General features: G+C 41.0%; 2 protein-coding genes across 2 annotated transcripts; one reads left to right on the plus strand and one right to left on the minus strand.

Moving 5' to 3' along the window:
* Positions 1–758: 758 nt before the first annotated feature.
* On the plus strand, positions 759–8,423 carry TMEM168 (transmembrane protein 168). Its single transcript, XM_053463195.1, has 5 exons — positions 759–1,079; positions 2,270–3,543; positions 4,289–4,431; positions 5,145–5,419; positions 7,800–8,423. The coding sequence occupies exons 2-5, from the start codon at positions 2,407–2,409 to the stop codon at positions 8,345–8,347; spliced, it is 2,103 nt and encodes a 700-aa protein (XP_053319170.1). The 5' UTR covers positions 759–1,079; positions 2,270–2,406; the 3' UTR covers positions 8,348–8,423.
* A 3,765-nt stretch (positions 8,424–12,188) lies between these two features.
* BMT2 (base methyltransferase of 25S rRNA 2 homolog) lies at positions 12,189–26,196 on the minus strand. Its single transcript, XM_053464872.1, has 5 exons — positions 25,974–26,196; positions 17,447–17,588; positions 15,956–16,108; positions 13,704–13,815; positions 12,189–13,313 (listed from the first exon to the last, which is right to left on the minus strand). Exons 1-5 carry the CDS (start codon positions 26,191–26,193, stop codon positions 12,687–12,689), a joined length of 1,254 nt encoding a protein of 417 aa, XP_053320847.1. The 5' UTR covers positions 26,194–26,196; the 3' UTR covers positions 12,189–12,686.
* Between the last annotated feature and the right edge of the window lie 45,893 nt (positions 26,197–72,089).

The raw sequence follows: 72,089 nt of genomic DNA on the forward strand, positions 1-72,089 counted from the left end.
CCCTCCGGGTTTGACCCAGAGATCTCTGGGTGAAGCACCACATCACCGGTTCTCCCGGTCAAGACCCGAATCCTCCGGGTTGCGAGGGCAGGGTCTTGATGCGCCCTGCTTCCCGCCCATTTTCCCTTTAATTGGGGCTTGTTTGGCCTGCCCACCAAGATCATTTGGGACCGCCCAAAGTATTGGGACACCTGACCATTACACCAACAGGGACTTTGATGACATCACATTCTAAATACATAGACATTGATATGTAGTTTGCCCCCCCTTTGCAGCTACGATGATCCTTGCAACTGACTGGTTGCTGTGCCTGGTCGTCATACTTGGGAGAAGAGTCCAGTGAGTACATGATGGCTGAGTGTCCCTTTAAGACGAGGGCACAACATTGTTTACTGCCATCTACTAATTATATGTGTTAATAAAACATGCACGCAAATTATTGGTAAACATATATTTTATCATACCATATAAGAAAAAGTCATGCCATAGCTTGGTCTGTTAACTGTTTATTTAAAAAAATATGAAATTTGTTTTGTTTTTTTTGTCTTTTTCCACTAAAGAAAATGAACAAAGCATAGACAAATATCATGTTTATCAAATAACTTTTTCCAATTAGGACAGACTGTATGCTTTCTCCAGTATAGAAAGCAAAGCAACCAACAACTCTCAGTATAGCCAATCAAACGTCAACGGCAGCAATCTGATAGAAGGAAGTGACGTTCGCCGTTCTCACTAGTGTGATCAAAGCAGGACGCCGTACATCGCGTCTCGATACCGCCGCTCCCCAGCCCCCGGTCACCGTCACTTGACAGAATGAGCGTGTGGGCGGACTCACGCTGAATGCAGGAAGTCGTGGCAGTCTGCCTGCTCCTGCGTTAAGATGAAAGCCCCCGGTACTTTCGGAAACTGGCTTTACTGACTTCTTTTAAGTCAGCGTTGAAGAAAGTTTCTGTCTTTAATGGCATGTTTCCAGGATTCTGACACTTCGGAAGCCGTACATTTGTTCTTCGCACTGTGCAGGGCGGATGTACGATGTGCCGTGGAAGTGACCCTGAAGAGAGGAGCGCTTTGACACGGTGGTGTGTATAACTTTTTAGAACTGGCTGTGCTCTCACTATCCTGCATGCTCCCGGTTTCCTTTACTCGGTTGATTACCTCGGGGAAGGGGGCAAAATAAAATACGCCTTTGGGGCTTCAGTACTCCCTCCTCGCTTTCATGCTATACACACAATTCCCATCCTGATTTTTTTTAGTTTGAAAAGTTTTGAGGAAGTTGTGTGTATTTCCGAGTCCATTTTATATGGCTTCCGCCCTCAATAGATCATCCTGCCTCTTATGGATTCAATATCGAAAGGACAGGTTTTCGGTGAAATAAATATTCATGCATGCTTTGTTCGGGGGTATATCTACTTTATGACATTTTGGCATCCACGGCTGTTATTCCAAATGAAGTTGTCTATGTGATTGAGTGCAATCCATTAAATGCCTCTCTAAAAAGCAAAAGGAATTACATTCAACTAAAGAGTCAGTTTATAATATTGTTACCAACTTCAGGAAGTTAAATTAGGTTATATTAATTTTCAGCAATGCTGAATTCTGATTATATATATATATATATATATATATATATATATATATATAAATAAAGCTGGAAACCTTGCTAGTTAAATAAAAAAAATAATAAATGTAATAATGAAAACATAGGCAGTGCATCGCTTACAAAATGTGCTAAAAGCCCACAGCAGCTGAGCAATAATATGTTGGGAAATATTGTTTTTCTTGTGATTAAGAATTATGCTTTGACCTCTTATAAATTGATATGATTTAAAACTTTTTGGCGCAACGTCCACTCTCCATTAAAGGCACTTTAATGCATATGAAAATTGTACAGCGTTGTGTAATATGATGGTGTTATGTAAACAACAACAATAAATAATAATAATACGATAGCTGTGACGTCCTTTATATGTATGTGCTGTACCTTCTGCATATGCGAGGGGGGATTCTGTAGAATCATCTAATATGCATTCGGAGAATGCGGAGTGTTCCTTTAATACTTCTACTAGGAAATATCATGTATAATAGCCATTCATGTATGGTCCCTATAGCTATATTACAAATAAAAGTCACAATAACACCTCTTATACAGGGCATGTTATTTTGTGCTCGCATATAATACGTGTTCTGAAGGTGTGATTGCCAAAGTATTCTGTTACTGTCTGATTTTTGTATTTCTGCTCATGTTTATTTTCTACTTTTTATTTTCTAGGTCTATCAGTCAAACTGCACAAATAAAAACTTGAATGTAACTCCAGTTCGGCCCAGAAAGAAAAAAAAAAACAAAAACAAACAAACAAACCAGTTATTCCTTTGAAGTTTGGGAATCCCCACTTTTCACCGGTTTACATGTGTAGGTCACTTCGTTACTGCGTTAGTCACTGTTTGCACGCAGCGATGACAAAACTAGAAGAGGCAAATAAAGAAGTCAACATGCATTCATCAGTCAGATACCTGGGCTATTTCGCAAGGATAAGTTTGCTAGTCGCTATATGCATGGGCCTTTATGTTAGATGGGAGCAGACCGCGGATACCCTGATATTAGTAATATTCATATTAGGCCTCTTCATCCTTGGAATTGCAAGCATCTTGTACTATTATTTTTCAATGGAAGCCGCCAGCGTAAGCCTTTCCAATCTCTGGTTCGGATTCCTACTTGGTCTCCTTTGCTTTATTGATGATTCCAAGTTCCGGCATGATGTAAAGGAAGAAGCCACCAAATACTTGCTCGTTTCCTCCATAGGTATAAGAACTTTGTGTGCTCTGGTGGAGCGAATTTGTGGCTGTGTTAGACATCGTCCCACTTTTCTGACCTCTGCTGAGTTTCTGGAGCTCGTTGGCTTTGCGATCGCCAGCACTATCATGCTGTTAGAAAAATCCATAAGCATCATCTTGCTAGTAGCTGCGTTTGCCTTGTTAATTATTGATTTGCGGATGAAGACCTTCCTCGCTATTCCGAACTTGGTGACTTTTGCAGTCCTGGCACCTGTGCTGTTTTTCCCGTCGTTGCAGATTCCTGTGAACCCGTATGCCTTGTCTTGTTTCTTTTGTTGCATTGTAAGCGAGCCGCTCCTTGATGTCTACTTCAGTGGGCTCTCTGTTACAGAACGATGGAAGCCATATCTGTACCGGAGAAATATTTGCAGGAGGCTTTCAGTTGTCTTAATTGGGATCATCGAGTTTATCTTTTTTGTGCTTGCTGCCTTAAAATTAAGTGACCTACAGCTCTGGTATTTTGTTATTCCTGGCTTTTCCATTTTTGGCATTTTTTGGTTGATCTGTCATATCATATTTGTAATTACCCTGTGGGGCTTCCATACAAAACTAAATGATTGTCACAAAGTATACTACACCCACAGACCAGATCACAACAGCCTGGACAGAGTTATGGCTTCAAAAGGAATGCGTCATTTTTGCCTAATTTCTGAGCGTTTGGTCTTCTTCAGTCTGCTTGCGACAGCAGTTCTTGGTGCTGTATCTTGGCAGGTAAGGCTGAATTGTTATTAAGCAGTTTTCATATATGGGGAAAGGCACTAATAGAGCTGGACTTTTTTTGTCTTTTAAGGGATAACCACCTAATAATTTATCATAATTAAATATGTTTACTTAAATGGAATAATGTATGTGGAACAATAAATGAGACATTAAAAATAATCAGAGTAGGTGGAATAGCGTGCCCCCCCCCACAGTAGTAATGTTCAAACCATATTATCACCCTTACAAAATAGTGGCTCAGAGGTGATGTTTATTATTATATACGAAGCGCTTTATTATTCAATGAAATGGCGTCCAAGCAAACTGTGTGCACATGCTTTGGTGGTCAGTTGATAATGTGATTTGTGTTTTGGATATCTTGACAATTTACAGAGTATGGGTTATATATGAGATGCATCTGAGTTTATTCACTAGAGGGGGAGTTGTGGTTTTTAACTACCTCACTTCATTATGAAGGGCCAACACTGCCAAGGTTCTCCGAGAGATTCTGAGTTGGCCTTTTTGACTTTTTGGCTATGCATCGTAGAAGACCAGCCATATTCCTCCTGCAGCAGAAGATCACTGGTGTTGGGCCTTCATAATGTATAGTGATGTCACTCCTTCCTTTAGTGAACAGACCTAGGGTTTCTAGCTGATTGTTTTTCTTCTTCTTCCCGGTGAGAGATAAGTTCAGCACAGCACACGTTTCTGAACTGGCATTAAGGCTCTAATGTTTATATTGTTGCTTGCATTATAGCCATCTAATGGGATCTTCATGAGCGTGTTCCTGATTGTATTACCCTTGGAGTCCATGGCGCATGGTCTTTTCCATGAATTGGGTAGTTGTCTGGGAGGGACCTGTGTTGGATATGCAGTTGTGATACCCACAAACTTCTGCAGGTATTTATTTTCTGTTACTGTATATTGTTAACTATATATTTTTGGTTTTAGTATTTTGGTAAGAAATAAAAGGCTAGCATCTGTATAGATATAAGTATATACGATAATGGATTTATCTGGATCAGACAGCAAATACTTATCTCTTCCATGGAGGGTTACATATGGGCACTTAATTGTTAAAATATACACACACAATGCATATAGGAAAAAAAATCTGCAAAGAAATATTTTGATAGTTCTTGAGCAGATCCATATCCTCCATAGCTTATTGAGATTGTGATGGTCATTTTTGTTATTACCAATGTGCTGATCCATACCAACATCATACATTGGGTTCCAATGTCTCTTTATACACATCAGAAAGACACTAGGGCCACGAGACTCTTCTTATGCATAACCTAATCTTCTTCTGTAGGTCATACTCATTTCAGGATAAATATCTAGCAAAGCTAAAAATAATAGTGAACAGGATAGTTTTGTAAATGTCTGTAAGCAGCCTATCTGGTACACTGAAGACTTATGGAGAAGTGTGAAAAGTCATCAAAAGAAATCTTACATGGCCGTTATATGTAATAAGCAAGTTAAGCAGGCCCCTTAGAGACATGGAAAAACAACCACTAGCCAATTATTAATTTGTATAGAAGCAATCACTTTTACTTTTTAATTTCACCCAAAATAAACCTGAGATATATTTTCTTTTTCTTTGAATCCAGTCCCAATGGACAGCCTTTGCTTCTTCCACCAGAACATGTACAGGAACTGAACATGCGGTCAACGGGGATGTTAAATGGTATCCAGCGATTCTTTGCCTCTCACATGATTGAAACCTATGGGTGTGACTACTCTACAAGTGGACTTAATTTTGACACTCTGCATTCAAAAATTAAATCTTTCCTGGAGCTAAGAACGTCTGACGGTCCCAGACACGATACGTACATCATATATTACAGTGGACATTCCCATGGCACTGGGGAGTGGGCATTAGCAGGTGAGTGGGTGGGCTTTTTTAAGATGTTAAGTTTTTGTGTGCCAGATAGAGGAATTGGCAGTAACATATAAAATGTCCATTGTTCCGTGTCAAACATGGCTGGTGTTCCAGACATTTACATGTCTGGGTAGTTTTGTGGCAGTGTATCAGTTTTTATACTTGTTTGATGACCGACCATCCTGTTCATCTACAGGTTAGCTGCGTAGATATTTTGTTTGTTTGTTATCCGTTAGTCACTGATGGCAAAGCTAGGGGTTTGGCTAATATAGCTAAGCATAGTTTATCAGACACTAATGTGCCGTGACAGATGGAAGGCACTGTCATTAACTTTTTTTTTTTTTTTTTTAAATCTAGACCATTTTAGGACCTCTGGAGAGCGCTATTAAGAATTAGAAAATGTTAACCCTCTGCTAGCAATTGTGTATAAAAAGATTCTGTTTACTTGTTTCAATTAGGCATATTTAGTATGCGATTGATGTGGAGTCACATAATATTTCATGATTGCTAGGCACTTGGAAGTTTTCCAGTTTTTGTTTTTTTGTTTTTTTTTTTCTCTCCAAAATAAGCTACCAACTACCCAGGCGTAACAGACAGTCTAAAACTGCCTGATAGATGCTTTATGGCCTATTAGATTTTAGTGTTTTGGGGTTTTTTTCTGCAAAAGAAAAAAAGAAATGAGATATCTGCTGTTTGCATGTTTTGATAACCATCATGTAATGTACTTGGCTTAGCTAAATAATAATAATAATAATAATAATAATAATAATAATAATAAACAAAAAAAAATATATGTATGTATGTCAAAAAATCAGAGTATTGCAGAGTATGCGGTGATACCTTTTTTATTGGACTAACAATATTTAAGAGACAAGCTTTCAAGAGTTATCCTCTCTTCATCAGGTCTGAAGCAATACTGATCCAATAAAAAAAGGTATCACCGCATACTCTGCAATACTCAGATTTTTTGACATTGTGTCTACTGGACTAATACGGCTTAACCCATTTACATTATATATATATATATATAATATAGTGTGTGTGTATATATCTGTGTAGCTTATAAGTATTCAGTGTGCACCTCCAGGTGTTGCTCTGGACCACCTGCAGACTTTTCTGTGTGCTTTATTAAGTGTTCCGCCACCTGGATATCCCAGGGAGCAAACGCCTAAGGTGTCGTATATTTTGACTAGGCGTTGATGTGCTTATTATGGAGTTTTCTGTGCAGTCCCTTTTGGCTAATGCATGATACAATAGGACTGGACAGAGAGTAATGGCCTCTGGCTGAAAGTTCCCAGTAGGACCATCTTTAGCGCTGCTCGGTAAGGAAAAGATATAACCTTCTAGGCATGAGGAAAATTCTGTGCACTAAGAACAGCACTGAACGCATAGGGGAATTGTCTTTAGAAACTGTGAAAAATATAGATTCCACATTTCAGAAACCTTTTCAATATAACAGCAACAAACGCGGGACTGATTATTTACTAGTTCAAACTCATTTCAGAGGTACAGCTAAGTTAAGGTGCAGTAGATGAAGACAGGTCTGCAAGATCGTCAAAAATAGCCCAAGAAGTTAACAAACTCCATGTAATCTCATCTCTCATAGCATAACCCAAAAGGTTTTATTTAACCCATTCAGACCCGAGGGAATTTCCTACCCTAATGTGTATGATTTTTACCAGATGTTTGATAAACCATGATTCCCCTTTTCTGTATGGTGTACCTGCACGAAATATACGTAGTTTTGTTCATGGCCTTCTTTTAAAACACATACAATGTGATTATTAGCGTTTAATATGTTAATAACCTATACTAAAATAGAAAAAACCACCCATTTTTGCAAATCCGTGTTAGATTCCTTCTACACAGTAGATGTCCAATTTACGTTCAGGAACATCCCGATTACATTAATACCCCACATACAAAGTTTTTGTGTGTTCTTGAGCTGTGGTTCTCACCCTTCCTAATGCTGCGACCCTTTAATGCAGTTCCTCATGTTGTGGTGACTCCCAACCATAAAATGATGTAATTATATATTGTGAAATATGTGTTTTCCGATGGTCTTAGGCGACCCCTGTGAAAGGGTCGTTCGGCCCCAAAGGGGTCGCGACCCACAGGTTGAGAACCGCTGTTCTAGAGGGTCGTATCGCTCCATTACATATTCCCGTTTAAAGCCCTTACATAGCTATGTAGGTATATACTAGGTTATTGTATTGCCTGTATGTGTTTTGTAACATGGTGGAGATACTTGAACCATTTTTTGTTTTGTGATGTAATATTGTATCCATTGATTGTTTTGTTTTGGCAGTCACATAGTTAACCTTGTATGCTTAGTTTTTTTTTGTGTATTCTTCATGTTTTTCCTGTTTCAAACTATTTGCAGGTGGTGAGACGTTGCGTTTTGAAACTCTGTTGGAATGGTGGCGAGAGAAAAATAGTGCCTTTTGCTCAAGACTTATAATCGTACTTGACACGGAGAGTTCCCAGCCATGGGTTAAGGAAGTCAGAAAAGTTAACGATCAGTACATTGCTGTCCAAGGGGCTGAACTGGCGAGGGTAGTAGATATCGAAGAAGCAGATCCTCCACAGCTGGGTGATTTCACCAAGGAATGGGTGGAGTACAACTGCAACCCTGACAATAACATCAGCTGGTCTGAGAAAGGACGTACCGTGAAGGCAATATATGGTGTGTCGAAACGCTGGAGTGACTATACACTGCATTTACCAACTGGGAACGATGTCACCAAACATTGGATAATCTATTTCCCTCGCATTACTTACCCACTTGTTCATTTAGCCAATTGGTGCGGTGCTCTTAACATGTTCTGGCTCTGCAAAGTTTGCTACAATTGCCTCAAAAGGTTAAAAATGAATTGGTTTCTCCCAGCGGTGCTTGATACTGGCCAAGGCTTTAAACTAGTAAAATCCTAATTTGCACCAAAATTAAGATGGGGGGCCATTGAACTCTGACAGCAGTCTCCCAAAATATATACACTTCAGCTTGAAATCGTTTGGCTCCATTGGTTACGCATCAGTTGATGAGATTAACGTTGAACTTTGTTACTGAATGTATGTTATGGGTTTGAAGGAACGGTTGTGTGTTCGGGTTTTCACGTCTGTGTGAGTGCCATATTGCTCGACAACTAACCATGTAAGCAGTAACCTTTTCAATGGGGATGGCTTAGTAAAGAAGGAGTTGGCGAAAGAGTTTTAGTTCCGTTGCACTGACTTTACTTTGTATTCTTAAGGGCCAACCCCAGTGGGCTTCTGCTTCAAGAATAGCTTGAATTGGTTGTACTATGCATCTTGGCCGTTGTTGCAGATGATTCTATCGGGGATGGTCCTTTATAATTCATAGTGAATTTAGGGAGTCAAGACCACAACTCTTCTGCAGTTCAGTAGGAAACAAACCCCCACCTTACTGGCTGTAGTGTGGTATGCTATTGGATTTTCTAAAACCTTGGTGCATAACTAGTTGATGTAGATGTATATATCTATACATCAATTTTCTTTTTTTTTTACAGACTGAATGGGCACGTGTCAATTTAGCCTTGTTCATTTAATTAAATGCAGAAACATAAAACTTTATTTCTATCAGTTTTTCTTCTTAGTGCATATAGGGTTTTTGTATGCCTTATTTAGTTAATATATATTCAGCTATGGTTTGTTCTTTGTGTGCAATCTCCATGATGGTGTTCTGTTCCAAAGTCATTGTATCATGTTATCTTGTTAGAATACACCACAATCGTAAGAAATCCAACATATTGTTTGCACCCTTCTGTTTTGTTTACTATTTCTTGTATATAAACGGCTTTATAAAAAGTTATGTAGCACATTTGTTGTTGGTTCGCTGAACAGCGGAGTTCTGCATACAAAGACGGGGGAGATGATTTTCTCTTGCTGCTTTAAATTAAGGAGCGGGATGAAGAAAATGGAACAGAAAGAAAAATGCCTTTTCCCCTTAAATATATTTTAGCATGTTATAGTAATGAATAGTATATTTTTTTTTGTCTGGTGGGGGACACATTTGTTTAGAAATGTAATTTATTTATAATGCCTCCCTCACCACCATTTAATTCTCTAATGCAAAAAAAAAAAATGGGAAGGACAACCAACCCTTTAACAATGCATTGTGCAGGGCCATGGTTGTGTGGTATATTTAATGTGGTGACATGCGATTTAAAATTGTACTGGAACTCACTGTTTAGTGAATCGGACCTTTAGATTCCTCCCTGTATAGACGTGAACCAGTGACAGAGGTAATGAAAGAGCTCAGGGATGAATAATTTTGATATTTAAGTATGCTTTATAATATTTCTGGTCTGGTGAATTTAATCCCACTCTACTTGTATAAATCCTTACCATACTAATGTTTTATATCCGATCTATGCAACTTCCTTTCAAATCTAAAATACACATTTTATGTTCTTGTACCCCCACACATGTATATATTTTGCAAACATCATTGTCGAGGAAGGGTTGTTACAGCTTTTCTGTGTTTTTGTTTTTTTATTACAATTCATGAATAATATTGGTTAAATGCTTTTATTTGAGGAACTGTAAATAAAATTTTAATGGATGTTTTTATTCTTTCTTAATACACCAATGGTTCTAGCATTCCTTATATTACATTTTAAATGATAGCTTTTTGAATCCAGGGGAGGAGTGCAATATAAGTTTAGGATTTATTTTATAACTCCTGGTCATCTTTATGAAGTAGCTTTTATAGCAGTAAATAAAGCAGACTGAGAATAGAGCATATCCTAACCCCTTTTAAATTTACCTGTCAATTATATTTTTAGCTGTGGCTGCGTTAATTGCCCTCACATTGCGTTCTAGTGGATTGGCATCAAAACAGGGCCGGGTCAGTTTGAGAGATCAGAAGATCTCTTGAGACTGCCATGCGGTCTGCTGTTCCGGCCCTCTGCTGTTTGTGTGACATACAGACAATGGATTATGTTCACATTGGGGATTATTTATAAATAAATTCTATTAAAAAAATATTCATATAATAGCCCTTCTGGAACCTCAGTCACCTGATGCATTGTGTCCTTGACCTATAAGCAAGTCCCTCATTCAGGGACAAAATGCATCAGGCAACAGAGCTGCTGTTATGGGAACTACTACTGGTGCCAGGTATGTTCTGCTATTTTGCAAGCCATTTTAACACCTATAAACGTTTTGTAGTCCATGCAATGGTTTCAGCTGTGATAGAAGGTAACTTTAATAGACTTCCGCATTCGGATTCGTACGAGTTGCAAATTTACAGAATTTTTATAAATTTTGTGATTTTTATAAAGCCGTGAAAACCTTTTTCAATACAGCAGCTCATGCAGCAGTGTCCTCTCCCCTCAATTGGGAGGACGTCACCACAGTGTCGCCATTTTGGCGAAAGACGCAGGGTTATGTCCAGCGCTGTGGACAAAGAAAGAAGATTAAGCTGTCAAAGTAGGAGAAAGAAGATGCAGAAGTGTTCAGTAGGGAAACATTTAGAGAACATGACTGAATGTGGGCACCGGGCAACAAATTTCATTCCCGAATTAAAAATGCCCCTGAATTTTCAGTCCAAATGAATGGGCAGGGAACGAAACAAAAAATTTGTTAGAATAGTTTTTGGCCCATTTGCACGTCTACTATTTAGAAACAGGGTGCCAGCATTACAGGTTGACATGCACATTTTACACTGTATGGTTAAGTAACAACCCCTACATAATGGCTTTAGTTTATATAAAAAAAATGCATATTAGAGACCCATTTACATGATTATTCCTTATGTTATGGAATCAGTTTGGTTCTGGCAGCCTTAAAATGGTGGATAGGAGAAGAGAGGCCAGGGCGTGAGTTGTAACCGACCACACACATACACGATGAGCTTGCCTCAGGTAGCTACTTTTATCCTTGGGTAGTTTTGCTCTAGTTATTTAGTTAACTACCTTAAACAGCTTATGCTTTCCTTAATATAAAATACGTCAAGATAAACAATTTATAAAAGTTTCAGAAAAATTATGCACCACATATGATGAAAAGGGTATAAATATGCTTTAGCAGACTTCTTTTCCCCTCCCAATAAAAGAAAAGCAGCAGCTCACCTATATTGATCCACTGGTTTTGTCCATACAAGCAGGGTTGACATTGATATACCATAAACATACCACAGTACAGAGCATGCGCGTCACATTGCAATGTAAGATCCCTGCATGTAAGCACACTGAAACTTTTTTTTTTAATGCAGGCTATAGTTTTATTAGGAAGACTAAACATTTGTAGTAAAGCCTAACACTGTCATTGAGTAATGAGATTCTCTTCTCAGCCCAAGTAGCTGGGATACCAGGTTATTTGATTTTAATAGCAGGTGATGTGCCATTTCCAGATTTGCTCCCAAGGGTTGTAGTTCACAATAAGAAACTATAAACCGTATCTATAAAATATGGTAGCTTATTTGTATACAAAAGCATTTTTTTCAGTGCAAAGTCTCCCACAGTGGGAGATTAAAAAAAAAAAAAAGTTGGGTTTTAGAAATGTATCCCCAAACAGTATTTTGGGGGTAAAAACCCAATTTAAAATTGCTATGCAACTGTAAAACACACAACCTAAGGAGGCAGAAGCTGTACCAGGGTGCCCGTTGCAATGTGATTTTACACAATTTATGTAAAATGCCTGGTTTCTACCAAGAAAGTATGGATTGGCTCATTTCTGCACACTGACAGCCAATATATTTTTTTAAACTGCTGAGCTCTACACAATTTAGACACAAACTGTCTAAATATAAAGCCATTATTTATTAATGGAATTATAGAAATACATGAACTTTTTATGCAGAGCCTGCTTGCGTTTAACAAGAAATATCAGTATGAAATGGCACAAAAAGTTGCGTGTCCACAGTAACATTTGTTTCTTGGCTCCTGGGGATTGGCCAACCTTGCTGGGAGATATGCAAGAATTAGTATATAACAGTTTCATTTGTAAAATTGTCATGGGGGGGGATAATCTTTGTGTGCTAATACAATTGCTGTATAATGCCTTAACTATGCACAGTTGCATCATCAAAAAGTAACAATGTCAGAACAAAAGATATGCATGTAATTATAAACCATGAAGCAGGTAGTACCTTTTTGAATAAACAAAAAATGTCTTACAAAACCAAAAAAAACAAAATTCTATGTATTGGAAAAATACTAAACTTTGTAAACATTTGGATTCAAGTCTGAGCCTGGAGACCAGCAATTTGGCAGTGAAGCCACAAAGGCTTTTAAGCAGACCACATACTACCCTAGGTCAATAGCAATATGGGTTCTTCAAACTCGTAGAAGGACATGGAACTGGTTTGACTTTCTCCAGAGTCTGAATCATATGGAGTGTCGGGCAGCTCCGAAAAAGTGCAAGCAAGTTGTTCATCTTCATGTTCTGATCTAGCGCAACACAAACTGGCGCATTCTTCTTCATCAGCACAGTTGAAGTCTTGAGGAATGTAAAGCATATCTGGATAATTCCTTGTAATCAAGTCACTTGTAGTTTTTAGGGATACCTTTCTAAAGGACATAAGGTGCATATGAGAAAATTTACAATAGGTCATACGCTTGAAGCCAAGTGACTCAATCGCTATTTTCCAGCTCTTCATCATCATTGCATGGCGATTTTGGTGGGAGGAATCTGGAGTGATAATGAGCAGCAAACCATTCAGTGCAAGGAGCTCGTGAGCCTTTTTACAGCAAATCCACCGTTGGTAACGTGAAGGAAAGTACGAAAGCAGAAGAGAGAAAACAACCACGTGAAAAAGCTCTGCAGGCAAATAGTCAATCGGACTTTTTAGTTGTTTCAAGAAGGCATCAATGGCGTCGGGTGCAAGTTGGAGAGGTTGCTGTATTTGGAGGTTCAGGAAGTCACACTTGTACACAGTCTAAAATGACAAAAGGATTTTCTATGTGTAAGAATATAAGCAAAACACTAAAAAACTTTTGTAAATGCACTTCTTTGGGCAAATTTGATTTTGCGGAATGCCCACTGGAATAATAAGTAACAGTCGCTCAGCGGACACAGGACAGAAATTATAAATAACACATGCTTATTTAGCTCAGAAAATATGACCTAGTAAGTAAATGTAGTTCCTTAGTTTATAGCACGTGAAGATAAACTGCTAGAAGGATAGTGGGAAGAGAAACAAGACCACTGTGTTGAGGTTACATTTTACCTTACAGTATATATAATGATAAACTGTCTTCTGTTACATCAAAATAGGAACTAAGTCCTGTAAAATACTGATTCCCACAACAAATAGACAAAAGATTACCTCGACCGCCGGGACAATGTCAATACCAACAGCCAAAATGTCGTCGTATTTAAGAAACGGGTTGTAGCAGCTTCCAACATCTAACAATCGGATCTTCCCCTGGTGGTGAAAACTTAAACAAAGAAAACACATTAACCATTTGTAGTACATCTACTAAGGACAGTTAATGTGTCTTGGGGGGGGGGGGTACAGAACCAAAAGACAGTGGGGAAACGGCACATTTGCACAAATACAGCTCACACTGTTATTTTAATTTCTCTTCAAGCTCTGGTAACACACACGTCATGTCAGAACCATTGTACAGCGCTGCTGAATATGATGGTGCTATATAAGACAAAACATAATAATAGTAACTTATCATAAGTCATTTTATGTTTCAAAATATTTCCTTACTATCTCTGTGTGTGAAGCCAGTTCAGGCCAAACATTTCCCCCCAGATGTTGGTTACTGAATGCTACAAAAAGCACACTAAGTGTGTTTTTATTTTGTCTGCCGTGTTAACATGCTACGAGCAGTCTTCATCCATATGATAAAGGGTGAGAAATGCAAACGTTACACCACTTATGGTAAAAATAGAACAATGTGCTCTACTCCCAATGTACCATCCCCAATAGATCAACTTAACATTGTAATGACATTAAGTACTGCATATATTAAAATGTTTCTACGTGACCTTGTCATCCTTGGCAATAACATAACTTTTAGCCTCTTTTCCCAATAGCCATTAGAGAGGATACCACATAAACGATTTAGCATTTATAAGCCGCGTTAATGGACACATATTTGCTTTAACATTCTGTTTTCATAGTCAGTCTTACTCAATACTGAATTGACACTGTAAGACATAATTATTACCTACACGATAACAATTAATGGAGGCTCACATACTCATTCTGGCTACAACAGCCAACCTAAGCTATGGTTGTGACACACGGAAAACTGGAAAATGTACAGAAGGCCTCCAGGCTTTATTTTAATGGGACAGCAGATCTTCTAGATTTGCTCGCCATCAGTTGTGACCATGATGCATAATGCCCTGAGAAAAGCTTGTCGAAAGTCACATGCGGTGTCATTCTTAAGAAAAGCTTTCCTGCATCATAACAACCTGCTACTACCAGCTCAAGCCAATCACTAAACCACACTCCTAACCCTCTGTTCATTTTATTTATACATCCTATTTTACATGCTGAAACCACGTAGCCCTAATTACCGCTACAAGAGAGCTACTGCTCCCTCTTCTTACCCCTCCTTTTGTTTCAATTACCCATACCATTCCCTTAGATTCTAAGCTCTCGAGAAGGGCCCTCATAAGACCACCATTCCTGCCAGGGCCTTTGTATAAAAATACCACATGGCTAGTTGGCAAGCTCATGGGTATGGTTTTCTTCTCCCGAAGTGTCTGTATATGTATATATGTATATGTATATGTATATATATATATATATATATATATATATATATATATATATATATATATATATATATATATATATATACTGTTTATTTGTAATGCGTGTTTGCTGCCCCATTTAAATTAAACAGCACTGTGTAATTTGTTGGTGCTTCATAATTAAAAAAAAACAAAAAAAAAAAAAAATAAAGTAGCAATTCAATAAAAAGAACAAATTAAACAAATAGTCCAAACAACCAGTTAATGGTATACAAAAATAATGCCTTCTGACTGCAGAGTAACATTGTGTAGAATTGTAGAAGTGGACAGAGTGTTAGGTCAGATTCCAGAGCCTCCTAAGAGCTGTGTCCATGCAGGGATTTACCGAACTGCTGGAGCTATTGAAATTATTTCTATCTGCTGTCACTAAACAGAATGAAGGGTTGATAGGTGAATATATGGCGTGGCCTCCTGCTTCTGCATGGAGCTTCAGTTTGTTAGGTGGAAAAAAAAAAAAAAAAAGAAAATTATTTAAAGGACTGAACACTGTAAAGCCGCTGCATTTATAACATGTGCATTACGTACACCTAAGAACTCTTCTGTTGCTTGGTTTCCACAGATGGTTTTTCCACCCACTCCCCATTAGTCAATGCTGCCTTCTTGATATACGGTACATAAAACTGTTAAATGCTGCTAAACATGCCACTTCATGGCGCATACATGGGGCGACCTCTCAAAGATGCCCAGTTCGGGGCTTAGATAACGTCAAACCTATTTAGCAAAAATGAATTAAAGAAGACAGAGGTAAAATATTGTGTAATGTTAGAAAACAAAAACACATTTAAGACAAAGCATACTTACTCTATATTTGGAGTATTGACATTTGAAAAATCAAAAGTTGAAAAGAGAACGTCATCACAACTTGGGGACTGGCAATTCTTTAAAGCTGCTCTTCTGGCATCTTTTTCAATTGCTTTTCTCTTTCCTCCATTATAAAAATAATCTTGGCAAACACTGCAAAACATAGAATTACATTACAGAACGACATCTAGGCAAGGAAGAGTAAATGTCGTAGGTACATGCATTGAGAGATGAGCTGCAGCCTTTACTCAGATTCAAGACTGCATGTCATATTTTATTCCATCATACATACTGTAACAGGTTGCTAAGTTAGGGCTATGGATAACCTATCAACCCTGTCCCTCAGGATAGTCTTCAGCCCCAGGAGGCTAATAGATGGATCTTTGTCTTAGATCACAAGTTGTCACAACCGCCGTGATTGCGAAGAACAAATTGAACATTTTATTGTTGTAAAACATAGCATTATATATCCACAGAATTGCATTAACATTGATAAATAGACAAACAGATACACAGATACAACCCAACCTGTAATCCCCTTTAGCTATTGAATCTCCCCCTGACAGCAATCCTGTTAATGGGATTAGTTAATACAATGGAGATCCTGAGATCTTTGGCAGCCAGGTTGGAGCCATATCTGGGTATCTCGTGGTGATATCTTTACACTATATGATAGGGGGCACAGTGGTTCAGCTAAGGTTGCGCTGGCCACCTAAGAGTTCCACGGCTTTCTATAGAAGACCCGGTCACGCGCTGGAGTAGTTGGCGGCTTAAGATACGGCCCAAGGGCGGTGAAACCCAAAAGAAGAAATAACAGTAAAAAGAAACATGGAGTGGGGAAAATGATAACTGACTGATCCATGACTAGGGGAAGACACACATGATGGGGCAAAAAAGTGTCTCATAATAATATTCACCTGAGGGACTTAATACACGGTTATTGGAACAGGCTGTCTGATTTTAGTTCCAGGAGATTAGAGCCCGTCGCCAGTACAGCGGCCCTATCAGTACCTTGGGAGCCCTGTCTGACAGGTCATTCTGTCACACATATCAACAAACTTCAAAACAATTCTGCTTTCATTTATTGCCATTGTTTTGTTAAACTCGTGCTAGGGTTGCATTTGTCAGTTAAGTTTTCACTGTGCAACTGATTATTTTAATTCTTTCTGGATTTCTAAAGATACTACGGACTCTCTCTGAAAGTAAATAAAGTAACCCAGATGGGAACTCCCTTGCTTAGTAGAGACACACCAATCAAAGATACATTTCAGTATTCAGAGTCAAACAGTAGTGATGGTCCTTCATGCAATAAATTGCAGGAGACTTCATAAGGCAGAGCTAATAAGCTTTGCTTATACTGACTGGCTAGACTCACAAGATTCCACGTCCCATTATATATTTGGAGTAGACATAAAACAGTGCTAATAATAACAAAAATAAAAAAATAAACAGTCTTCTCCAAGCAAGTGCTTTTATACTTTTAATATTTACCTAAGGCACCATTCAATGCGACCTTCCCCTTCACACTTCTTTGCCCAGTGGCTGTCTGCAAGGTTTTTCATCGCAACAGCATATTCACAAAGTCTTCCTTCATCTTTGCAATGCTCTAGCCAAACCTTCTCAAAATCACCAGCTGAAAATAACACAAAAAAAACTTAAATATAACAGATTATGTATAATGTAGCTTGGGAAGATTAACATTTTTAGTATTTTTGTAACTGTTATATAGCTACCATTTAAGGTTCTATTTACTTGTTTTTTTTCTGTATAGGTGTATAAAAATTATATATATATATATATATATATATATTATATTACATTACACACACACAGTATTTCCCCATGTATAAGACGCACCTTAATTTTGGGGCCCGAAATTTGAAGAAAAAAAAGGAATAATCAAAATTCATACTCATCATCCTCATCACTCCCATCTATTAATTGCCCCTAAATTAAGCCTAAAGACCCCATCTACCATAACTGCCACTTAACCCCCACCTCCCCTAACTTTCAGTTAGTATAAAATATTAATTTTATACTTAGACGAGTTGCTGTAAGGGGCGGGGCCAATCCTCAGTGAGTCAGAAAGGGGCAGGGCCAATCATCAGTGTGACTGCAGGGAGGTACTGGGAAGTAGTAACCGCAATCTACAATCTACAATCACTGTATAAGACGCACCCAGTTGTTAGACCCCAAATTTTTCGAAAAGAGGGGAAAATACGGTATATGCCACGTATAGATAAAAAATCCATTAACATAAGCTTGGGTCAAATACCCCCTTTCCCACATATATGTTTATCAAGATAATATTCAGCATTGCCAATAGTTATGTTGAATTATATCAATGTTATGAAATTATATTACCAGGAAAAATTACATTAAAAAAATTCTTGTGTGATGGAAACAGGCATCTGTATTTCAGATTGTGAAATGCTGTACTTGGGTGTACTTTTAACAAAAGATCCAGAGTATCTTGTAAACAGCTGATAAATAAAGTAAGTCACGCCTGGATAATACTTAAAGTTACTGCCAAATAACTAATCCATATGTTCCCCAATTAACAAGAAAAAAAAAAAACACTAAACAATCCTAAAAATGTGGGTAAATTGTTCCTTGAATGGAGAATGTGGACAAAATAATAAAACAGCATGCGCTATTGTGTATTACTCCATAGTAAATCATAAAACATTTTATTTGCGTCTACAGTAGCCACCTACTTCAAGTGTTCTAAAACTGAGTAAATGTGTGAGCTCTTCACCATCATGAACATTGTCTTTGTTTGGGAAGAGCATAGGTAGGCGAGTATTCCCGTTAAACATCCAGGAACATGAGCCTGATGGTTCTAAGACTGTTCTGCTCACAAGGAGCACAAGATACATTTTGGGTATAGGTTGCAGTTTCCAGGAAGTAAAGTGCCCATTACGCTTTTAGCTAGGCAATAGGTGATGACATACAGAGCTATACCATAAATTAAATCCATAAGGCACAAATGAGAACATGCCCGTTACAATTGCTTAGGATTTTGTGCAGGTTATATGCCAATCAAAATAACCTAAACCTACAAAACCACTTTTTTGAAGTATACTAAAAATTTAGAGCAAAATCTTTGTTTTTCTGATAATACTACAAAACAAAATAATGTAAATCATTCCAGGCATGTATAGTACCAAAGTACCTATAGGTGCTTTTTGTTTTATAATCAGTTTAATTGCTTTAAAAAGATATTTGGTTTAAAGTGAAGGGGCTATTTTACTTCAGAAAAGCCATGAACAAAACTAAACATATCAATCCATTTCTTGCCCTCATATTGTACAAGAACAAATCTGCAGCCTATTGAGCACAAGAAAGACTTCTGATGTATACAGAACATTTACAAAATACAGTTGCAAATAAACATTTCAGTTACAAATATCACTATGTGCTTGATTAAAAAATGGCCCTGATTATAAGACGACCCCTCAATTTGAATCTTATTGAAAGGAAAAAAAGAAAAAGGCCTAAATATGATGACTATGAGGGGAGGGGGAATTGAAACCAGTGTTTTTGCCATGAAACATTGTTGACTCATTACAATACCTAACAGATTATCACATTTATGTACAGTGGCGTAGGACTGGGGGTAGTATTGTGGCGTCGCAATCTAATCCATATCTTATGTGTACAAAATCCAGTCCCTATGACTCAGTGGCTCAGAGATGAGTGGCACATCTTCAAGAACATGTCCCATGATGCTCAGTCAACCTTAAGGCATCCTGAGAACCATGGGATATGCTGTCCACAAAGATTTTCCACCACTTGAACCAGGCTCTCTTCAAAACTTGAAGAGGAGCACAGAGTGATAGACTTGACTCCAGGAGATCATGCTTCATTATGCAGCCCACGCTTCGCGTAGACCGTTCTTTAGTGGTGAGGTCTCGTGAGCACTGCATAACTCCCGTGTCCAGCGCCTATGTGCGTCTACATATTGGCTTAAAGTTCAGAGCCTGGCAAGCGCGCATATAGTGTGTCCAGGGGGGCTATGGTAGGCAGGCGTGCTGATTAGGGGGAAATCAGTGGTGCGGATCTGAGGTCTGAATAAAAGACGACACTAATTATAAGACAGATTTTTTTTTTGTTTTTTTCCCCCCCAATTATTTTTTTCTGGGTAAATTCTGTAGTTTATTTCTATTTCAAGGGAATTGCTTTATGCCAAGAACCAGCCAATCACACATTTATAATGCTACGCTATCTCTTCCTTATTCAAGTAAATTAAAGAGGGAAGGTAATTTGTGAGTCAGGCCACACTGACATTTCAGAAAAGAAAAAACAGAACTATGTTGACCCAGGATAGAATAAAAAAATGTAATAGCAAACTAACCAGTCATAAGGAAGCTATACAATAGACCTCTACCTCATCCTTATAAGCCGATCTGATAGTCTTTACTTGGATTGCTTATGAAATTTACCCACATACCGGATGGACACGTACGATCCCTTTAAAGCTTCATGCGCTTCTTTATCGCAACAGTTGCCAATTATAATAAAATGCAGATTGTGTTGCAAGTGTAACAATACCGGACGCATATTTTATCATCCTCTCCTATTAACAGCATTGGGAAATACGGCGCTTCTAAAAGTCAAGAGGCATCACGTGACCAAAATTCTGAAAACAAACAGCACCCCTGCCTATGGGGGAATTCCATTTGAAATAGGGATGTATATGCTGTATGGCCTTTCTGATGTGGCAAGCCAATAAACCCTGCACCATGACATGTTCTGGAAAAACCAAACAGGAAATGCTGTAAATGCCCAGAAATACAGTATTCTAAACGTTGCCATGTTCGGGGTGGAATTTCCCCTGTAAAGTGACACGATCATTACTATATTTCACTTTATAGCACATACAGGGTAAACTGTGCCTAGACGTTGTGCCAGCCATGTGTAGAGGCCAAGTTAAGTTTCCAGCCTTTCTCTCTATACTTACTCTGACAGCATAGAGCTTAAATGTATGGCTGCCAGAAGGTGGTATTATTATCGTCATCTTTTATTTATATAGCACCAACAATTTACGCAGCTCTTCTTACAGTAAATACATTCAAGGGCTATGACAAAACTAAAAGTGACCGACTAAGACAAAGTGATACATTAAGTAAACATGGCTTGCAAGCTTACAATCTAGTAGCGAGAAGACACTTCCAGAAAGAAGAAACCTAAGCATGATACATGTGTAAGCACAGCATTCTGTGACAAAATGGAAAGGACAGCATGGGTCTGTCCATGCACAAGCACACAGCCAATGCTTGCAGACGTGTGTAGTCCACCAAACCTGCAGCTCCAAGACTCTCTAATCTAGGGTGACCACACGTACCCGATTGCCCGGGACAGTCCTGCAATGGGACAGCCACAATCAGGCACAGGGATGGCAATAATAAGCTGTTTTTTTCTGACAATGATGGCAATGGGAAGCAAGAGATATAATTTACTGTATGTTTTTTTTTTTTCTGGAATATATTTACACCAATATATCTTTTATTTATACATTAAGAAACGTGCAACTCTTTTTGCAGTTTATTATATACGGTTAGTCATTTGTACATGTTTTAAAACAGAGACAATAAAAAAAAAAGAGATGACCAACGTATAAAAGTATCACCTTTTTATGTAGCCATTGATTGTGCAAATACTGAAAATGCAATGGCAAATAAGTTTTGGCCAGTCCCAAGCTTAACTCTGCTTAAGCGTCCCTTAATGGCAGTTAGGAAATGCGTTTATCCTACTCTAACCGAGCGCCTGTATATTGTATATAATATGACTGAAGCTTTAGAGGACTGTCACCTGTGCTCCTTGCGTTATAGTAAAATACTTTGAGGCTCAATTTACATATGAATGTAAATGAAATGTTTATTTACATTTCTGTTAACATCCAGACAGAAACAAAGAGACATCCAAATAGTAATTAACCCCTTAAGGACCGGGCTCATTTTTCGTTTTGTACCCTGTGGGACCGCAGCTGTTTTGACACTTTTGTGGTGCTTGTGTTCAGCTGTAATTTTCTCCTCACCCATTTAGTGTACCCACATAAGTTATATATTGTTTTTTTCAGGACAAGATGGGCTTTCTTCAGATACCATTATTTTGATCGTATCATCTTATTTACTATAAAAAAAATAAAAAAAACATGGTGAAAAATTGGAAAAAAACACATTTTATGACTTTTATTTGAAAAATCTTTTACTCACCTAAAAAAGCAAGTAAAAAAACTAGCTAAATAGATTCTACTACTTGTCCTGAGTTTAGAGATACCCAATGTTTTTATGTTTTTTTGCTGTTTTTTGTACGTTATAGGGCAATAAGTACAAGCAGCGTTTTATGATTTCCAAATCTTTTTTAACAAATCTGGTCAGTCTGCCTCCATCTCCTCTTTGGAACATCTTTGAAGCCGGTTAACTCAATTTAACCCCCTCAAACCATATATTTTTGAAAACTAGACACCCCAGGGTATTCCAAATGCTGTTATTTTAACCCTTTCCATGCACCAATTATACAACTACACTTTGTCAAACTTTGTAATAGTAATTTTTTTTATTTTTTTTTCCACACAAATTGTACTTTAGTTATAGATATACAGGTTCTGGTATATGTCACTGTCAAACAACACCCCAATGTGTGTTCAGGAACATCTCCTGAGTACAGCGATACCCCACATGCATGGGTTTGTCAGATTGTTTGGCTGGTAAAAGGCTACTTTTGGGGCATGCGTAATTCAGGTGGTCATTTGGTCATTGTGCCTCCCTCTCCTCTTTGGAATATCTTTGAAGCTGGTTAACTCAATTTAACCCATTCAAACCATATATTTTTGAAAACTAGACACCCCAGGGTATTCCAAATGCTGTTATTTTAACCCTTTCCATGCACCAATTATAGAACTACACTTTGTCAAACTTTGTCATAGTAATTATTTTTTTTTTTTCACACAAATTGTACTTTAGTTATAGATATACAGGTTCTGGTATATGTCACTGTCAAACAACACCCCAATGTGTGTTCAGGAACATCTCCTGAGTGCAGTGATACCCCACATGCATGGGTTTGTTGGGTTGTTTCAGATTTAAAATGCCACATTTGGGAAGTGCGCTTTTTTTCTCCATTTTGGTCAGTCATTTTGGATAGGTACACTATGCCTTATCTTTGAGCTAGGCCACTCCAATTTACCCCATCAGCCATTTTTTTTATATATTAGACACCCCTTGGGTATTTGAAGTGCTTTTATTTTAACTCTTTGTTGAGATTTTTGAGAAATTTTAGCACTTGCTCAAAATAATAAACTTTATTTTTTAATTTTATTTTATTTTTTTAATACTTTTTTTATATTTTTTTTTTACACATTTTGCTGGTACTGGATGGTTCATCTAGTGACATCACTGCATAATTATTTTTAAATGTTAGCACATTTTTTTATTTTTTTTTTCCATTTTTTATTTTTTTTTTATTTTTTTTTTGAATATTTTACTAATCACAGTGATTAGAAAGCTGGGCTCCATTGACTTGCATGGTTGAATGCAGTACCTGTATTCAACCAGCAAGTGGAGCCAGTTCTCTAGAGGGTCTGGAGACCCTCTAGCGAACTTTTTCGTCTTTATTGTTGTAGTTCCCGGGCCGCCGCCATCTTACTTGATGGCGAAGATCACCGGCAGCGGCGGCTGTGACCGCTCTCCGGAGCGGTCACAGCCCACCCAGAGGTAAGTGTTTGGTGTCGCTGGATGCCTCCCGATCGAGGCATTCCAGCGACACCATTTAAGTTTAGGAGGCGATCGTTGATCGCCTCCTAAACGCTTTTAAAACGGGCGTCCGCCGCCATACAATGTATGGCGGCTGTTGACGCCCCGGGGAGGGGCCAGACATGGCCCCCGATGCCGATCTCGGCCTTGCTGAATGCCTCGACATCGAGGCATTGCAGCAAGGCCGTTTAAGCGAAGAAAGTGATCCTTGATCACTTTCTAAGCTTATTTAATTTTTTGACGGTTCAGGACCGTCAAAGGTCATTTAGTGACCTTCTTGTTATGACGGTCCTGAACCGGCAAAGGTCGCGAAGGGGTTAAATTGCTGAAATTTAAAAGAAATACATGATCTGGCACACCAGCAGTGTGACATCTGTGCTTTACCACAAAGCGATATGTTCTGCGTAGCCACATAGCCGTTTAAGCACACTATTGGACTGCCACATGATTTCTTAGTTGTACTCAATGTCTGAGAATTTGGCAAACCCATTTACCAGGATTACTTATATACTTCTGGATCTAATCAGCTAATTCTGAAGATAAACTTTACATGGAAGTCCCCCAACAATTTTAGCACCCCATCCGTAGACCAAGAGGTGGAGAAAGCCCACAAAATGAGATTTTGGCAAAAAATAAAAAAGAAGCAGACACGGTTACAGGGTCCACTTTTCCTTTTGTAGTAGTTTGTTACTGTGCGTGGTTTTACAACACAGAGTGAGAGTTGATAGGAGCATTGTGTGTCAGCTTCTTGACATCACTATACAATAAGAAGACCCAGCCCAGGTGAGCTTCTGCTGCAGGAAGAGCTTGGCTGGCCCTATAAAATGTATAGTTAAATCAACGAGTTTGCAGTAGGACTTATTAAGCAGAATCTTATTAACGCACGGCAGCACATTTTTCTTTTCTTTTGCACAGCTGGAAAGTCTGCCCATCATTCTGGCAGAGGAGAGACGAGCACAGTTAAAAAGAAGTTCCAGAAAAAGTGAGTTACTAAACGTAACCATCCAAATGTAAAAGGGACAGTATAGTGTGTCTGACACCCCCACTAAAGAAGAGAACATATTTAAGTACAGTACCTGAGATGGAAGCTGCAGCCCTGCTGCTGCCCTACTCATCTGTGGTCTGATGATTCCTGCCACTGACTGGCAGGAAAGCACTTCCACTGACCTGCTCACAGGGGTCTATTTAATTTTGGGATGTGTGTAACACAAAAGACAGTATCCCAGGTTCAATCTGGAGATCAAATTTCAAATAACGAACAAAAATATTTAAGTTAAAAAGGACATCAGCAGATATTTTGAGATCTCAAAGACCCTTAGGTTTGTCCTGCCAACACAAACGCCACGATTTCATAGTTATCTGACATGAACAGAGATTAACATGTTTATGGAATAGTTAATCTGTAAACAACTTCTTCAGCAGGACTTTAAATGTGCTTTTCTTGGCGTTATTGCACAGCTGGCTGATTTATAATCGCTCAATTCTAAGCTAAGAATACCTACTCTTTGACCCTTCGTCTTTGATGTCCGGCGACTGAAGGAGGAACTAAATATCATTAGTAAACAAAAATACCTGATAAACACATAAGGGTGATATACTTTACTGCGGCAAGGACACTGGGGCAACTGGCTCAAATGTCATCATTTTAAAAACAGCTAACAACTGTAGCAATACTGTAAAATTAGCCAAACAATAGAGTAGAAGGAGCTGTTTTTTTTGTTGCTATGAACTACATCTCCCATGATCCTCCGTTCATCATGAGACTTGTGGACCATCAGGAGCTAAGCTGTAAACAACTGTAATGCCAGCTTTCAGCCCCGCCCCTGGCATATAGAATTCATATTACCAACAGTGGGATACACAGTCACTGCTATCATATTTTAATATTAAACATGTTTCCCGTTAAATTCGGAATAAAGTACTGTTTGGAGTGTACATGTCCGGCTGTTGGTAACTGTAAGTGCAATAACAGCATCTGCCCCATATAACTATTATCTGGGGCAGATGACCCAACAGTCCGTCTCCAGGACCCGGAATCCCGCTTTATAATCTTTACAGTAGACTACAGCAAACAGCTTCCTCAGCAAGGACAGAACAGTCAGCCTTTGTATGATCACCTATGATTGGCCAGATTACCCTTTGAATTAAAGATTTTAATTGGGGCTCTACATGGGCCCACAAAGCAATACAGGGACACGGCAGGGTCTGGGTACAGACCCTTGCGCTTGGTACACACAATGCCCAGAGTACAGCTCCGTTACCTTCTCGGTACTTCCTTCGCAAGCTCCGGTGAACGCTTTTCACTACGCCGGACAGCTTTTCCTGCTCCAGCTTCACGTCTCGGGATAAATACGGGGCCGCCGCGCCCTCTTCGTTCCGCTTTTTGGCTGACATTATGTCCAGGCCGGCTTGGCTCTCACGCCACTGCTCCATGGTAAGATCCCGGTTGCTGGAAAATGCCATCCACGCCCCCTCACCCATTGCCAACCAGCGATAGCAACAGGCGCGTCAGCATCCTAGTTAATCCGCTATAGGCTAAAATGAGACAGGCTAGTAGTACCAAGTGACCAATGGGAACTAGGCAGAAACGCCTCCGCACGGACGCGTCTTTTCTTTAACTAGTAAAGCGCCAAAAATAAGCTGTGGCGCCGCGCTCAGTGCCACAATCACCGTTACTGAAACAGTTAAAACAGAGGCGTCTGGCATACATCCAGACACACACATTAACCTATCAGAAAGCTAACATGGTTGTAGCTCAGCTCCTCTGCGTCAACATGTTCCCTTTGTTTCTGTTACCGGAGCTATCGGTCGCTCCCACCAATCACAGCGAACCTATGCTTTCATCAGTAGATGAGCTAATTCTATGTGTTGAAATGTAGGTCACGTGATTGGTTCGTGTGGTTTATTGTCGTGAGGTGGGCTGCAGGTGTAATTTGCCTCCCAAAGGGCAGCCTTACATTCTCATTAAATCTAATCGTTCAGATACGCAGTCCTATGTGAAGTAGTAGAGAGGCCAGTCAAACTTTATTTTCCTGTATTTTTTAACACTGTTACGCCAGCCCACCCTGTGCTTTTGTTTTGTATTGGTAAACTAAATTTGAAGCAAGCTCTGAAACCTTTTTTTGAAGTTTTGTAGTTTTATGTGTGGTAGGTGTGTGTTTCTAAAAATGTAGGTAGCGATGTTTACAGTAAAAACTCAATTCATCGAGATCAATGTGCAGCGTTGTGAATATGATGGCACCAGGCCCGGACTGGCCATCTGGCACCATGGCACATATAGTAAATAGGTTTGCTGCTTGTTCGGCCAGCAGCTTTTTATGCCTGGCTGCATGCTACGCAAGCATAAAAATGTAGCGTGCATCAGCGCATATCCAGCCATCGGCCACACATGCACTTCAGGCAGCTGCTGACCATAAAGTGCCGTCCCATGGTTTCCAGTCTGGTACTCAATGGCGTTGTATAAATCAGTGAATAATAATAATAATAAGGCACTCCTTATATATTTCACTGGCAAACACAACTAACTGTGTATAGTGTATGTAATGTCTAAAAAAAATCAACATATGTTGGAACACCCAAGACAGACATCCATGAGGTTTGATTTAATGAACCATCTAAAATCCAAACTATTGCTCAAAAACCAGATCACTAAAAGTACAGCATTTCAAGTAAGTAAGCATTTCATTTCCCAGTCACATACGGTATTTAGAGAGATTCATAAACGCAGCACAGTATCCACTGATCCCAAATCTAAACTACTGCGAGTCTAAAACAGCGTGTTCAATGAGGTCAAAGTAATAGAAAATATAATTTCAGTTAAATAAGCCAAAAATGTGTACTGATCCATTTTAAGCTAGTTATGTAACCAGAAAGTGACTCACTTCTGGCAGAAGTCTAGATGTCTAGACAAATAATTGGTAAAACCCTTTCTTCGACAGGAAGCGTACATGAACTTCAACTGAAAAGTGGTAAGCGGTTCTATTAACTAATCATGATGTTGTAATTTTATTTAAGTAGTGTCACTTTTCCAGCATAAAGTACAGAAATGTATCAAATCATAACCATATCAAGGGACAAAAAAATACCAAACAATGAAAAACAAAATAAAAATGTGGTTTAAAATGTATCATTTTTTAATGCAGGTACAGTGCCTTGTAAAAGTATTTTCCTATTGAATAAAAATAGATTTTTATTTTGATTTCATGTAATGGACATACAAAAAATAGTTCAAATCGGTTAAGTGAAATGAAGAAAATAAGTTTGTAAAAAAAAAAAGTTAAAAACGGAAAATGGTGGATGCATATGTATTCAGCGCCTTTGCAATGAAGCCCCAGATAAGATCCGGAAAGTCACATAATTACACCTGTTCAAGAAGGCTGCAACATCGGTGGCCAAGCGGCACCATGAAAACCAGGGACAAGTTGTGAAAAAGGGATGGGTTATATAAAAAAAAATTAAACAAAACTTTAACCATCCCACAGAGCCCCATTAAATCCATTATTAATAAATGGAAAGAATACAGCACCACAACAAACCTGCCAAGAGAAGGCTGCCCACCAAAACTCACGGACCAGACAAGGATGGCATTAATCAGACAGGGATCAAGGAGACCAGAAATAACTGAGGGAGCTGCAGAGCTCCATGGTGGAGATTGGAGTATCTGTCCATAGGACCACTTTACGCCATATACTCCACAGAGCTGGGCTTTATGGAAGAGTGGCCAGAAAAAATAAGCAAACATATTTGCTGTTTGCCAAAGGCATATGGGAAACGCCTCAAACATATGGAAGAAGGTTCTCTGTAAATTCATGTGTGTGAAAAAATGACTACCACAAAGTTTGACAAAGACTGGTGATACAATGAGTGCATGTAAGAGCATGGAATATGGTTTGATGGGGTAAATTGCATTGGCCGGCTTCAAAGATACCCCCGAAATCACACATGGGGCAGAATTACCATATTTGGAAAAAATGGTTTTGAAATAGCAAAACGCTACTTGAATTTATTTCCCCATAACATGCAGGAAAAAGCAAAAAACATAACAATATTGGGTATTTTTGAAATCTATTTTGCATTAGTTTTTATAGATGAGTAAAAGATTTTTCAAGTAAAAGTCAGAAAAAGTCCTTTTTCCTCAATTTTTCACAATATTTTATATTTTTTTTTAATAGTAAATGATATGATACAATTAATATAATGGCATTTAAAGAAAGTTATTCTTGTCCTGAAAAAAAAACAATATGTAACTTGGGTTCAAGTTATACAACTAAACACGAGCACCGAAGAACTGTTCCATTGTTACGACGGGTAAAAAAAAAATAAAGTCAGCCAGTCACGAAGGGGTTAAATCACTTAGTTGACATTGCACCCTGTTGATTTTTATGTACCTCTATTTTTTGCCAGCTGTAGTTCTTTGACCTTAAACTTGGTTTAGACATGTGGTGGAATCACTGTCAGTGCATATTCAACCACCTTTAAAAAGAAATGACCATTAAGATGGTTCATTGAACCAAACACATGTACTTTCTAAGAAATAGGCAAAAGGGCACTGTGACGGAACCCAACATCACTGACCACCATTGTTTTACTTTAATATCAGACCCCCCCCACCCCATGGTGCACTACTATGTTGTTTAAGTCAGCCCCCCAGTTCCTCCACTACAGACATTTTCCCCTGGCCAGTCCCTGGAACTGATTTCAGTCAGTAATAGATAGTTGAGGTTGAAACCCTATTGTATTGTTAATCTCATTACTCCCCCTGTTGTCTCTGGGAGGCAGATTAAGGGGGCGGTTTGTATCCTAATATCTGGATTTATGTTAATGTGTGTTTTACTGGCTATATCCAGCCCTGTGTGTGAGAAATAAATCAGTCTTCGTTTTGGTTTATACCCTACACTGAGTCTCGGCTAGTGTCTGGGAAACCGGGGAAAGTGTGTTGTCCCAGGCTAAGGGAGCACAAGTCAGTGGAGGTAGTCGGTCGGACTATCCAGCTCCGTGACAGGCACTATTTTTTTTTTTTAAAGATCACAAGTACTTTAAGATATTCTTTCTGATTGCAAACTGCAAACTTGTGTTTCTCTCATTCAGTGCCAGCGTTTAATTAATTGGTTAGGGCTAATTATTTGCATCAGCATACTTGATAGAACCATGCAAACAAATACAAATGCATTGCAAGTCATTGTCCATTTCAGTCACAAATTTTATTATTTCCTGTTTCAGTAAACCTTATCTCTGTACAAACAGATTTGCCATTTGTTTTTATTTCCATATCTCCTCCATCCTACAATTCAATAACTCCATTTGCTACCATATTCTGTCATAACCATTCCAGACTTTACAAGAATAAACTCACAAGCATAATACGTGTGTATAAAATGCAGGTATTATTTAGACTAAAAGTTAATTATGTTTTATATATTTTAATTTGTGTTTAATATTCATCTGATTCTCTTGTAAAAGAATGGACAATTGTAATTATTACACATACATACCTACAGTGCTCAAAAGATGAAATAACTACTGTGACGGGACCGACCTGTACCCCGACTGGGTACTCCCGCCAAACGTTGCTTCCTCCTGACGGGACACCAACAAGTAACCCCTTCAGCGCCGGGCAGAACCAGCGTTGTAGATAGAAGGGGGGACGTCGCTGCACCGTAGCTGCATTGGCACTGTGGCTATCCGAAGCTTAGCTACACAGCGAGGCTACAGCCCACCCCAAACATCAGTCAACACTCATGTTGAGGTGAAAACAGGACTCATTTATTAAAACCAAAAGACAGAGCTATATATACACAAGTAAGAAAAGGGGCAAGACAAATATCACATGATCTAATTACCATGGCAGGAAGGAAGTAATTAGATCAAATCCTGCAACACAATATCCGGGGGAAGGACAGGATGACACGAGACATAAATAATGACATTAACTGGGGACGTAGACGTGGAATGATGATAGACATATAATTGGCTTAAGACAGACAATGGCTGGGACACAGAGATAACAGGAGCTCACAGGATTAACAGCTACCTGTTATGTAATTGATAATTAGGTATGCAGCAGTGACACCTAGTCATACCTACAGGGGGTCTTAAGACAAGGGCTAACACACAATAACAGGGGAAACACTTCACACCTATACAATCAACAATGTTAAGACAATCAGCCTTCTTCCTACCACAGGATGTCCAGCAGACGTTACAGTTCTGAGACTCTGAGTGCTAAAACATGGGGTACATCAGCAGACTGAACCCCTGTATCCACACACAGAAGTCTCTACAAGGCCCGGGCCCATAGTCGATAGGGAGGAGGCTGGCTCTCAGGCCTCTCCAGGGGTCCCAGTGATGGAGGGTTCTGTCACAACTACTGTTAGAGAATACAGCGGCTTCCACCACATTTCCATCTGATAGCCTGTTTCTGTTTGTTGGTGTGGTCTTCAGTTTACAGACCGTACAGCTGGCCAAACCTTTTACATTAATTTTGCTTTCTTGTGTAAAATTGGGCTGCTGACCAGCTTTCCTTAATGCCTCTCAGCAGTCTTTTTTTGTAGTTTTATAGACAGTAGCCTTATGTTTGAGATCAATGAATGATCAGTGACGGATCAGCAGTGTTTACCATCAGAGAATAAGTAAACAAACATGCCTCCACGCTGGCAGCTGATCTCTGTTTACATGTTGGGATCCAGTGTTGTTATGAAATTAGTGGCACCACCCACATGTTGAAGGGCTCATAAATAAATTATTATTGCTTTATTATTGCATTATATGGTCTTATCTAATATATAGTTTACCTGACTGTAGTTTAACTTGTCCTGGAAAAATATAGGTTTCCCTAAGGAAAGTATAAGCTGTTCATAAGGTTGTCATCTAAATTTCACAAATGTGTCATGGAACATCTGTAACAATTCTGATGGCATGGTTATTTGCTAAAGTTATACATAAATACATACAGGGCTAAAGTTATACATTCCCTTTTGTTATGTTTCTGTCCCCATTTTGGGAAGTTCAAGTAACCTTACAATATTTGTAAAGTTGGTGTATGGAGAATGGGACAACCTTGACATAGCTTTAATAAAATAATTTTTATTATGCTGAAAGTTGTAAAGATAAACATAAGGAAAAATAGTGTTTCATGCAATGGACCTTGCAGAGTTGGTGTTCTTTAATATGAATTGCTGTCGAACAGTGCTAATCTGGCAGAACAAATACTTCAGAAGAATCACTAAATTCTCTTTCTTAATGGTATGGCAATTTCATTCAATGCATAGAACCCACTTAGAATTAAATGCACACTTATACAAAAGTTCTTTGCATAAAGCTATATTACAATAACAAATATTTTAAAGCTTTCCTTTGAATGCAATGGTTTTAGAAATACAAATGAATCCAGCAATATACAATTATAAAAAAAAGAATAATACAATGGAATGTATTTAGCAGTCTTAGAAAGGAAAGAACTCACCTTTGAAAAGTACAGTAGAATATAAATATAATATGATGTTAGTGCAGGTAGAAGTGTGGCCGAAAAGCAGGACTTTACCAAGACTTTTGACTAGAAACTACAGGACTGTGGCACACATATATATATACACACACAAATTTACACATGCTAACAGACACATTTACTCATACTTTGCATGTATCTTTCAAAAGGTTAAACATTCATAAGGAATGTCTTGCTCTCTGTCAAAGTCCTTGTTTCTGGCAATTACAAAAGTAACACAGCTGACACAAAGTACCCCAGGCTTTCATGAGAGCACTGATTTTAATGAGAAATTTTATTACCTGGTTTTATGCATCGGACTGTAAGGAATGCAGCTGCCACAATTGACGTTGTATTAAATTTTTTTATCGTTATCTATTTTGCCTGTAGACAGGAAGGCATTCATGTGAAGCGTGTGGGCTACTCTGGGCATCCTGCCCTGTTATGTCGTGCTCTGGAAATGTTTCTGATTGTATGTGATCATAACAAGGATCTGGCTTAGATCTATACAATACCCAGCTCTGAAAGCATTGATTCATTAACTTTTTTGTAATCAGCTTGGTTTTGATGTCTTGATGGAGAGCATCGTTAAACTCAGCATGGACAGCTGTAGGCAGAATACAAAGTGCACAACTCCACAAATCTTTTTTTTTAAGTGAAGCATTAAGATTCAGCATTCACTGTAAAAGTCTATGAAGAAACCAATCATTTTAAACACAGTTCTGCTTGTTACATACTGTTTACCTCTAGGGAATGGAAAAAAACACTAAAATATTCCTAGATGATATAAACATGGTGACTATAGATTCTGTAAAATGTTGCAATGTGTTTTCTTTTTTCAAATCCTACATGGTATATACAGTATGTATTTCATACTGACGTTTTTTGTTTACACAGATTCTCCTATATATTCTTTTCTGTTTGATTTGGGATTATGCTTTTTATAAATAGTAATGACAGACAGGGAAATAACATTTTCTGTACTCAAATTCAGTAATTATCATTAATATCTGCCTTGATTTAAAAGTAATAAACTGAAGTGAGTCAAGCATTGTGTACTAGTTATATGGAACCTTCTGTCTCACACTTTTGGGATAGTAACTCATGCCAACAGACTTTCCCATTGATGTAGAAGCAAATTCATGTTGCAAAAAAATGATTCTGAAAAAAAGTTTAATTTTTCTATAAGTGCTGATAAAAAACCTTATGATATTACCTTGGGCCTAAAAGGTCTTGTAGCTCTTAAATGCTTTAAACAATTGTCACCTTCAATTTAGTAGGCTTTTCATGGTCAATTTGTACACACTTGGTCAAAAGGGTCGCCTCATACCCTACAGCACACGTTGTTAAGGAGAGGCCCTCTCTGTGGTACACAGAGCAAAGAGTCGTCAAGTAAACTGCTGCAGGGGGAGAGAGCTGATTTTGTCTGGTTTTATATTCTTATACTAGGCTGTTTCCCTTTTTTCCCCCTGAGTGATTCTACCAAGACAGATTAAATACGACTTCTTATGTCTTCACAACTTTAAAAGGAGAGATATGAAGAAAGCAGGTGAAATCATGACACGTGGATTACTTATTCTGCAAATTTGTAAAAAACTACATAGATATTGTCACATACTAGATTATTTCATCTATTAAATGCAACTGTTTGAAATTGCAGATGAAGGAGAAAAGCAGAAGTAAAAAGCAGAAAACAAAAATAGCAATATTAAATAGTGCTATTACTAATCCAGGAAATAGTGTTATACTTATGGATTTATCTGTGTTTTAAGATTATTTGGAAAGAAACCAAAACATTTTGTAGGCAACATAGCTATAGAAAAAAAACACCAATAACTTAAGCCTATATGCTGTAACTTTTGAAGGTAGTACCTTGTGGTGTTTGGATATGGAACCATGGGCGTAAGAACCCCTAAAAATCTGGGTGGATAGAATTTTTTCCCATCAGATACCCTCTTCTTTCTCCCCATCAGATACCTCTTTGCTCACTATCCCCTACCCCACTTTCTCCCCATCTCTTTTTTGCAAACAACTGGTAAAATAATATATGTTTAATACATTAAATAAAGGGAAAAAACAGCTATATTTGCAGGTATACATACATATTGTATGGAAACATAGCATAGCAGGTATAGATCAACTGGAAATCTCATGTAAACTCAGCACTGAAGGTATAGATCAAATAAACAACACAAGGAAACAGTGCCGCTGGCCTGGATCAACTGAATTAGACATGAAAACCACGTATTTGCAGTTATACATAAATAATATATGGAAACAGCATAGCAGATACAGATCAACATAATAACACACAAACCCAGCTTTTCAGGTATAAATCAACTGGAAATCACATGTAAACTCAACCCGCCAAATTACAGGCGTAGATCACAGTTTGCATACCCCAAAGGCCAGCCCTGCCATCCACATTACCCACATAGAACCTGACCAGCACCCAGATTACACAAACAGATTACAGTCCAGTGTGAGACAACTTTGTCCCCAAACAGCCCAGCGTGAGCCAACTTTGTCCCCAAACAGCCCGCCCTGTGCCACCTTTGTCCCATTAACACCCTGTCTGTGCCATCTTGGTCCCCAAGGCTCAAACACTCTGCTTGTGCCATCTTTGCCTTTCCCTGGATTTCCCTTGTGCCATCTTTGCCTTTCCCACCCATGATACACATATTCATTCATGCATTCTCACAAATCATTCAAGCAATTCATCCACCCATTAATTCATTAATTCTCTCATTCATTCTGACAATTCACCCAAACATTAATTAATTCTCTCACTCGTTCACACAATTCATCCACACATTAATTCATTATAGCTTGTACGCTTGTTTGAGCAGGGCCCTCATCACCTGTTGTCTCTGTTAGTCAATTTGTTATATTACATGCTACTTGTTATGTCCTGTCTAACCATTGTACAGCGCTACGGAATTTGATGGCGCTATATAAAACAAATAATAATCTCACTCATTCACACAATTCATCCACACATGGATTCATTCATTCATTCTCTTACTCATTCACACATTTCATCCACATATTCATTCATTCTCTCATTCTCACTCTTTATTTCAATATTCATACAACCCCCTCCCTTTCTTACTCTCTATGCCCCTTTCTCACTAGCTACCCCCTCTCACACCTTCTCAATATCTACCCCATTTCACTATCTACCCCCTTTCCCCCCCTTTGTAGTTCACTTACCTTGCTGAAGTCCTGTGGTGGGAGCACGAGGCCTGGTGTAGTGGGTTTTTATACTTCTTGGTATTCCAGTCATGCCTCAGTTGCCAGGGAAGCAAAAGGTGGAGCAGCAGCATACAGAGGACCCGGGGGGCGTCAGAGTCTGGCGTGGAGACCATCCTGCCAGGTGGATTCTGGACGTCAGGTAAGATCCGACCTCGGGTGTTGCGGGCCTGAGGTCCGTGACATATGCATACAACATATTAAGTGAAGCTGAGGCACCTTTATGAAAAATGTAAACATGGTACAAAAAAACATTTATTTATGTAAAGATGGGGTTTCAAAATTTTTATTTTTGGATGTAAGCATATCAATATAACACCTAATGATCAAATTGTGATAATGTATTATATTCATTTTCCAAAAGCAAACATGTTGCTTATTTGTGCAAATTATCAAAAGGGATTTTGTTAAGAGAACTGTCTAACAATACAACAATAAACAAAATAAACAAAACATAGCAACAGATTGCATTTAATATCAATTAATTATGTAAATCTCAGAGGCCTTTAGAGCAAATAAAGAAACTGCAGTATGACATCAGACACCAGGCCAAGGGGAAATCTTCACTTAAGAGCAAACAATAAAAAACAGCTTGTGCTTTATGATACATTATTTGTTTCGTAGAACATGATGATCTAGTAGAAGAAACATAATGGAATACTATGTAGTATTTATGTTGCAAATAAATATATATACAAACCAAAAATGATATAGCTAATAAAAAATATTCAGGGCTAAACTATAAACTATTTTTAGTCATCACAGTTAATCCGCTGTCTATTTTTTTGCTGGAACTATGTAGTCTAGTATCATTAAGACTTTTCGATTCCCTAGCACCCAGAAAGGTTTGCTCAGTTGTTATTAGTGGTAGGACTAAAGGATATTGAGGCACTTACATTGCTTTATTATTTTTTCATTGTTCCCAGTGGAATATGGATAGTGTTCCCTTTGGGGATCTCTCTCATATCTTATAGATGCCAGGGATCCCTATTAAGTTCTTTTTTTTTTTTTTAATTATTCTATTATTATTATTACAATTCTTATTATTATATTTCATTTTTTTAAATTGAAAAGAAGAAAAAACTTTGTTTCTCCCTCTCCTCCCTCTGATCGCACCTATACTGATCACATTGTGATCAGCATGCAGGGCTCCATAGTATATTCTAGTAATCACAATCTTAAGAATTAGGTTTTGTTTTCCATAAAACATAATGATAACAAGTGGATCTATCATAGTAATCACAGCAACTAAAAGTAACAACATAGGTACATCTTGCATTGCCCCCCATTAGCAAACTTTGTGTCCGATATCCCTGCACATGTGCTCACTCTCGATACAAAGGTAAAACCTTGACTCTTTAGAGACTCAAAGCACCTGTAGAGGTAATTTATATGATGCAACCAACACTACCATGAAATTTGGATTATTTGTATCCACAAATACACAGATCAGCCATAACATTATGACCATTGACAGGTGAAGTAAATAACACTAATAATCTTGTTATCATGGCACCTGACAATGGGTGGGATATATTAGGCAGGAAGTGAACATTCCATCCCCAAAGTTGATGTGTTAAAAGCAGGAAAAATGGGCAAGCGTAAGAATCTAAGCGTCTTTGACAAGTACCAATTTGTGATGGTTAGACGACTGGGTCAGAGCATCTCCTAAACAGCAGTTCTCGTGGGGTGTTCCCAATCTAAAGTGGTCAGTACCTATGAAGAGTGGTGCAAGGAAGGAAAAGTGGTGAACCGGCAACAGGGTCATAGGCAGGCCCGGACTTGGACAAAAAATAGGCCCGGGCATTTAAGACTGAGCAGCCCATTTTTATGAAAAAAAACATTCAACATGGGAAGCCTGAAGCCACAATTTAGTGCGACTAATCCTTAAAATAACACATTACCTTATCTTTTCCACTGAATGATTTCAGGGCCTTGAATGCTTTGTCCCCTGAAGTCACTACAAATTTAGGAGGGTGTTTTATCTATGGATAAGTAAAAATGAAATAGTTCCTACTGTAAATTAAGTGCCAGGAAACAGATAACCAAACACATACACCAGGACAAGCTTTTCCACACCGACACCCAGACACACACACCAGGACAGGCTCTGCCACACCAACACCCAAACACACAAACCAGGACAAGCTCTGCCACACCGACACCCAAACACACAAACCAGGACAGGCTCTGCCACACCGACACCCAGACACACACACCAGGGCAGGCTCTGCCACACCGACACCCAAACACACACCCCAGGGCAGGCTCTGCCACACCGACACCCAAACACACAAACCGGGACAGGCTCTGCCACACCAACATCCAAACACACACACACACACCAGGACAGTCTCTGCCACACCGACATCCAAACACACACACCAGGACAGGCTCTGCCACATCAACACCCAGACACACACACCAGGACAGGCTCTGCCACACCAACAACCAGACACACACCAGGACAGGCTCTGCCACACCAACACCCAAACACACAAGGACAGGCTCTGCCACACCAACACCCATACATACACACACACCAGGACAGGCTCTGTCACACTGACACCCATACACACACCAGGACAGGCTCTGCCACATGAACACTCAGACACACACACCAGGACAGGCTCTGCCATACCAATAACCAGACACACACACCAGGACAGGCTCTGCCACACCAACAACCACACACACACACCAGGACAGGCTCTGCCACACCAACACCCAGACACACACCAGGACAGGCTCTGCCACACCAATACCCATAAACACACACACATCAGGACAGGCTCTGCCACACCAACAACCAGACACACACCAGGACAGGCTCTGCCACACCAACACCCAAACACACAAGGACAGGCTCTGCCACACCAACACCCATACATACACACACACCAGGACAGGCTCTGTCATACTGACACCCATACACACACCAGGACAGGCTCTGCCACATGAACACTCAGACACACACACCAGGACAGGCTCTGCCATACCAATACCCAGACACACACACACCAGGACAGGCTCTGCCACACCAACAACCAGACACACACACCAGGACAGGCTCTGCCACACCAACACCCAGACACACACCAGGACAGGCTCTGTCACACCAACACCCATAAACACACACACATCAGGACAGGCTCTGCCACACCAACAACCAGACACACACACCAGGACAGGCTCTGCCACACCAGCACCCATACACACACCAGGACAGGCTCTGTCACACCAACACCCATTCACACACACACCAGGACAGGCTCTGCCACACCAACACACAAACCAGGACAGGCTCTGCCACACCAACATCCAAACACACACACACCAGGACAGGCTCTGCCACACCGACATCCAAACACACACACCAGGACAGGCTCTGCCACATCAACACCCAGACACACACACCAGGACAGGCTCTGCCACACCAACAACCAGACACACACACACCAGGACAGGCTCTGCCACACAAACAACCAGACACACACACCAGGACAGGCTCTGCCACACCAACACCCAGACACACACCAGGACAGGCTCTGCCACATGAACACTCAGACACACACACCAGGACAGGCTCTGCCATACAAATAACCAGACACACACACCAGGACAGGCTCTGCCACACCAACAACCACACACACACACCAGGACAGGCTCTGCCACACCGACACCCAGACACACACACCAGGACAGGCTCTGCCACACCAACACCCAAACACACAAACCAGGACAAGCTCTGCCACACCGACACCCAAACACACAAACCAGGGCAGGCTGTGCCACACCGACACCCAAACACACACCCCAGGGCAGGCTCTGCCACACCGACACCCAAACACACAAACCGGGACAGGCTCTGCCACACCAACATCCAAACACACACACACACCAGGACAGTCTCTGCCACACCGACATCCAAACACACACACCAGGACAGGCTCTGCCACATCAACACCCAGACACACACACCAGGACAGGCTCTGCCACACCAACAACCAGACACACACCAGGACAGGCTCTGCCACACCAACACCCAAACACACAAGGACAGGCTCTGCCACACCAACACCCATACATACACACACACCAGGACAGGCTCTGTCACACTGACACCCATACACACACCAGGACAGGCTCTGCCACATGAACACTCAGACACACACACCAGGACAGGCTCTGTCATACTGACACCCGTACACACACCAGGACAGGCTCTGCCACACCAACAACCAGACACACACACCAGGACAGGCTCTGCCACACCAACACCCAAACACACAAGGACAGGCTTTGCCACACCAACACCCAGACACACACCAGGACAGGCTCTGCCACACCAACACCCATTCACACACACACACCAGGACAGGCTCTGCCACACCGACACCCAAACACACACCCCGGGACAGGCTCTGCCACACCAACACATAAACCAGGACAGGCTCTCCCACACCGACATCCAAACACACACACACCAGGACAGGCTCTGCCACACCGACATCCAAACACACACATACCAGGACATGCTCTGCCACACCAACACCCAGACACACACCAGGACAGGCTCTGCCACTCCAACACCCAAACACACACACACCAGGACAGGCTCTGTCACACCAACACCCATACATACACATACACCAGGATAGGCTCTGTCACACCGACACCCATACACACACATATACCAGAACAGGCTCTGCCACACCAACACCCAAACACCCAAACACACACCAGGACAGGCTCTGCCACACCAACACCCACACACACACAAATATACCAGGACAGGCTCTGCCACACCGACACCCAACACACACACACCAGGACAGGCTCTGTCACACCAACATCCATACACACACACACCAGAACAGGCTCTGTCACAACAACATCCATACACACACATACCAGGACAGGCCCTGTCACACCAACACCCATACACACACACACACACACCAGGACAGGTTCTGCCACACTGACATCCAAACACACACCCCAGGATAGGCTCTGCCACACTGACACCCAAACACACAAACCAGGACAGGCTCTGCCACACTGACACCCAGACACACACACAAGGACAGGCTCTGCCACACCGACAGCTAAACACACACCCCAGGACAGGCTCTGCCACACCGACACCCAAACACACAAACCAGGACAGGCTCTGCCACACCGACACCCAGACACACACACCAGGGCAGGCTCTGCCACACCGACACCCAAACACACACCCCAGGACAGGCTCTGCCACACCAACATCCAAACACACAAACCAGGACAGGCTCTGCCACACCGACATCCAAAGACACACACACACCAGGACAGGCTCTGCCACACCGACATCCAAACACACACACCAGGACAGGCTCTGCCACATCAACACCCAGACACACACACCAGGACAGGCTCTGCCAAACCAACAACCAGACACACACACCAGGCCAGGCTCTGCCACACCAACACCCAAACACACAAGGACAGGCTCTGCCACACCAACACCCAGACACACACCAGGACAGGCTCTGCCACTCCAACACCCAAACACACACACACCAGGACAGGCTCTGTCACACCAACACCCATACATACACATACACCAGGATAGGCTCTGTCACACCGACACCCATACACACACATATACCAGAACAGGCTCTGCCACACCAACACCCAAACACCCAAACACACACCAGGACAGGCTCTGCCACACCAACACCCACACACACACAAATATACCAGGACAGGCTCTGCCACACCGACACCCAACACACACACACCAGGACAGGCTCTGTCACACCAACATCCATACACACACACACCAGAACAGGCTCTGTCACAACAACATCCATACACACACATACCAGGACAGGCCCTGTCACACCAACACCCATACACACACACACACACACCAGGACAGGTTCTGCCACACTGACATCCAAACACACACCCCAGGATAGGCTCTGCCACACTGACACCCAAACACACAAACCAGGACAGGCTCTGCCACACTGACACCCAGACACACACACAAGGACAGGCTCTGCCACACCGACAGCTAAACACACACCCCAGGACAGGCTCTGCCACACCGACACCCAAACACACAAACCAGGACAGGCTCTGCCACACCGACACCCAGACACACACACCAGGGCAGGCTCTGCCACACCGACACCCAAACACACACCCCAGGACAGGCTCTGCCACACCAACATCCAAACACACAAACCAGGACAGGCTCTGCCACACCGACATCCAAAGACACACACACACCAGGACAGGCTCTGCCACACCGACATCCAAACACGCACACCAGGACAGGCTCTGCCACATCAACACCCAGACACACACACCAGGACAGGCTCTGCCAAACCAACAACCAGACACACACACCAGGCCAGGCTCTGCCACACCAACACCCAAACACACAAGGACAGGCTCTGCCACACAGTGGCGACTCTAGAAACAATATATAGGGGGGCCACACAAGATACCACAGTCAAACTGGGGTGGGGCATTCATAATTTCCAAAAGTAATGTGCTATGGAATTATACTTTTGTTATTGGGCTAAAATAATACTTGATCATTCAACATGAGAAGCCTGAAGCCACAATTGAGTGCGACTAATCCTTGAAATAAATATTATAACACAATAAATAACTTTTCCACTAAATGATTTCAGGGCCTTGAACGTTTTGTCCCCTGAAGTCACTAAAACTTCAGGAGGGCATTTTATCTCTGGATAAATATAAATTAAACAATTCCTACTGTAAGTTAACAGATGACCAAACACACACACCAACACAGGCTCTGTCACACCGACACCCAGACACACACACCAGGACAGGCTCTGCCACACCACAACCAAACACACACACACATACACCAGGACAGGCTCTGCCACACCCACATCCAAACACACGCACACACACCAGGACAGGCTCTGACACACTGACACCCAAACACACACCCTAGGACAGGCTCTGCCACACTGACAACCGAACACACACCAGGACAGGCTCTGTCACACCGACACCCAAACACACACCCTGGGACAGGCTCTGCCACACCAACACACAAACCAGGACAGGCTCTGCCACACCAACATCCAAACACACACACGCCAGGACAGGCTCTGCCACACCGACATCCAAACACACACACACCAGGACAGGCTCTGCCACACCAACACCCAGACACACACCCACACACCAGGATAGGCTCTGCCACACCAACACCCATACATACACACACACCAGTACAGGCTCTGTCACACCGACACCCATACACACACCAGGACAGGCTCTGCCACACGAACACCCAAACACACACACACCAGGACAGGCTCTGCCACACCAACATCCGTACATACACAGACACCAGGGCAGGCTCTGTCACACCGACACCCATACACACACCAGGACAGGCTCTGCCACACCAACAACCAGACACACACACACACCAGGACAGGCTCTGCCTGTCACGGACTGGGTCCAAGCTGGTGACTGGAAGGACCCAGCGCGCCCGATGTAGTTTGCAGGAGTCACGATGCAGCAGTGGAGTCTGGGGCAGGGCCTGGTTGCAGGGTGACCACACTCGCCCAGGCGTTGAGCACCTAGGAAGTGCAGCCAAACACCAGCGCCCTGATATGGCAGCAGATGGAGTCCAGAACAAAGCGAATCCTGCAGGCACCCTGGAGCAGGCATGAAGCATAGCACATAGATCACGAGCAGGATGCTGCAGGCTGGGAGAATGAAGACTAAGCAAAGGGTTAATGTAGCAGACACATAACACAGCAAAGGAAAGGGAGACCAGGCAAGAAACATGATATAGGATATACATGAGAAGTGGCTAGAAACATGACATGAATAGCGTAAAGTATAAACAGGCACAAGACAAGGAATAAACATAACCTGACAAGACATACATGGTACAGGGCACAACAAAGGACAGGGAAGAAGGCAAGGAACACAGGGGAAGGAGTGAGGAGCCGGAACCCTCGGACGCTTCTCCTATAAGCAAGGATAGGACATATTAACAGGGACATGGGGAGAGGAGAGAGGAACCGGAATCCTCAGATGATTCAAGGAAGAAGGGCAAAGGTACATAAAAGACACACAAACATGAATACAGAAACTAGCCTAGGACTACAAGATAACTATTGGAGATTTCGTCACATGATATGGCCATAGTATGCTTAGCCCACCACTACGCCAAAGTACTCCAATGACGGTGGGTCCTAACGCTAATCCCTGCAGACAAGATACAAAACAAACCACACATGTAAACCAAACACAGCACAGAGACATACCTTAGACTGCAGACTGCAGACTGAGACAAACAGAACACAGGTGGGGCACACCTAATAAAGGAAGCAGAGCTGAAGCAAAGAGCCGGAGCAGAAGCAAGGAATGGAAAATAGAACAAAGCAAAAGGAAATCCAGGAATGGATCAAAGCAAAGCAGAGAAACTAAAGCAAGACAGAAATGCAGCTCCGCAGCCAGGGCAGAACGTGACACAATCCCCCTCCGAAAGAGTGGCCTCCGGACGCGAACAGAAACATCAACAGAAGGAAGGCCCGCTTCTAACGGAAGAACTGAAGACACAAGTCAACCCAGGAACCAGCATACGGAGTCTGAAGAACGTAGGAATCCTTCGATGACCAGCACTGCCGCTAGTAGACCAATCTCCTCCAAAAACAGAAATCAGAATGTCTGTACAGGATTGAGGAAGATGTCTCTAGCTGACATTTAGATCCAGACGAAGGCAAAACAGATAAGCCACTTGACAAGGCAGACACGGCAGGTAACCCACTTGCTGGGCATACACGACAGGTACGGGTTCAGGCACAGGCACGGGTTCAGGTTCAGAAAACAGGTTGCCCACTTGCAGGGCACACGGCAGGTTGCCCACTTGCAGGGTACTCAACCAGGGTAGCCTGGATGCAGGCACTCATCCTGGGAGTCCACAGTGGGGCGCTGGCCGCAACTCAGGAAACCCTCTTTCAGGGTACACGGCAGGTTTCTGGAACAAGGCAGGTTTCTGGAACAAGGCAGGTTTCTGGGACAAGGCAGGTTTCTGGGACAAGGCAGGTTTCTGGGACAAGGCAGGTTTCTGGGACAAGGCAGGTTTCTGGGACAAGGCAGGTTCTGGGACAAGGCAGGTTCTGGGACAAGGCAGGTTCTGGGACAAGGCAGGTTCTGGGACAAGGCAGGTACTGGAACAAGGAGAAGCCCTCTTACGGGGCACACGACTAGAAGCCCTCTTGCGGAGCACACGACTAGAAGCCCTCTTGCGGGGCACACGACTAGAAGCCCTCTTCCAGGGCACACAACTAGAAGCCCTCTTGCGGGGCACACGACATGGCTAGAAGCCCTCTTTCAGGGTGGACGAGAACGGAGTACCACCGGGCCAGGCACGTGTACTGGATCAAGCATGGGTACAGGCATAAGCTCAGATACTATGTCATGCATGCGTACCGGCTCAGGCACGGGTACAGGAACGGAGACCCACTGGAAGGGCGGACGAGAACGGAGTACCACCGGGCCAGGCACATGTACTGGTTCATGCAAGGGTACCGGCATAAGCTCAGGTAGTGGATCATGCATGCGTACAGGCTCAGGCACGGGTACGGGAACGGACACAGGCTCAGGCAGGAACAGGCACAGGCTCAGGCAGGAACACGCTCAGGCAAGCGGGTAAGGAGGCCCACTGGAAGGGCTGACGGGTACGGAGGCCCACTGGAAGGGCTGACGGGTACTGAGGCCCACTGGAAGGGCTGACGGGTACTGAGGCCCACTGGAAGGGCTGACGCTGCAAACTCCACTCCGCGAACTCCTGGCCGTTTACCTGTGGCCATGTGTCACGGACTGGGTCCAAGCTGGTGACTGGAAGGACCCAGCGCGCCCGATGTAGTTTGCAGGAGTCACGATGCAGCAGTGGAGTCTGGGGCAGGGCCTGGTTGCAGGGTGACCACACTCGCCCAGGCGTTGAGCACCTAGGAAGTGCAGCCAAACACCAGCGCCCTGATATGGCAGCAGATGGAGTCCAGAACAAAGCGAATCCTGCAGGCACCCTGGAGCAGGCATGAAGCATAGCACATAGATCACGATCAGGATGCTGCAGGCTGGGAGAATGAAGACTAAGCAAAGGGTTAATGTAGCAGACACATAACACAGCAAAGGAAAGGGAGACCAGGCAAGAAACATGATATAGGATATACATGAGAAGTGGCTAGAAACATGACATGAATAGCGTAAAGTATAAACAGGCACAAGACAAGGAATAAACATAACCTGACAAGACATACATGGTACAGGGCACAACAAAGGACAGGGAAGAAGGCAAGGAACACAGGGGAAGGAGTGAGGAGCCGGAACCCTCGGACGCTTCTCCTATAAGCAAGGATAGGACATATTAACAGGGACATGGGGAGAGGAGAGAGGAACCGGAATCCTCAGATGATTCAAGGAAGAAGGGCAAAGGTACATAAAAGACACACAAACATGAATACAGAAACTAGCCTAGGACTACAAGATAACTATTGGAGATTTCGTCACATGATATGGCCATAGTATGCTTAGCCCACCACTACGCCAAAGTACTCCAATGACGGTGGGTCCTAACGCTAATCCCTGCAGACAAGATACAAAACAAACCACACATGTAAACCAAACACAGCACAGAGACATACCTTAGACTGCAGACTGCAGACTGAGACAAACAGAACACAGGTGGGGCACACCTAATAAAGGAAGCAGAGCTGAAGCAAAGAGCCGGAGCAGAAGCAAGGAATGGAAAATAGAACAAAGCAAAAGGAAATCCAGGAATGGATCAAAGCAAAGCAGAGAAACTAAAGCAAGACAGAAATGCAGCTCCGCAGCCAGGGCAGAACGTGACACTGCCACACCAACAACCAGACACACACACCAGGACAGGCTCTGTCACACCGACACCCATACACACACCAGGACAGGCTCTGCCACACCGACACCCATACACACACCAGGACAGGCTCTGCCACACGAACACTCAGACACACACACCAGGACAGGCTCTGCCACACCAACAACCAGACACAAACACACTAGGACAGGCTCTGCCACACCAACACCCATATACACACCAGCACAGGCTCTGTCACACAAACGCCCATTCACACACACACCAGGACAGGCTCTGCCACACCGACATCCAAACAGACACACACCAGGACAGGCTCTGTCACACCAACACCCATTCACACACACACACACCAGGACAGGCTCTGCTACACTGACACCCACAAACATACACCAGGGCAGGCTCTGCCACACCAACACCCATACACACACACCAGGACAGGCTCCGCTATACTGACACAATCTACGACACAGGACACAATCTACGACACAGACATCTGCACCAGGATGGATTTTCCACACTGCATTGTCGTTGATACCCCCTTAGTGTTTTTGTCCCTTGTGTATTAATGCCTCAGCCAGCACCTTTTAAGTATAGATTAATGTGGTGCCCCCAGACCCTTTGTTGATCACCTCCAGCCAGCACTATTTGTATTAATGCTCCAGCAAGCCCCTCCCTTTATTATTGATTTATGTGATGGCCCCATCACATATACGCATTAGACATGATATAGATCAATTGGAATTCACATAAAAACTCAGCATTAAAGGTATAGATAAAACCCCTAAATTACAGGCATAGATCACAGGCTGCACACCCCAAAGCCAACCCAACTTTGTCCCCCAAACGGCCCGGCCTGTGCCATCTTTGTCCCAAAAACACCCTGCCTTTGGCATCTTGGTCCCCATGGCTCCAACACCCTGCTTGTGCCATTTTTGCTTTTCCACAATTATACACCTGATTGTCTGAATGAGGGAGAGAATTAATTAATTTGTCAGAATGTATTAATGAATATGTGTAAATGATTTGTGTGAAAGAATAAATGATTGTGTGAATGAATTATGTGAATGAAAGTGAGTGACTGTAAAAGTGTTTGTGTGCATCCACACATTAATTCATTAAGTCTCTCCCTCATTCAGACAATTCATCCACACATTAATTCACACTTATTTCAATATTCTCACTACCTACCCCCTCTCCCTCCTTTACACATTTTCTACCCTCTGTCCCCCTTTCTATCTACCCCCACTGCCTCCCTTATCACTTTCTATCCCCTCTCCCTCCCCTTCCCACTATCTACCCTCTGTCCCTACCCACTATCTACCCTCTCCCCCTCCACTACCCACTATCTACCCTCTCCCCCCCCTATCCACCCTCTCCCCTCCCACTATCTATCCACTCCCCCTCCCCACTATCTACCCTCCCCCCCTCCCCACTATCTACCCTCCCCCCCTCCCCACTATCTACCCTTCTCCCCTCCCCTACCCACTATCTACCCTCTCCCCCTTCCCTGTAGTTCACTTACCTTGAAGTTCTGCGGTGGCAGTGCGAGGCCTCCTTCATCCTGCTCTGCGGCGGTGCACGCTGCTTCACTGCTGAGTGCCGGAATATGACTTCATATGCCGGCGCTCAGCATGAAATGCCGGCACCGCGACAGAGATAGAGGCCTTGTGGAAGAGAATGAGCGGCGCCGAGCGGTTGCTAGGCGCTCCTTTGTCTGCTCCGCGTTTCTATTCACGTTACAGCCCAATTACAGCTAGACTGGTCATAGGCAGCCAAGGTTTATTGATGCTTGGGGGGGGGGATGGCCCGTATGGTCAAATCCAACAGACGAGCCACGGTAGCTGAAATTGCTGAAAAAGTTAATGCTGGTTCTGATAGAAAGGTGTCAGAACAAACAGTGCATCAGTTTGTTGCATATGGGGTTGGTAGCTGCATACCAGTCAAGGTGCCCATGCTGACCCCTGTCCACTGTCAAAAGCACCTACAATGAGCATGTAAGCATAATAACTGGACCATGGAGCAATGGAAGAAGGTGGCATAGTCTGATGAATCATGTTATCTTTTACATCACATGGATGGCTGTGTGCGTTGCTTACATCGAGAACACATTCTACAAAGGATGTATCCATGGAGGCCCACCTCACACTTTACAGGGTTTAATGGATCTGTTGTTAACAACAGTAACACCTTCAGAGGTCTAGTGGAGTCCATGCTTCGATGAGTCAGGACTGTTCAGGCGGCAAAAGGGGAACCTACACAACATTAGGCAAGTGGTTATAAGGTTATGGCTGATCAGTGTAAACTACCATGAACAAAGTGCATTTGTTGTGTAATAGAAGGTATTATATGAAGTTAATGGGGTTTCTTCACAAAAGTAAGAGTTGGTAGGAGAGTCTGCCCAAGAATTGCTCCTTTTCCAGTTCCCACTATAGTGAATAAATCTCAATGAATACTAAAATATTTTCGTTAGATAAATAAGAAAGCTTAAGTTCCCACATAAATATACACTAACTGGTCACTTTATTAGGTACACCTGTTCAATTGCTTGTTAAGACAAATAGCTAATCAGCTAATCACATGACAGCAACTCAATGCATTTAGGCATGTAGATGTGGTCAAGACAACTTGCTGAAGTTCAAACTCAGAATGGGGAAGCATCAGAATGGGGAAGCATCAGAATGATCTTCATGCTTTTTTACGCAATTTTCACGCACAACCATCTCTGGAGTTTACAGAGAATGGTCGAAAAAGAGAAAATATCCAGTGAGCGGCAGTTGTGTGGATAGGTACGTGGAGGGCGGCGTGGGGAGATCATCGGTCTCCATCGATAAACTGGAGGAAGGGAGGTAAGATGGGCCTATAAAACCCCTGAGCTCCTTCATGTCGGCTCTCAGATATTCTGAGACACTGTGTATGTTACAGTGTGTCCCCAGCTCTGTGCTCCTGTCCCTCTTGTGACCTGTTTTTGCCCCTTTTTCTCTTATGCCTGTTTACTGACCTCGGATCAAGTATTGACCTTTTTTTTGGAAGGCTGTCTGCCTACTGACCCCGGATGGCCTATTGACTTTGCCTCTGTGACGTTTGCCTTTCCTGTTTGTCATGCACTATATCGTCACCCCTGCATATTGAGCTCCTCCTCCATACAAATTACAGGTACCTCATCGTACCTGACAGGTACTGTTTAGTAAATAAATAACCAGAATGAGGAATCTGCACACTCCAAGGGAACTCAGGTGCTTAACTGTGCCGGGAAGGGCCAGCTCCCCAGTAAATCCAGAAGTTAAATAAAGGCTCCAGGCGCTCAAGAGTTCCAGCGTCAGACAGATTTATTGAAGGAAGAAAAAAACAACGCTTCGACCTCACAATGAGGTCTTTTTGAAGTTAAGGTACTGTTTGGTAGACTTATACACAGCAAGTAAAATCGATTCAGACAAAATTTTGGGGGCATTTTTTGATTTTGGAACAATGTTCGGTGGCCTTTCCCAAAGGAGAGGTCTCTGACAACTTCTGAATTCACCTTTCACCTACACTATAGGACATCAGCAACAGCAGCACCATACCAATGGATACACACATCCAGATGCATGCTATGGGACTCAATTTCTCCAAAAATTGGACCAGTTTGATTAATTGATCCCTCCCAGTAAGTAAGATGATATGGCAGCAGTAGTAACAGGGCACTGGGAGTAGGTTGACACTAGGACATATCCAGCCCGGAAGTAGTTGCAGGGTACCGGGAGTAAGTTGACACTGGGACATATCCAGCCCCACCATACAGGACACTGGATTTCCCACAAAATGTAAAAAATACTTATCCCTCAGAGTAAGGAAGGAAATTGGGTTACAGCAGCAGAGTAGGACACAGGAAAGGCACTGGCAGACAACCTGAACAACCCTCCCCATATTAGAATCAAGAATTGATCCACCGGAGTAAGGAAGGGTATTGAGGCACAGGCCAGGCATTGGCAGACAGACACAAGACTGAGTCCCCCCCATATTAAAAAAATAAGAATTGATCCCCCTGAGTAAGGCTGGTGAAAGAGGTGCAGCAGCAGTAGTAATAGAGCACTAAGACTGGGCAAGTAGGTACTACTTCTTGATGCAGAACTGATTCTTCCCATTACTATAGACATGTAACCGCTTAATGACAAAGCCCGTATATGTACGGGCTCAAAATGCATGGTTTTCAATGGGTTTAGGAACCGCCCATTGTCCTTAAGGGGTTAAAAAGTCTCCCACGCAGTAAAGAAGGTGAAAGAGGCACAGCAGTAGTAGTTGAGCACTGACAGATGATTTCCCCAATATTATACACATTATAATGCCTGGCTTTGTCACCAATATTTCTTAATATATAATATGATACAAAAATAATTAAAAGAATTAGAGATTTGGCTGGTTGTGTAAATGGGCACATGTCTTAAACTACATGTGAATAGGTTAATCCATTGGTCAAAACTTGCTACTTCTACCCCTGAATAGTCTTGTTAAAAAGCAATCCGGTTTATTCCTAAAAACTACCACAGTTTATTCTTAAAGGCCACTTTTTGAGCTTTACAGCCCTTAATGTGAAGAACATCCTTTGTTTAAGGTAGAAGCTCTAATCATAATAATTGCCCTCTTTGATCTGCTCTGTCCATTGTATTAAGTTTGCCCTTTAAGTGCTTCATATGGACTTTTAATCTATTTGCGTTGTGATGAGGTCACCATTTAGGTTAAATGATATAATTTATCTGACTGTGTCTCATAGTTAAACCCCCTAAATTCCCTGACTAATTACACTACATGACCAAAAGTATGCTGACCATCACATCTATATGAGTTTATTTGACATCCTGTTTAAAAACCATGGGCATTAATAAGGAGATGGCCCCATCTTAGCGGCTACAACATCTTCCATTTTTTTTCAGGAGGAGGCTTTACACAAGGTTTGTAGTTGATCTGTGGGAATGTGTGCCCATTCAGCCATATTTTTTTAAGTCAGGCACTGATGTTGAATGAGAAAGTCTGGCTCACAATCTCCATTCCAAATCATGCCAAATGGGTTCAATCAGGTTAACGTCAGGGTTCTGTGCAGGCCAAGTTCCACCACACCAAATGCATAAAACCATTTATTTGTGGACATTGCTTTGCGCGCTGGAGCACAGTCCTGGTGGAACAGTAAAGGGCATTTCCCAAACTGGTACCACAAAACTGGAAGCATACAAATGTCTAAAATGTCTTTGTAATAGCATTAACATTACCCTTCACTGGAACTAAGGAGCCTAACCCAAACTCAGTAGGCACTATGCATTCCCGTAACTATCATTCTCCTGGCATCCACCAAACCCAGATTCATCCATCAGACTTTCAGACAACACGTTTCCAGGGCTCTAGAGTCCAGTTGGGCTTTATGCAACTCCAGCCGATGCTTGTGATCGTCCGCTTGTGTGCAGCTGCTTGCCATGGAAACACATTTACAGTGGTCCAGGGCAGATCTAGCAGGGCAGAAATTCCACAAGCTAAGTTGTGGTAAAGGTGGTATCCTATGACAGTGTCATGTTTAATGTCACTGAGCTCTTCTGTACAAACCATTCTATTGCTGATGTTTGTCTATGGAGATGACTGTCTGTGTGCTTAATTTTATGCAGGTGTGGTTGAAACACCAAAACTCGATATTTTGAAGAGGTGTCCACACACTTTTAGTCATATGTAGGTATTCTTTGGACTTTTTCCAGTTTAATCAAATTTTCGTGTCCAAAGTTCTATTATATGAGTACTAACAAATGTTTTGTATAGAGGCACAGCCAAATTTTCAGGTCTCATTTTTTACAGCACGTTAATAATTAGTTAATTAGTTAATTAGATTTACACTTTTGTAAATCATTAATATATATTAATATTAAAATTACTTAAAAGAGAGGTTTGTGGTTTGACAACTTTTTGCTGCCTATGATTTAGCCACTTTTCACTTCAGGCACGGACATTATCTCCTAGTCCTCTTAATCTAACGGCCAGCCTCCCACAAAGCACTAGATTAAATGCCTCAATGAAATCTAAACAAACAGTATATGCAGCATTACACAAATCTACATTTCTGTTTAACTTGTTGTAGAAGTCCAGTAGGTTTGTTTGGTAGGATTTATTCACATATTTAAGTTTTAACTATCCTGAATATTAGTGTAAATTGAATTTTCATTTTCAATAGATCACCAATTGGGAAGCATGTTACTTTAAAACCAAATCTGATCTAGCCCCTTGCCTGACACAATTGTGTTCAATATTCTGACGTCTAATTTTCTTTGAAAAGTCAATATAGTTTTTAAGCTTCAGGCACTGTGGGAACTTGACAGTTACTGGGTAATTACCATAATAAGAGTTATATGTCCTGTGATATGGGATGATCTAATAAACAACCCTGGTGTGGCCAGATCAGATATTTGGCAATGTTGGATTTTATCAAGGTCTTAAACTACTCAATCCTAACATCTACTGATTTGCTTCATAAAATTTCCAGATTTATAACATTTGAAGCATGTTATTATGGTTCCTAGACATGTACACAATCAGATCAGACGTACAAACAAGTGCACAATTTTTTGGTGACTTTTTCTTCAATTCGATAAATTTTATTTTTCAGATATTTTTTTAGCCAAGCTCTCATTGACGTGTGTTGTCTGGGCACTACCGTAGGCTTGACCCCAGCCCTAGCTACAGGCTCCATAGTGAACTACCTCCACACCTTTTATGCTAAATGCTGGGATATGATGTCGTATCCCAGCACGATGCCTTCACAGTGCACAGTTCTCCATAGTGTATATCGGCAAGGCATTTATATTTTCCTGTATTATTTGGACCCTGTGCTATACTAATGAAAGTTTTTGCTTCTAGCCAAAGTTTTAATAAAAGGTCAATATTATGTCCTTTTAGACAATGTACTCAAAATACACAGATAAGTCTTAACCCCTTAGGACATGATACTAAATCACAATGACCAGTAGAATGTAATAATGCCTGTCCACAAAAATCCCAATATGATCTTTAGTCATGTTCACTGCTCTTGAGACCAGTGGAAAAACAAAATATGAATAAAACCTGTTTGTTGCTTACCGACACCAGCAAGTGATGTTCCTGAATATAAATTGTTTGGTTTTTTTTCCAGTAATGTAGCTTATCCCGTGGGCAGTGGAGGCTCCTCCATAGGAGCACATGCGCACGTGAACCCCCAAGTGCAAAACGAAAAAAAAAATTGCAAAATTCATCAAAAATCCACTTCAATCTAATTTATATTCAAATGGATTTTTGATGAAGTTTACAAATTTTGTTTTACTGTGCCATGAAGCCTTCTGTCCCCTGATGTAGCCTGCCTATGCTTATCGCATGTGTGATAGGAAGAAAGACCCTATTTGGCTCAATTGCTGCTGCGCTTGCTAAAGCACCGACTGAGGCACCCATTTGATCTCTGTTTGCACAGTAAAGGCTGTGAGAGTGGGGGAGGAGCTCCGAGCCGTCAGCTCCCAACCAACACACTCACAGCCCAGCCTGGAATTTCCCCGCCCTCCCCAGTGGCTGACGTGAGCAGGGAGGCGGGTCGAACAACTTTCTGCTTCCCAGTCCCTTCCTGCAGTCACAATGATGATTGGCCCACCCCTTTCCTTATAGCATCCACACTGCTCAGCAACTCATTTAACAAGTCTAAAATTAATATTTGGGTTGCTGAAAGTTAAGAGAGGTGGGGGTTCATTTAGGGGCAGTTATGGTCAATGGGGTCTTTAGGGTTAATTTAGGGGCAGTTAGGGTTGATGGGGTGTTTAGGGTTAATTTAGGGGCAGTTATGGTCGATGGGGTATTTAGGGTTAATTTAGGGGCTGTTATGGTTGATGGGGTGTTTAGGGTTTATTTAGGGGCAGTTATGGTTGATGGGGTGTTTAGGGTTTATTTAGGGGCAGTTATGGTTGATAGGGTGTTTAGGGTTTATTTAGGGGCAGTTATGGTTGATGGGGTGTTTAGGGTTTTTTTAGGGGCAGTTATGGTTGATGGGGTGTTTAAGGTTAATTTAGGGGCAGTTATGGTTGATGGGGTGTTTAGGGTTTATTTAGGGGCAGTTATGGTTGATGGGGTGTTTAAGGTTAATTTAGGGGCAGTTATGGTTGATGGGGTCTTTAGGATTAATTTAGGGGCAGTTGTGGTTGATGGGGTGTTTAGGGATAATATGGCGAAATTTATTTTAACCTGTACATTAGGTCGTAAATGTAAATTTCATTTTCAGAATTGATATATTGTGAACCCCACTGGAATTACCCACCAACCGCCACTGCCTGGTGAAATCCAAAGCAAATCTGCAAACAAACATTTTTAGGTTTATTACTTAGACAATAACTTAATTTCTGATCTTATAACTCCCTTAAAACTCCTAAAATAAACTGTGAATTTAAAGATATTTATGTGTATTTGTGAACATTTTTAATATCAGATAAAGTATTAAGTGTGGGTTGTGGTTAAGTATAATAGGACAAAATATGTAGTATATGGTTTAAAAATGAGACAAAACAACAGCTGTGGAGGACTGCTGAGGCTAATATTAATGTGGCACTGTCACTGAATAAAACAATTTTCCATTAATATAATGATATTTGATGACAAGGGAGTCAAGCAAATGTTGATGGCACAGAGATGAAAAGGTAATGAGATGTGGCATTGCTGGAGGGAGATGATATGTAGCTAAAGGAGAAAAATACCTTTAAGCTGTCACAAGATTTACTGCTAGGTTTGTTTTATACATATAATATATCTCAATAAACATTCTATTTTCATCTTTTATAGAATTTTAAATTAAGGTGAATGACTGATGGAAAAATATAGATGCATAGGTAAACCTATATAAAAAGAACCGTTAGCCTGCATTTGCAGAAGACGAGAACATGAGTGGGAGTTTCAAAAGAGAAGCATCATGCAAAACAATTACATGCATTTTTGTGAAACAGTAAAGACAATAGATGGGGGGTCAATTTAAACTTTACAAATATAGCTATGTGCTATATACCTACATGAAGTACCATGCAGGAGGTAAATTAAAACAAACTGACATGATCCTAGTGGAAATCTTTAATTTGATATAAAATTGGTGTTATGATAAAGGATATTGGGCTATATAAATGACATATTTTTAGGTTGACCCAGATCAGGTTGAGTGTTTCAATATTCAGTTCAACCTAACTGATGCCTAATAAATAGGACTCTATGAGTGATTTGAGTGGCCAAATGTGGCCTGTGTAGTTGAGAGTATTGGATGTGTAACTTAGTGTGGGAAGTATGTGTAGCTGAGAGTGGCATGTATGACTGAGGGTGACTTGGGTGGCGGTGTGTGAGTGGTGTGTATGGTCGAGTATAATTTGTGCGACTTAGAGTGGTGTGTATGGAAGAGTGTGATTTATGTGGCTGAGTTGTGTTAATTTTCCTTCCGACAAACAACTGTAAAAATTTACTAATAATATGTGTAATTGTACATGCATTTTATTGCACAAATATTTGTGCATGCATATGACATGTGCTGATGGTTATACCTTTTTACCCATTGCACAGCAATACGTGTGTGGAACATGATGGTATTATTATTATTATTATTTTTATTATTACAAAAAATAACTTTGCACTTTGGCCATTAGCCTTGTTCTTTCTAGAATCTTATATGAATAAAGCAAAACTTCTATTTAACATGCTACAAGTTTCTTTAGAAAGATATATTGCCCCCAGGACCAGGCTGATAAAATGAAAACGTCAGGGAGATATATTCCAGGGATTATATTTTTAATTTAATGCAAATTTAGAATAAACCAACATCTACAGTATATGTCACCAGGATGTTTCTATATGCTGGTACATTATAAAAATTCCATTTAAAGATCCAGGTTAATATTGCCACTGTGTCTGATTATAAGCAGATAGGTGGCACTAATGTGGTACTTAATACCAGTTTGCTGAACACATGCATACTCACAATCCTTACTAATATTTAATTTGTGTTCAGTGTACCATGCTGCTGATTAGAAAAGTCAGTTGACCTTTTTCCATTCTACTGCAGTGTCATTCCCATTAACTGAACTGATGTCTGGAGCACAGTGGCAACAGCGGTTATGTGCATTTGTTGGTCAGCAGAAAACTAAGGCGGCTTCCAGCATCAGAAAAATTATTTTATAATCTCATTAATAAATGTCTGCCAGGTTGTTATGGATAAAATACATGGAGGTTCAATAGTATATTATATATATATATATATATATATATATATATATATATATATATATATATATATATACGATGCTGCAGAAGAAATTCTTATATGCCTATGAGCATCATATAATATACAATCTGACCATTTATCTATTAACAGTTTTATTGCAAATCACTAACCTCCAGAGGCATGTTAGGACATAAAAAAGAGTGACATTGGAAAAATTATTAAGGAGAAGTCCCATTGAATTTTTTTATTTTTATTTTTATTTGAAAGTGAAATATAGTGTGTTGCAGGGTAATGCAGTCCCATTGATACAAATTGATGTTTAATAGTTGGCATTATATGATAAATATACACACACATCAATTGGCACAAAAGAGTAAGGGTGTCTTTTACTGTACAAAAAGGAAGAAATTTGCCACTGATTTCAGTTCTGGACTGTCCTTTTGGACAGGATCTGACTGATATGTAGATGGCACAAGAGAGCTAAAATTTGAGATGCATCCAAGGGACACACCATAGGACAGGCTAAGAAGTGGCTGTCTGTTCTTGGCAGGGGCAGACTAACATGAGATCCCCATGGCGATGCCCCTCCCTAATTCTAATCATAAATGTATAAATACAGAAACTCATAATATAAATGTAAATGTAAAAAAATTATAAGACCGGGGGCAAACTCCAGGAGTGCACACAGGTGTACTTAGACTAGGAGGCAGTAACCACGGAGATTAGGAAGCTATAGTTTAGTTGCGTTACAAGCTAAAGTCAATCAGCCGGAGTTTGGAGTAGACGTGCCATAAGCCAAGGTCAGAGAGCAGGAGTTCAGGGTAACCGGGTCAAACACAGGGGAGAAAAAGCAGTAGAATACTGTAGAACAGGATATGGAATGAGGAAGACCATCAGAGGACAAGGTGTAGTGTTCCTCTAGTGGTTTATATAGGTGCCAAAACTAAAATAGGCGAAAGGCGCCAAAATTAAAAAAAGCGGAGTGACATCACTCCATTCTCTCCATCATGGCCATCTTGTGTGTGGTGCACTGCCTGTGAGGACGCAACCAGCCACAGTACTGCTTCTATGGCCGACGCGCGTGGAAGTGAGGTAGAAATAGCCCCAGGAAATGTCTACATTTGTAGGTCGTACAAACAGTAGAAGGGGTCTTCCAGGTGGACTCCTGCTCCTTGTTGTTTAGGGCAAACTCCAAAATGGAAGGAGATATCCTCCAGATATGCTGATGAAAAAGTGAAGGTGATTCCTATCTCCGTGGCCAGAAGTGCACTACAAATTGTGTTCTCCTGTCAGAGATGATCTCGGTTGGTAGCCTGTGCAGATGGACAACCATCTGCTAAAGATGTTAGGCAAGGCCGATGCATTGGGTAGCTTCTTGAGGCCCATCTTGGTGAAATGGTCTATGACCAACCTTAATATGATTTAATCTTAAAATTTGGATCAGTAGTGCCATTTAAATGTTCTAGGTGCCAAGTCCTTTAACTTGTACAAAATTATTGGCCAAACTATTGGTAAATAGTTATTATTATGATTCTTTCCAACAGAGTTTGACATGCGATAAAATGTTCCATTTTCATTCGTTTCCTTGAGTTTTACAACATGGTAGTTGCCGGTGCACAGTCTTGCCCATCACATTGTCCAGTTTGGAGTTTGGGTTTTTCTTTTGCTTACGTAGTCTGTTTTTTTGCGGCCTTTGCGGTCTGGTCTTTGCCGGCTGCCATTTGCCACCACCGTAGTTGTCATTGTTGTGCTGGTGGGGCGTCGAGAGGGTTCTAGGATCTCCTGGGGTACCTTATTTGTACCGGCAGATGCCCTTGGTATTTGTTCGATTTTTCCCTCTCCCTTTCTTTTCCTATCTTTTTCCCTATTGTTTTTTGTGTTTTTGTCTATTGTCTTAGGTTCTGTCTCGCTTTCCCTTTTTGTGTTTAGTTTTTATAGTATGGTGAACATGGCCTTTCGGCCTGTGGATCTTGTGTTTTTTTCTCTTAATGGGTCTTAACGTTCTGGAGACGCATTCTGCCCTATTTGGGGATCTGCGACGTCAGCATGCGCCTGTTGCATTTCTTCAGGAAACCCATTTTATGGGCCCTTCTCATCCGGGGTTGGTTAATCGGGACTTTTCTTTCGTGTATTACAGTAACAACCCTTTCTCTAAATCAAATGGGGTTGCTAGTTTGGTCTCTAAGCATTTTCATCTGTCTGAGGTTGCCCATTTGACTAATACTGAGGGTAGATTTATCTTTGTGAAGGGAAAGGTGTCGGGCATTGTTTATAAATTTGCTAATGTCTATGTTCCTAATGTCAACATTACAGAAGTTACGAGATTTTCAGGAGGGTATCCTGATCTTTGGGGGAGATCTTAATGTTATTCTTAATCCAGGATTGTACTGCTCTACGGGACTGTCCCAAACCCTGTCTCCGATATTGCGCAAGATCCTGACTGTCACCTCCTCGGAGTAGAGACACGGAATGGGGTCCATGCTTCTCTAAAGCGTTTTCATTACTTTTTAACCTCCTTTATCCAAGTGGGACAGGGGGGCAGTAATGTTCCACTGAAGGCTTTTACATTAGTTAAACCCACTTTTGATTGGGAACACGTTCCTTTGCCTATAACTTGCATAGTTAAAAGTTGCTAGCATTCTATTACCTTCAAAAAGAACAATGTCAGAATGTGTAGAATACAACCTCACAATTCTGTAACATACATATAATGTATGTGAACTCAATTTGAAATCCTTATTCCTAACCACGTTCCCAAACATAGAATTGTGCAGTATTATTTACAGCATGTTTCAGATCATTCACAATAAAGCCAAAATACATATATCACATAAAAATGATGAAAACGTTTGCTTGCAGTATCCTGCAAGTCCACAAAACGTGTCATGATAAGAAAAATAAAATCAAGTATGGACAGATTTGTTTAAAAATGGAGAAACATGGAACGCTGACTTAGGTTTATGTATAGTTGATGGAAACATTAAATAAATTCACATTCACAAATACCGAGGATAATTCTATATGGACAGAAAAAATACATGACTGAGAACTAGTAATGTATATCCAATAGCTTATATAAATCCAATTTGGTGATTCTAATTTTATTGGACTCAGACTTCACATATTTACTTTTATAATTCCCACAAATTAAATTTACCACCTATTATAACTAGACTTGTGCACTTGGATTCATACGAATTGCAAATTTACAAATTTGATGATTTGTATGAAGCCATGAAAATGAGTCCAGACCCCCCATGAATGGGATGTAAACAAAGCAAAATCTGTGGACCCCATTCACTCACACTCTTATTCTCGTTCACTCTCTCTCTCACCCTGTCTAAATGTTTTCCTACCTTCTCTGCTGACCACTTTCGCTTCTGCCTACCACTTCTTATTACTTTTACTGCATCCTTTTCTTCTTAATTTTCTATCTTCTATCTGAATCTGCTATCTTTAATCTTCCATCTTCATCATAACCGAGCAGAAACTTTTGCCAAACTGGCAGCACTTCCAGACATGCTGACATATTGCCTCAGTTCAAGTCATGGCAAAATGATTGTGGTGGCATCCTCTCCTATATCCTCCTATCTGGGGAGAGGATGTCACCACAAGCCCAGCCATTTTGGCAGAAGTTTCGCCGTGTTATGTCCACTGAGATGTGGACCAAGATAGACGATAGCAGATACAAGAAAGAAGGGAATAGAGAAGAGAAGGGAGAAGACAGAAGATGTGGATGAAGCTGTGGAAGTGATCGGTAGAAGAGGAAGTGGTCGCAAAGAAGGTACGGAAAAATTTAGAGAGCGTGAGAGAGAGATTAAACAAGCATAAGAGTGTGTTAGAGTGTGAGTAAATGTGAGTGAAAATGGGCCCACCTACTTTAGATGAAAATTCTGAGCTTTCTGCTTATTTTTCGTCCAATTCGTGGGGGTCTGGCCTTGTTTACATGCTTTGTACGAATTGCCAAATTTATCAAAATTCTGTAAATCTGCAATTTGTATGAATCCGAATGCACAAGTCTAGCATCTACTGTATTAACTACAGTATGCTGATTCTACCACACTGAAGAGGGAACTTGCAGGAAGTTCAACTGAATGTTTCAACTCCCTCGTATCACTATGCAATGCAAATTGAGTTTTAATCTACATTTTAAAGTTTGCTCTACACGCTGCCCGGACTAAGCACCGGGGACTCAGATGCAGGGGACCTGGATCCTCCTGTGCTATGCCCCCCCCCCCTCAACTTACCGGTGCTTCTGAGTCCCCGGTGCTTAGTCCGGGCAGCGTGTAGAGCTCTAGCGACTCGGAAGCTATGGTAAGTTTGGAGGAGGGGGAGGTAGTGTTAAATATAAGGCATTTCTGGAGGCAGAGTGCTCTGTGAAATGCCTTTTAACCCCCTTAATGCCACTCTGCCTCCAGAAATGCCTTTTAACCCTCTATACACCACTCTGCCTCCTGAAATGCCCTATACCTCCCTATATGCCACTCTGCCCCATAATATGCCTTTTAACCCCCTAAATGCCAGAGTGGCATATAGGGGTATAAGGTATTTCTGGAGGCAGAGTGGCACTTAGGGGGTCAAAAGGCATATCATGGGGCACAGTGGCATATAGAGGGTTAAAAGGTGTATCATGGGGCATAGTGGCATTTAAAGGGGTAAAAGGCATATCATGGGGCACAGTGGCATATAGGGGGTATAAGGCATTTCTGGGGCAGAGTGGCAAGCCTGGGGCAGGTTGAAAAAAAAAGGAAATAAAAACAAAATATTTTTCTCAATCATAGCTTTTATTAACAAACAATTGTTCACATAGTTTACATGAATTAACATTTACTGGTAAAACATTTTTCCTATAGGGTCGTCTTATATTCAGGCTTTTTCTTTTTTTCATAAATTAATATTCAGATTTTGGGGGGTCGTCTTATAATCAGGGTCGTCTTATGATCGAGCAAATACGGTAATATGTGCTTACTTTTAGCATGTATATCAATTACAATCATAGTTGAAGGTCATTTTACAAATGTTAATGACTTTTGCAATATTTTAACATGCATTTTTACAGCTTACTTTGACGTCACTTCTACAGATATCAGTAAGGGCTTTGAGATGCTATGATAATCAGGTGCTCCTAATTTTTTACCCAACGATGACAACTGTAATTGGGCACTTGAACTTGATCAGGCTTACGGCAGCACAAAACCTAAATAAATCAAGGGGAAAATAAATGCACCCTGATGGAAAATACAATACAATAAAGATATAGTATATTTCTACAAATTATAAAAAGACAAATTAATATATGACTATTATTATTAAGTTTATATGTTAGCAGATTACCCTTAGACTTGCAGTAGAGGCTACCTACTTGAGTGGCATTTAGTGCCAAGAGCCTTTCTATCAAAATTACGTATATCTGCTGGGATCACCAACTCTGACAGTTGTGAATGACCCTGGGTAGATCTTCTGCATCAAACTGTCACAGATATATCCAACAAAGTGTTATATTTTAGGAACTAAAGGACCCTTCATTTTTAACTGTCACCTGCAATTTACCAAATAAATATAACATTTTAGTATTGGTTCTGAATATATTTAACTTGTCAAGTACCAAAACACTCTCTATGCAAGATAAAATATACTTTTTTTGCATTATATTATTAGCAGATTAGTGACAACATACACTTTCATATTTAAAAGCCATAAATAAAAATATGAAATCAGTTAATTAGGGGTGTTACGTTAGCTTTTGTTTATTGTTCACGTGGAAAGAAGAAATACATTGATAAGGGAAATATTTAATACAGAACCGTTGCATAACTGTTCTCTGTAAAATGTAATTATATCTTAAATTGCTCAGATCCCTAGGCTTATTGGCATGCCTTTATCTTTATATGCTAAATAAACTTATGTTAGGCAACTCACCCTGTTGTTTGAAAATTTAGCACCTATTTGTAAATACTTTAGTAAAGATATCTCTATTATACATTTAACGTGATATAAACGCTACATACGATCAGAAAAATTCTTCAAATGTGAACACGCAGGATTTTTGCTTATAAGATTCAAGTTTATGTAAGGGCTTCTAGCCATAGGTTTATCCTCATGCTATACTGCCAAAAAAAATACCAATTAAATATACGCTCCTATAAAGTTGAACTCCGAAGGACTCCTCAATCCCATAAGAATATAAAATAGAAATTGTCACCATTGTTATTAATACCTTTTGTTTATTAAGTACCACAAAGTAGGCAGCACTGTACAATTTAAGTGGGGGTAGTTAACACATACATAACAAATATACATTAATACGTACACATCATGAGCTGAGAACCTTACCTGTGAACTTGCCATCTAGCCTTATGGCACTTTTATCCAAAGTTCCTGGCAGGACTGGTGGTCTTATAAGGAATGATAGTCCTTTAGGGGCAGTGCTTGTGAGTTTACAATCCAGAGGAATTGTATGGGTAATTAAACAAAAGGAAGAGTGAGACGAGGGAGTAGTATGCAGCTGAGACACACAATCAAGCCAAAAATATACTTCATCCAGATGGATAGCGTAAGAGAAATCAGAGTAAAGTCCAGATTTCAGAGGCGTACCTAGAGTATTTGGCACCTGGGGCGGATCCTGTATGTGGCACCCCCCCACACACACACTTTAAAACTGCATAGCTTCTATCGTTATATACTGGCGCAGACACTGAAGGTGGTACAGCATTACTGTTATTATTATATACGGAGGCAGACATTGACAGTGGTACAGCATAACACCTATCACCAGGGCCGGCCGAAGACTTAACGCCGCCTGAGGCGAAGTTTAAAACTTCGCCGACGCTATAATCTACGATCCCCCCCGGTACTTACCTTTAAACAGTCCTGCGGCGAGTCTCCCTGCTCTGCCACGGTGCCGGCTTGTAATGCTGAGCGCCGGAAATTGACGTCACTTCCGGCGCTCTGCATTACAAGCCGGCACCGGGACCGAACAGGGAGACTCGCCGCAGATGAGAGAGAGAGAGGGGCGCCGAGCGGGTAAGCGAAAACCACTCGGTGCCCCTCTCTCTCTCCTCCGCTTCAAAAAAAAAAAAAAAAAAAAAAGCGCTTGGGGCGTCAAAGTGCCGCCCCTTCTAAAGTGCCGTCTGGGGCAATTGCCCCAGTCTGCCCCATTATAGGGCCGGCCCTGCCTATCACTATATACTGAGGCAGACATTGACAGTGGTACAGCATAACAACTATCACTATATACAGAGGCAGACATTGACGGTGGTACAGCATAACACCTATCACTATATACTGAGGCAGACATTGACGGTGGTACAGCATGTGTTATGCACTATATACTGAGGCAGACATTGACGGTTGTACAGCATAACACCTACCACTATATACTGAGACTGAGGCATACAATGACGGTGATACAGCATAACACCTATCACTATATACAGAGGCAGACATTGACGGTGGTACAGCGTAATCCCTATCACTATACATTGAGACAGACATTGACAATAGTGCAGCATCACTATATACTAAGCCAAACATGGATGTGGTGTAGGCATACCACTTCATTGTCTGGCTTAGTAGTAGGGATGCACCGAAATGAATTCTGGACTGAAACCGAAAATGCTTTTAATGCTTTTAAGTAAGTAACACACCAAAATAGGACAAAAAAAATAAATAACAATATATATATATATATATATATATATATATATATATATATAATTGTTAACAGCAATCACACTCCTATCATGCCCAGGCATATCCAGATTCCAACATGTACTAGCTGACTTGGCATGATAGGAGTATGATTGCTAACATTAATGCATTCTCACAAACTCATTAATTTTATCCCCACCCCCCGCTAGGTACGCTACTGCAACATTTCAAAAAGTGAAAGAGGGACACTTTTTTTTAATCGCACTCGCAGAACTCAATACAATGCACTTTACGATGCCCCGCTTGCATGGCTACTTAAAACACGCTACATTTTTGTCAGCACAGTCATGCATATTAAAAATAAAGAACACATCGAATTCCCACGAGGCTCAGCCAGACACACTACTTCCATGATGCTGGCTGAGCATCATGGAAAGTGCAGTTAACAGTAGATGTTAGCTGTGAATTACAATTCCCATAATGCTCAGCCAGCCAGGTGTCTACATGACTAGGCATCGTAGGAGTTTAAATTCACAACTAACACCTGTCATATCATCTGCTGTTAACTAAAGTTCACATGAGGCACAGCCAGACATACTGCTTCCATGATGCTGGCTGAGCAACATGGTTAGTGCAGTCAACAGTAAAGCTGCAGATGCTAGCTGTGAACTACAATTCCCATGATTCTCAGCCAGCCAGGTGTCCACCATAATGCTGACTGAGTATCATTGGAAGAGTAGTCAACAACAGCAAATAAAAAAAAAGGCTAATGTTAGCCTCCCTTTCGGGACCCTTACACACTCCCTTTACACACACCTGCCTATAAACACACATATACACATACACTGCCTTTACACACACACATATACATACGCTGCCCTTACACACACATATACACATACACTGCCCTTACAGTGCCCGCAGCTGCACCTGAGGTGACAACGGCTCTCGCCTCACCCTACCTCTGCCCCTGCAAAGCGGGACAAAGGTAGTGATAGAGCCAAATCGGGACTGTTCCACCCAAATCGGGACAGTTGGGGGGCATGCTTAAAGATGGACTGGCGTGGCTGAATCGGCCACTTCAGTGGGAGGCCGTGGGGCCGTTTTATTTAGATTCAGGGCAATTGCCCCCCGGCCCAGCCTGCCCCTTTCCTGAGCCAGTGGTTTCCTATACATTCACCATACCTTGAGGTTTGTAGTATTTCATCTTACTAACTTAACACTATAAAACAGAGACGTTGCTAGGTTTCTAAAAGATCCAGAGCTGGCACAAACCAGCGTTTATTCATGGTTTGTAAGCACCGGAAATGCCCCAGTGAAGCCAGGTCCCTGAAGTGCTTCAGTGACCCCCTTCTTGTGAGATTGGCCAAGATGATGCTGTCCTCCTTTGTTTCTCATACCAGGAAGTGACTGTAAAGACTACAAATGTAACTCCAGAAGAAGATTGGGGACCAGTGATCCTCTGTGGCCTTACCAGGCACAGTCACCATCACCTTTCTTCAACCGATGATATAAGTATGATACATACTCTTGTTTGGACAAAAGAGCACGCCTCTTAATTATTGAATTCAGGTGTTTCAATCAGACCCATTGCCACAGGTTTATAAAATGGCACCAAGCCATGCATATGCTGTCTCCATTTACAAACATCTTTGAAAAAAAAAAACAGGTATGGGGATGTTTTTCATTGGTTGTGCTAGGCCCCTTACTTTCAGTGAAGGGAAATACTAATGAGTGTGAGAGAGTATAAGTGTGAGACAGCGTGGAAAAGAGTGAGTGAGCATTCCGGAAACTTGCACAAGCCTAATATATGTGTATATGTGTGTATATGATTTATAATAGCAGTAATTAATGCACATGGTACATTTTGCAGCCTGTGATCCTTGGAAAATAGGAGTGTTTGTTCAGGAGACACTCGCCTGAAGCACAGTCTATTCTCGTGCTGTTTTTTTAGGTCAGTCGTGGAAGACCACTGAAGCATCATAAATCTAGTAGTATCTCTCGAATAAATTTTATGGCATGAGCTTAATGCTGGCTCAGAAAACAGGCTATTAATTCTTAAACATGCCTGTACTAAATTCACTTTTGGAAAAAAAATTGATTGGTTGTGTGAATGTGAAGAAATAGACTATTATATATATTTTGTCTAAAACTATTTTATTCTATGCTAAATCTGTGTTATATAAATAAGTAATATTATTACATCTAATACAACATTACTTTAATGTAAAAATTAAGGTGTAGAATTAACTTATAAAACACATACATTGTATTTTATGTTTTTTTCCCCTCACATGATTGAGGGAATCATTCAAGGAAATTGAAATGTATGGACTGTATTCCATGCCACCCACCATCACTCCTCCTACTTATCCCACACTAACTGTTTTTTCTCCTACAAATGAAGAACTAGCCACTTCCTTCTCTCACCCAACAACCTACCCCTTGACCTAAACCCATTACATAGAATCCCCCCCCTTTGTCCATCACTTACCTAGCCATTTAACCTTTCCGTATATTTTGGAACTCTACCAATAATCTTTAAGCATGCTGTGATGCTTTCTTAGATCCCACTCATCTCACTGCCCTACCTCCCCTTTCCTTTGGCCTTTAAGTTGCTTGAGTGGATTGTGTACAATCTCTTAACTAACTTCTTCTCCAATCCCCCTTATTGACCCTCTACAGTCTGATTTTAGACCCCTTTACTATACCGAAACAGCTCTATCAAAAGTTTCAAACGACTTGCTCTCTGCCAGAGCAAAAGGCCACTTCTCCCTGCTAATAATCCTAGATCTCTCTGCTGCTTTTGATACTGTCGATCACCTCCTTCTTCCAGAATCACCTTTTTCTTATAGATATAAGAGACACAGCTGTTCCAGATCACATCATATCTATTTAATTGTTCTTTCTTTGTCACCTTCTCTGGTAAGACACCTTCATCTCTTTCACTTTCTTTTGATGGCCACAGGGATCAGTGTTTGGCCCTCTGCTCTTTCTCTTTTACACTTCATCACTTGGAAAACTAATCAACGCATTTGGTTATGATCTATATGGAGATGATACTCACATCTATCTGATTCCCCTGATTTTGCTTCTCCTGTGTCCCATATAACCAGCTGTTTGTCTGCTATTTCTTCCTGGATATCACAACACTAACCTGTCTTCCCTTCTTTCATGTCCAGCTCAGTACCTGAATTCTCAACCTCCATAAACAACATGACTATCACCTCCTATTAATCATGCCCGATGCTTCAATGTAACCCTCTCCTTCATCCCTCACATTCAATCCCTCGCCAGATACTGCCACTTGCACCTAAAACATTTCCTACATCTACCCATTCCTCCCCAAGAAGCCACAAAAACCCTGGTTCATTCCCTCATCATCTCCCATCTGCAACACTATTCTGGTTGGCATTCCTCTTTCTCAACTCTTTCCTCTGCAATCTATCCAAAATGCTGCTGCCAGGCTTATCTTCCTTATATTTACAAACTCTGTGAAGCCCTCCACTAGCTTCCTATTTCCTCAAGATTTAAAATCCTTCCACTAACACATATATATAGCCCTCCATAATACAGCTCCCCTTATACTAATTTCTGCCCTCATAACAAAATATTCCCTGATCTTTATGTTCTTCCCATGGACCAAGGCTTTCCTCCTTGCTTATCTCTTACCTCTGGAACTCACTTGCACTTAACCTTCTGCTTTCACCCTCCCTCTCAATATTTAAGAAAAATCTCAAACCCCACTTCTTTAGAGACGCATACAGTCTCTGCAGCAAACACATATCTGCCACTAATACAACCTCCACATCCTTCTATGGTAATATCCCCCTTTTCCATACTATATATATATTTCTCTATATCCCATTTTCTCAAAATTGTAAGCTTGCAAGCTGGGCCATCTTTACCTCATATATCTGTGACCCTTAGTCTAACAATTTTAATTTTGTCATACCCCTTGAATATATTTAAACAATATATGAAAAACAATATACCAATCAGCCATAACATCATAACCACCTGCCTAATATTATGAAGGTCTCCCTTTTGCCACCAAAACAGCCCTGACACATCAAGATAGGGCTACATTAGACCTCTGAAGGTGTGCTGTGGTATCTGGAACCAAGATGTTAGCAGCTGGTCCTTTAAGTCATGTAAGTTGCGAGGTGGAGCCTCCATGAATGAATCCTGGTCCCATGTACTCTTCAGGTAAGTGACGCACACTCACCTGGCCATCCTCGTGATGTAAAAGAAAATGTTATTCATCAGACCGAACCCCTTCTTCTGTTGTTCCAGTGGTCCAGTTTTTATGCTCATGTCCCATTGTAGGTGCTTTTGCAGTGGACATATGTAACAAACTGCGATACACTCTGTGTGTTATGACATCTTTCTATCAGAACCAGCATTAACTTTTTCAGCTACTACAGTAACTTGTCTGTTGGATTTGACCACGTGGGCCAGTTTTCACCCCCCACATGCTTCAATGAGCCTTGCCCGCTTATGACCCTGTCGCCAGTTCACAGCTTTTCCTTCCTTGGACAACTTTTGATAGGTACTAGCCACTGCAGACCGGGAACACTCCACCAAAGCTGCCGTTTTGAAGATGCTCTGACCCAGTCGTCTAGACATCCCAATTTGGCCCTTGTCAAAGTCCCTCAGATCCTTACACTTGCCCATTTTCCCTGCTTCTAACACATCAACTTTGGGGATGAAATGTTCACTTGCTACCTCATATATCCCACCCACTGACAGGTGCCATGGTAACAATTAGACTTGGGCGCCAGCCAAATCTTTGTGTTAGTCTTCGTGTTCGTCTTCGAACAAATTTTCATATTCCGCGAATATTTTTCTGTGTTTGGTTCGGGCGAATATTCGTCTACATTGTTCGTGTTTGATTTTTCTTCGTTTTTTGTAGCGGGGTTAATACGGGGTTAACGCGGTACAGACTACGCAGCAGCTTTGGCGCCAGGATTTTAAATGTCTGTACGAGCAACTCTATTGGTACCTTGCAGGGGCCTCCTCTGCCATCAACCAATGAAGTACACCTGTACCAATAGAGTCACTCGTACAGACTTTTAAAATCCTGGTGCCGTAACTTGGCCATGAGTTCTTTAGTATATATTCCTCAAATGCCAGATAAATTACATAGAAAAACTGCAGTTGCCCTCCTCCTCCGTGGTATGACTATTTTTGCTACTGATTGGCTAATGTTCACCATGCCAGCACTGGAGCTGACTGATATGACGTATATCATGTGTGTGGAGAAGTGTTCACCTACACTGCAAATAGCTGGTTGTGGCAAATGCATATGGAGAGATTCTGCATAATTACACCATGTAAAGTGACACCATGAACGTTTAAAGGGACCAAAAGCCGTCATATGCATTAAAGTGCATATGATTGTTGGAGTGGCCCTTTAAGTTTAACACTGTAAGCCAGTAGTGGTTTAGCAGAACGCCTGTGTTTAAATTCACAATAATTCACAAATAATCTATTTATAGTGTATTATTTGTGTCTACAGCTCACAGAACGCAAAAATGAAAATGTAAATATATATATATATATTCTAGCTTTTAGATGACGGCCAGCTTTTACTAAAGTAAGGTTCAGATCTGGTAGCGTGATCATTATTTAGTTATTATTCTGTGTTGAGAAATGGAAAGGTTTTTATTTGCCTTTGTGGTAGTGCAACATGGAGGCTTGAGGATTGCTGAACACATCAAAAGGTTACTTTTTAGGAATTACACGGCAAAAAGAGTTTTGTAAAATGCAAAAACAAATAACAAAAGAATCAGGCAAGGTCAGTGGCTTGAGAAAGAAAATCTGCCCTTGCTGGAATTATCTTACGTGACAAGTATAAAAAAACACAGGCAATACTGACAAAATGATTACAAATGCGTTACTAAACATAAATACAAGATGACACTGGAACCAGCACATAGATTTATATGTTATATAAGACCCATGAATGTCTATACTATGGATCCTCCACATTGTAATATTACATTTCCTTGAAATTGTTTAAGGTTTAAACAGTATAGCATTGGAACAGCTCAAAGTAACATACATTTCAAAGTTTTTACCTTTGGTTGGGGTATGAGCCATTTTAATTGATGTACCTGTTTTGGACTACTTTTGAGGAATTACGGATTAAAGTAGCTTTAATATAAACATTTTCATTGTTTTTTTTGATTCTATATCTCACAGTTAACCGCTGATTTAAATCCCACCCCCTTACAATGTGCTAAATATTCATTAAATGAAATGGTAAACATGAGATTCACTTATCAGGGGGTTTTCTGGGACACTAGAATGTCCATTTAATGTTTTGTATGCATTTTAATAAATATTAGCAACAATAATAATATATAAATCTTACATCTTTACAATCTGACCCAGGTCTGTCTCCAACCATTTAACCTATGTATTTATCTAATATTTTTAGTTTAAAATAATATAAATGTATTGCATGTTTTGATTTCATAGAGCATGTTGCCATTAAGAATATATAAAGGAATGTAAAAAGGAACTGTTTTTTTTTAGAATTAGCCTACTGAAAGTATATGCTTAGAAATTAAATGTTTAGAAATGTATAACAAAAGAGTAATTCATATTTTACACTTCCTATATTATCTGTACATGTTTTAATTATATTTAGTTATTTGGAATATTTATTTGCTTGGTAGGTGGTCTTTGATGCATGAATAGTTATTGTTTTTGCTTAATATTTACTTCATGACTTCTTGTTTTGTTGCTAAATAAACTAAAAATGTGTTTAGATGTGAATTTCCATGTCATTTTCTTTGAAATGAGTTTCTCTTTACACTGCTTGGAAGACAGTATAGAAAGTAATGTTAAAGTGAGTGAAAAAAGACAAAATTGCTTCTATATCCTTGAAGAACTAAAATTATTTCTTGAACAACTAGTATACAACAGAGATATAAAAGCTGGAGAAACAGACAGTATCTTTTAACAACGAACATTGTGGAGAATTAAAGGATGTACTGTAAATTAGCCTGGACATTTAAATTGTACATTGTAGGTGTTTCAATCTTCCAAAGGTTGGTGGCGAAAGAATGATTTAAGGAACTCCAAAAAAACTGGTGCAGCAAGTGATGAAGACACAAGCTTTAGGAAATGTTGTCAGCTGATTAAAGTCATTGATAAGTCAGAAAAAGGGTTAAAAGGTGGTTGCTAAATGAAAACATAATTACTCATCTTATCATACATTTTGCCACTCTTTCTTTTGTCTGACTGTATATTGCATGCTTATTTTCCCTTGTTCTCTTATTATTTGATGTTATGGAGCACTTTAGGTTTAGTGGTGGTAAGTTAGAAGTACAAATACAGCAGACGTACACAGTTTATAGTGATCACATGCACGTGAATTGTGCAGCTTCCCATCAGGGAAACTGATCATCTTATTCTATGTTTTAAACATTCCTGTCAGCTTTTCTATATGGTCCCTCTGCCTCCACTACTCCCATGCTCTGATGTAATTTCTATGTAAAACACTAAGTAAAGACAGTTTCCTCTGAGGTGTCGTGCATCTCATGAGGTGCTTCTGTGAGGTCCGTGAGGAAGCCGCAGCAGAGGCCTGATCCTTTGTAAATTCTTCGTCTGGCACTCCCCAAAGGGATGTGCCAAGCCTTCCTTCCCTCCTCAGCCAGAAGGCCTGCAGGAGGGCCGGATCTTTTTGGTCCCCCGCCGAAGAGGAGGACCACTGTAAGGAAGAGGTAGGGAACCATAAGGCATCCACTACTTCTCCCAACAAAAAACTGGAATCCAGCATCACTGCAAGGCAGTGCTCAAAACATCAATGCAAATCTGTGTCCAAAAAAAATGGTGCCAGTGTTCTCACGGTA

The sequence above is a fragment of the Spea bombifrons genome, chromosome 4, assembly GCF_027358695.1.
Source record: "Spea bombifrons isolate aSpeBom1 chromosome 4, aSpeBom1.2.pri, whole genome shotgun sequence".
NCBI lineage: Eukaryota > Metazoa > Chordata > Amphibia > Anura > Pelobatidae > Spea > Spea bombifrons.

Excerpts from the sequence above, each read along its gene's own strand:
- TMEM168 (XM_053463195.1), top strand. The coding sequence starts at position 2,407 with ATGTGTAGGTCACTTCGTTACTGCGTTAGTCACTGTTTGCACGCAGCG. Across the intron at positions 4,432-5,144 it reads ATACCCACAAACTTCTGCAG|TCCCAATGGACAGCCTTTGC; the intron begins GTATTTATTTTC and ends CTTTGAATCCAG. Across the intron at positions 5,420-7,799 it reads TGGGGAGTGGGCATTAGCAG|GTGGTGAGACGTTGCGTTTT; the intron begins GTGAGTGGGTGG and ends AACTATTTGCAG.
- BMT2 (XM_053464872.1), bottom strand. The coding sequence starts at position 26,193 with ATGGGTGAGGGGGCGTGGATGGCATTTTCCAGCAACCGGGATCTTACC. Across the intron at positions 17,589-25,973 it reads GCGAAGGAAGTACCGAGAAG|CTGGTGATTTTGAGAAGGTT; the intron begins GTAACGGAGCTG and ends TGTTATTTTCAG. Across the intron at positions 13,816-15,955 it reads GTCAATACTCCAAATATAGA|TTTTCACCACCAGGGGAAGA; the intron begins GTAAGTATGCTT and ends TCTTTGTTTAAG.